Source organism: Sus scrofa, chromosome 7 (assembly GCF_054392235.1).
Source record: "Sus scrofa isolate SSC_HxYL_T2T_F1_AM1 chromosome 7, Sscrofa_HxYL_maternal_Yorkshire_Landrace_v2.0, whole genome shotgun sequence".
NCBI lineage: Eukaryota > Metazoa > Chordata > Mammalia > Artiodactyla > Suidae > Sus > Sus scrofa.
In genome coordinates, this window is record NC_139389.1 from 95326372 (window position 1) to 95398460 (window position 72089).

A 72089-nucleotide genomic window follows, 5' to 3' on the forward strand; every position below is an offset into this window, starting at 1 on the left:
ATTACAAGCTTGGGATTAACAGACACACATTACTATATATATGTGGGTCTCTTGGATTTTCCTACTTGCAGTTCATTGAGCCTATTATAATTGTACATATCCATGTCACTCATCAAATTTGGTAAATTTTTGGCCATAATTTATGCAAATAAGCCTCTTTTTCTCTCTCTTCTATTTCTAGGACTCATAATTCGTATATCGGCCCACCCAATGGAGACTCATAAATCCTTTAGGTTTGTTCACTTTTTTTCTTCTTCTCCTTCTCCTCCTCCTCTTCCTCCTTCTTCTCAAACTTGATAATTTCAAATGTATTTATGCTCTATAAATTTTTCTGTCTGTTCAAGCCCATTGTTGAATTTTTCTGATGAAATTTTCAATTGGGTTATTTTATTTGTCAGCTCTGGAATTTCTGTTTGTTTTTTCATAATGTCTCTTTGATGATATTCTCATTTGTTCATATATTGTTCACCTGTAATCTTTTAATTCTTTGTCTGTATTTAAAACAGTTGAGATTTTTTATTGATTTTTATTTTTTCCATTATAGTTGGTTTAAAGTATTTTGTCAGTTTTCTACTGTACAGCAAAGTGAGACAGTCACACATACATATATTTTTTTTTCTCACATTATCCTCCATCATGCTCTATCACAAGTGACTAGATGTAGTTCCCAGTGTGATACTTGCTTATCCATTCCATTGTTTATCCATTGCTTGTCCATTCCAAAAGCGATGCTTTGTATCTTCTAACCCCAAGCTCCCAGTCCATCCCATGCCCTTCCTCTGCCCCTTGGCAACTACAAGTCTGTTCTCCAAATCCATGAGTTCCTTTTCGGTGGAAAGGTTTATTTGTGCCATATATTAGATTCCAGATATTAGTGGTAAAATATGGTATTTATCTTTCTTTTTGACTTACTTCACTTAGCATGAGAGTCTCTAGTTCCATTCATCTTGCTGCAAATGGCATTATTTTGTTCTTTTTATGGCTGAGTAGTATTCCATTGAGTATATGTACATCTTTTTTTGTTTGTTTGTTTGTTTTGCTTTTTAGGACCATACCTGCGGCATATGGAGATTCCCAGGCCAGGGATCTAATCAGAGCTACAGCTGCTGGCCTACACCACAGCCATAGCAACACCAGATCTAAGCTGCATCTGTGACCTACACCACAGCTCACAGCAACGCCGGATCCTTAACCCACAGAGAGAGGCCAGGGATCGAACCTGCAACCTCATTGTTCCTAGTCTGATTTGTTTCTGCTGCACCATGATGGGAACTCCATATATCACATCTTCTTAATCCATTCATCTGTTGATGGACATTTAGGTTGTTTCCATGTCTTGGCTATTGTGAATAGAGCTGTAATGAACAAACGGGTGCATGTGTCTTTTTCAAGGAAAGTTTTGTCCAGATGTATGCCCAAGAGTGGGATTGCTGGGTCATATGGTAGTTCTATATATAATTTTCTGAGGTACCTCCATACTGTTAGAGGTTATACCAATTTACATTCCTACCAACAGTGTAGGAGGGTTCCCTTTTCTCCACACTCTCTCCAGCATTCATTATTTGTGGACTTATTAATGACAGCCATTCTGATTGGCGTGAGGTGGTACCTCCTAGTAATTTTGGTTTGCATTTCTCTAATAATCAGTGATGTTGAGCAGTTTTTCATGTGCTTATTGGCTATCTGTATATCTTCTTTAGAGAAATGTTTATTCAGGTCTTTTGCCCATTTTTCAATTGGGTTGTTTATTTTATTTTATTTATTTATTTATTTATTTTGGTGTAGAGTTGTATAAGTTGTTTATAGATTTTAGATATTAAGCCCTTTTGAGTTGCATCATTTTAAACTATTTTCTCCCATTCCATAGGTTGTCTTTTTGTCTTTTTATGGTTTCCTTTGCTGGGCAAAATCTTGTCAGTTTGATTAGGTCCCACTGATTTATTTTTGCTTTTATTTCTGTTGTCTTGGGAGACCGACCTAAGAAAACATTTGTAAGGCTGATGTCAGAGAATATTTTGCCTATGTCCTCTTCTAGGATTTGATGGTGTCTTGCCTTTGTTTAAGTCTTTAAGGCATTTTGAGTTTGTTTTTGTGTATGGTGTGAGGGTGTCTTCCAGTTTGTTTGATTTACATGCAGCTGTCCAGTAAAACAGTTGTTTTTAAACTCTTTGTCTAATAAATCTGAAGACTGCATTTCTTCTGGAGACATGTAGTGATACTTTGGAAAGTAGCTATGCTCACTACTATACCACCAACACTCACTATTGTGATACTTTGAAAGGGCCATATTTTTCTATTCCTCATATGACTTATGGTCATTTGTTGGAAACTGGGCATTTGAAAAAACAGCCATCAATTTCAGTCTTTGCACACTGGCTCTGTTCAGGGAAGACCTTCACTGATTACCTCAGGATGAAAGCTTAAGGTCTTCTGAAGTTGCTGGGTAGGTGTCTTCCCTGAGCTACTGTGCACTGAATTTCCCCCAAATTCCCCATTGTACATGACTATTTTAAAATATTTTATTTCCTCTAAGATTCTCTTTTTCACTTCTTGGATCTTTAGCTGTTCTATCGAATTCCTCTGTCCATAATCTCTGGCTTCCAGAGATTCTAAGTCTGTAATCCCCTTTCAGTTTTCACATAATTATATTTTCTTACAGTTTTATGTAATCAAATCTATTTCTTCTAACATCTTTTTCTACCTTGAGATCTGAGATTATTTTGGCCATCTGGACTTCACGTTAAGTGATACAGAGATCAATTCCTCAGGAAGATGGCAAAGAGTTTAGAACATTGCAAATTCAATCCACTCTACTGTCTCTGATTTGCAGAGAAAACTGATTATCAGCTCACTGTTCTCCCAACATTATACCATATCATGCCAGGGAGAGGAAGGAGTAAGTGTGAGTAGAAATGCTGTGAAATTTTCTATCATTTTAAGCATAGCTTTTTTTTCACTGGGCTTAGTTGCTATAGAGATTTGACTGATTTCCAAAGTAGTTATTTAACTTTGTTTTTAGTTATTTAGTTAGTGTTTCTATGGAGGAAATAAAGGTCTAGAGCCTCCATGCCTGCAATCTTGCCGACGTAACTCTCAATTCTATGGATTTTAACATATGTGTAGATTTGTATAATCACCACCACAATCAGTATACATAACAGTTGATATACAGAAAAATTCCATCACTCCAGAAAATTCCTGCATGCCATCCCTTTGTAAATATATGCTCCACTCTATCCCCAGACCTTGGTAAGTACACAGATGTGTCTCATAAACACATATAGAATAATAACATGCCTATTACTCCACAAATTGCTTATTTCATTTATCAGCATATCCTGGCTATCATTCTAAATCAGTACATATTTACAATTACCTAATAACGCTTTAATAAAAGTACAGTTTTACATCATTATTTGTTTAGCTAGCCTCATTTACATGTACAAAAATATCTTCTTTACTAGGTTCTTCAAATAGCACTTCAATAAATATATGTAACTCATTCAACATGTATTAATACATTTGCAGAATAGTTGAAATTTCTGTGTCAAGTAGCATGTTGATTCATAATTTTCATGAATATTTCTCAATTATTACCCAAATTTTACTACAATTTGTACTTCCATAAGAGTAAAGAGATTTTCCTTCCATATATCCATTAACAATTAGTATAATAAATACTTTAAAAATGTTGACAATCTCATGGCAGAAAAATGACATAGAATTTTGTTTTATTATGCGTTTGTTCAAAATGAACATTGTTGGCATTTTCCCCCTTGTTTAGTCATTTGTTTTTATTTTCCTGAGAATTGCCTTCTTGAATCTTTTGCTCATTTTTATATTTGATTTTTTGCCTTCTAGTATATTGATGAAATTAGTCTCCCATCTGTCATAAGTTTTTTTCAGTTTGCTATTTGTATTTTTACCTTACTCGTGGTATTTTGCCATCAAAAATTTCTATATTTTATGTACTTAGATTTATTTATCTTTTCCTTTTTGGCTCATGTGTCAAAGGAAGGACTTATTTTTAAGAATAAGTACATTTCCTCCTACTCATTTGAAATGGTAGTTTTATAAATTACTAAATTCCCATATACAATTAAGTCTATTTCTCAACTCTATTCTATTCTTTTGATCTGTATATTATTTAGTCACACTACCAAATTGCTTTAGTTATTTCACCTGTATAAAATATTGTATTATATGCTTAGGTTAGTCAGACTGCCTACTATTCCCTTTTCAGAAATAGCTAAGTAATTCTCAAATGTATTTTTTGAACTTTACAAAATAAAATGGATAGAAAATATAATGAAGTAAAAAATAGCAATTCCCAATATACTACTCAGGAATGCGTATAGAAATAACTAGGTGGATAGATGGATAGAAAGATAGATGAATAACATACATATGTGTGTGTGTATATATATATATATACACATACATATATATATAAAGCTTTAAAGTTTTCTTAAAGTATATATATACTTTAAGAAAGCTTTATACCTCTTTTTAAAAGCCACAAAAAAGACATTAATAAATGAGAAAAAATCATTGTCCTTGACTACAAGGGCATTATTGTAAATTTGTCAAATCTCCTGTACTTCTACCTAATTGCAATTTAATCCCAATCAAAATACCAACAGGAGTTTTCCTTTCAATTTAACTAAATGTTATTGAGATTCATTTTTTAAACCTGTATGTTTCTTATTAATTGTTCCCTTAGCAACACACATAACTGGCTGAAGCTTTTGAAATAAGGGCTAATTAACTCTTTAAATAAGATCCTTTTTTGTCCCAGTTTTTGGTGGTATGGGTTTTTTTCTTCCAGTTATGTAGAAACATAGACATAATATCTTTACCTGCAATGTAAATACATATTATATGCTGACCAGCTGCTAAGAAAATAGGATATTCTTTTTTTCTTAGTAGCTATATCTTTTTTTTCTGATCAAGAGCCCCAGACATTTTTTTTAAGTCCAAATGCCACATATCACCACTCAATAAAATGCCACTCTACTTTTTTACTTAAAATGTAAGGTTCTAAAATGGAAGAGCCTTAGCTTTTATTCTAAACAGTCTTCCCATTTCAAGGGGCTCAAGAAACATTTAAATGGTGATCTGAGTGTAAAGCTTGCACATGTCTCTGAAAAATACTTTCTTTTCCTCTTATTTTTCACTTGATCTGATTTTTGTTTGTTTTGTTTTTTTTTATTTTATTAATTTTTATTGAAGTATAGGTGATTTACAATGTTATGTTAGTTTCAAGCATATAGCAAAGTGATTCAGATATATATCTTCTATTTTATATACTTGTCAGTCATCTATTTTATATACAGTAGTGATATACGTTAATCCCATACTCCTAATCTATTGCTCCCATCTCTTATTTTTGTTTTCAACCAGAGAAAGTATTATGATAAGTTTAATATGTCTCTTTCACAAAGTAATGAATTTGTAAAAATATCAATTTTTTAGTGATTCACGAATATGACATACCTAATGCCATGCGATGGTATGCTGACTTTTGTAGCGACCACCCCTTAAAGTATTCTCTGCTGTGAACACATCTCTTTGAACCCTGGGGCTGTTTGGCTAAAACTCCAGATCTTGTTTATTGAGGTTTCTGTCTGCTTACTCAGGCTTAGGAGTTTTATTTGTGACTCATGTGAGGGAATCCAAGTATCCGATTTTAACCTCAGTAAATCCAAATGGTCTTTTTAAACTATACACTGCAGGGTGATGGGAGAGTGTATGCTTAAACTGAATCCTTCACCCTTATGAGGCTGACAACGCATCCTGTAAGCAAATCTCAGAAGATTCAAAATGAGAAAGTCTTGCTACACTGAAGAAATTAGTTAACAGAAAGCAGGGGTAGGAGGAATTGTATTTAGCTTTAAAATGCACTATTTTCTCACAAACTTTTTTCCTAGAGGTTGCATGAATTATGGTCAGCAAATAAGAGATATAAATACCTGTGTATACCTTTTTATGTAATTTCTCCCTCCCTCTCTTTGTCTCTCTCTCTCTCTCTCTCACACACACACCACAGGCAAATCCATGATTTTACCAGGTTAATTATTCTTACTAAAATTCCTCCTGGTTTCCAAAGTCTAAGGCACTAATTCCTGGAAAAATCAAAGCTCAAAAAGTTAACATTTTTAAATGTTGTAATTAGCTAGTGACCATTTCTCTTTCATTGGTTAAAATTGGCCCTGATCAAGAAGTTTAAAATAATTAATATCACAGAGATTTCAGCAAACATTTAGTGTAGATGTACTACACGCAAACAAGCAACACCTACCAGTGACAAGAGATAATTAGGGAAGGATCAACAGTGGCCAAATCATAGCCAAGAAATAACTTGTTAATCTGTAAGGTAGATATTAGTATTCTAAAGACTTAGTACTTTAGTGAAACATTTAATTCAAGTCTTAAAACCAATGTTTAAATGTCTTAAGCAAGAGATATTTGTTTAAGACAGAAGTAACAAAAGATAGAAGTAAATTAAAATCTAGGACTTCTGTTCACCAAACCAAAGATTCTGAGGATGTTTGTCTACACTTCGACATTGACGAATGACTTAATACATGGACAAAATTAAGGCCAGGAAATGGAAGGAAAAACAAAATGAAAATTTTATTTATTTATTTTTATTTATTTATTTATTTTGCTTTTTAGGGCTAGACTCACGGCATATGGAAGTTCCCAGGCTAGGGGTCAAATCGGAGCTACATCTGCTGGCCTACACCACAGCCACATCAACACAGGATCCAAGCTGCGTGTGCAGCCTACACCACAGCTCATGGCAACGCTGGATCCTTATCCCACCGAGTGAGGCCAGGGATCAAACCTGCATCCTCATGGTTACTAGTTGTATTTGTTCCCCCTGTGCCACAATGAGAACTCTCAAAAACCAACATTTTAAATCAAGATTTTTTTTTCCAGAGTTGTTTATTATTCTTGGTGTGGGTGTAATTTTGAAATTAGAAAATAACTCCTACACTTTCATCTTACTCTTATGTTATATCCCCTTCTCTAGTGCAATATTTGGCAAAAGAACACTACAGAAAAATAAACACATAAATATTGAGAAAAACAAAAACAGAAAAAAGCAAGAAATGCTATTCCTCAATGCTCATTTTTAAAACAGCTAAAATAGACACTATTTATATTTTTCCATGGAAGGGCTATGAGCTGTGATGAAAAGATCTTATTTTCCTGTGAAGGAGTCAAAATGTGAACACTAGTTATTTTAATGAACATGTATCGATGTTGCCCCATGAAGTAAAAACTCTCAGTAACTGTACTGACACTTTTCATCCTAATCAAATCTCTTTCTTGTTTTTACATGTTTGGTTTCTCCCCAAGGCTGATTTATTTCTGAATATTTCTTAATGTGGAACCACCAGAGACTATTGGGGGTGTATATATGTATATATATATGTATATATATATATATATACACACACACACATACAGTAAATACATTTCTATTGGAGCTTGGTGCCCAAGACTCTAAATGCCAAATGCTGTTTTTAAGCTACACACTACCCCTGACTGTTGCACTCATGTAGACATTTTTAGTGTCATGTGACTTTGCTGCCCTCCTGTGGCTGCTCCTTGGGGTGCCTAGATCTTGGTTTATGCCTACTGGTTCCAGTGACCCTTTAACTAGGTCACCCCCACATTCCACTTGCTGCTCTTGGCCTCACATGCATGAGCTACCTCCGATCTCATACCAGGCAATGGACTGAATGAATAAATGTTTTGCAAAGGAGTTCGGAGTATTTTTTTTTTTCTCCTATTACACCCAAGAACCCAGAAGAGATGGAACAATGACACATTGGTTTTCCAAAAAGTGATGCATTTTTTTCTTTAGATTTTTCTGTTTTCACTGTCTCTAAGGTGAGAACTATCTGATCAGTAAACTCTTACTATAAATGGCCAGATAGTAAATACTTAGGTTTTCTTGATCCATACAATCTCTGTCATGACTACTCAAGCTTGCCATTGTAGTATGAAAGCAGCCATAGACAATATATGAATGAACTTAGATGTGTCCCAATAAAACTTTATTCAATAAACTTCGTTGACAAAAGGAGGTGGGGAAGGATGGGCACTGGATATGCCCCACAGACTACTGTTTACCAACTCCTTTCTGTAGTGATTTTATAAGATATCAATGCTGAACTAATTTATTGACAAATTTAGTGTTAAATATATTTAAGTGAATTAATAAATGGCTCTTTAAGTAAAAAATATAGCATTTCTATATACACATATTGACATGACTAGCCCAAGCTTTATACTCCATTGTTAATTTTAATTAATTAATTAATTTCTTTTCAGGGCTGCACCTTGTGCATATGGAAGTTTCCAGGCTAGGGGTTGAATTGGAACTGCAACTGCCTGCCTACGCCACAGCCACAGCAACGCCAGATCTGAGCTGCATCCCTGACCTATGCTGCAGCTTACAGCAGTATCAATGCTGGATCCTTAACCCACTGTTTGAGGCCAGTGATCAAATCCTCATCATCATGGACGCTATGTCAGGGTTCTTAACCTGCTGAGCCACAAAGGGAACTCCCATTGTTACATTTTTTAAATTGTTATGTGACTTCTGTCTTAAATAGCTAGCAAGCAATCCATTACAATTGATCTCTACACATCAGTGTTTCAGAAAATTCTTCACAGAGAAGGATGCCTATTCTTACTGAGAACTACATGTAGCTTTTCTTTTTCTTTAAAATTATTAATGACCCACATTCAATTAGCTATGTCCTGCTGATTCCTTTTCTAAATATCTTTCCAATCTGTCACAATCTTTAGTTCTGACTTCTAGATAAGTTTCATATTATTGAAAGTATCTCAAGTATTTTTTTTCTATTCTGCCTCTGGTGTTACAATCTACAAAAAATCATGTAAATCATTATCTAAATGAGCTTTTTATAATAAAGACCTGATGATTGAGTCCATGTTCCTCAGAATGGCACAAAAAGCTTCTCGTTTTTCTCCTGCAAGACTCAATTCTGGGCACCATGCAAGCCTCTTTCCATAGTATTCTAATTACATCAGGTTTTTCATAGTTTCCAATTTCACCATGCCCTTTCATTAAGCTTTCTTCACAGCGCTTTTCCTAGGCTGCCTGACCTTTTCTACCCCACTTTCCAATCAACCCATTTTTCTCTCCATCCACTCATTCATCCATCCATCTTTTTACCAATATTCATACAACAAATATTTAGTGAGCACATTCCTGGTACCACAGAACGAAGTCTCTCCCGACTAACTTTTCTTCGTCCCACTCATTCTGTTGCCTCAATCCACTCTGTACATACCTCTACTAGTGTTTATTATGTTCTACAGTAATTATTATTTCTGCTTCTGTTTCATCCCTTAGACTATAAACTCCTGAAGGCAGAAGCAGTGCCTCACTAAGCTTCCTATTCCTAGTGCCGTGCATTTTTACATACTAGATCAATAAGGATTGGATAAATAAATGAGCAAATGAGTAAGTGAGTGAATAGACTAATGAATGGCTTCCATAATGACAGATGAGCAGAATGTGTTATACTCCATTTAGCGTTACCCAAATAACAATTTATGTTGCTGACAGTAGCTAAACACCAGAAAGAGGTTAAAAAAAAAAAAAAAGTTACTGCTCCTCAGACCCTACTTTACTGAACTGAGTTACACGATCTTCTCAGCTAGTGAAGTATTAAAAAAAAATAAGATTTGAAGCTTTAGACTTCGATTAAGTAACAGCTCCCCCTACCGACAATGGGGTAAGTAGGGACCTCAAAATCACCATGATGCTGCATCTCTGTGAGCCAAGTTGGCAAGATCTGAAAGCAAGGTGATCCAAAGATTAGACAGCCTGCTAGACTTAACATGCCCAGGTGAGAGGTCAGGGGCAGGGCACTGGCTACACTCACAAAGCAGCCCGTCCTCACCCAAGGACAAAGGCAGCTGTAATTTTTACAGCAGAGAGCATTTGCAGTTCCCGCTTCCAACAAGTCTTTAAAAATGCTGATCTGAAAGTCTGAAGCAACCCACTTGAGACTCATTTTCAGTATGGCAAAAGTTCTGAAACCCAGACTGCAAAATCTCAGGAAGCAGCTGGGTTCCTAATTAAAACAAATCGTTAATAGATTTAGCAGTCCAAATTTATGCTTTTCAATTAAAAATGCTATTGCAGTTGGTGTATCTAAGCAAGAATATGTGGGTCTGGGTGTGTGTATGTGAATGTGTGTGCATGTACAAACAAACACGCCTACACTCTGGGCTCGGGGTATTCCAGAGTTTAAGAGGCAGTTATAAAGCCTGGGTCAACACTAAAATACAAAGGTTAATTGCATCAATTCTTAATTGTTTTGGTTACTTCCTTGAGTCTCTATTCACATTTCAGAAATAGTTGTGTGTGGACAAATAGGACTTTCCTATCACAATTCTTTCATGAAAGAAAATTTTAAATTGTTTTGTAAACGTTTGATAACTTTTGAGAAGATATTATTTTCAGTTTAAATAAACAAGATATTTTGAGGTGCATAATTTTTTTTTTCTGAAGTTCGACCAGCAAGTGAGTGGAAAACATCTTAACCCTAGAGCTCAGTTATTTATGCATATCAGCAGGATACCATGCTTCTGGGTGAGCAAGCCAAATTTTGTCAATAAGATGGACATCCTTCTCTTGGCCATGGGTTATCCGAAAATATACTGAGCAATGATTTATGGTGCCCATAAACAGCAATTAACTCCCTCCTCACCTGGAAGATGAGTCAATTTGTCTTCGTTCCTTTCAGCAATTGCTCTACTTACTTACCTGGGCGATCTCAGGGCATCAAGTGCTTGGGATAGGAGAAAAGTCCTGGAAGCCAGCTTATAGGAAAAGATATCCTTCAGTCCTGCTTTAGGAGAAATCACTTCACCACTTTTACCGCAACAAAGGTGCTCTAATTTACATTTGCACCATTATAGTCTATTTCTCCTGAATTAAAATAAGTGCTTTTTGACCAAAGTGATGACAGAAAATTCATCAGACCATCTGAGGAATAGGAGAGATAGTTTGGAATCAGGAAGAAGGCCATATGAGTTCTGAATTTGCATATGTGTCTGAAACTGGGGACAAGTTAGTTCAACTCCCTGGAAGTCTGCTCAAATTTTAAATTTCTCAAACTTATAAGTTTAAAAGGTTATAAATTCAAAATTTCATGGGTTATTAATTAGGAGATTTCAAGATAACTTTATAAAGCACCTGGTTAAAACATTGACACCCTGTATGACTCAAGGTAAGGGCATGAAAATAGTGCTAAAAATGTCAATAAATAGATTTTAGAATAGTTCTTCATTTATATTTTCCTTCTCTTTCCTCCTGAGCCCCATCCTCTGTTAATCTGTATCCTCTGATCACCTCTCCATTCTTTTCTGCTTCAGATTCCACACTAATGCTGGTTAAATAGGTAAATTTCATTCTTCACAAGGAGTCTATGAGGAGCTTCCATGTGGCTGTAAACCTCCTGGTAACATAAAATTGTTTGTGATTGTGTGCACATACATGGTGAGGGTCCAGAGTTTCCTCTGCTTCTCAAATAGTTCCAGGACCCAAAGTAAAGATTATGGACTACTATTCGATCGGGTTTGTATTTGAAATCCTGGGAAAATATATTTTTAAAGGCTGGCTAAATAATATGATGGTACTGACACTGTGTAAAAGGAAGCATAATGTGATTTGAGGGAAGTCCATAATGACTTTTGGCTGATTATTGTCATCTCTAGAACAAACAGTAAAAAGAGAAGAATAGCTAAAAAAAAGTTAACACACAAGATAAATGGGATATTAAAAAATATGTCACCCACCCACAGAAGTCAGGGAAAAACAATGAACCAAGACCAAATTGGATAAAAGAAAACAAAGAAAGAAAGCTCATAAAACCATATCAATTATTGCATTAAATGAAAATGGATTCATTCCTCCAATTAAAGGCAGGGATTTTCAGATTGGATTTTTTTTTTTTTAAGCAAGACCAACCTATTTGCTTTGTACAAGAAACATACTTTAAATATAAAAACATACAGGTTGAAAATAAAAGAGTACAGGTAAAAGATATACTATTCACTCAACAAGCAAAAGAAATCTAATGCAGCTGATATGTCTATATATATATATATATATATATATATATATATATATAGCCAATATATCAGACAAAGTAGACTTCAAAACAGAGAGGAGGTATTTCATAGCAGTAAAAGAATCATTTTACTAAGGAAAACTAACAATCCCAAATGCATACGTAAAAACAAGAAAATATATGAGAGAGAGAGAAAGTGTGTATGTGTGTGTGTGTGTGTGTTTGTATAAAAGGCCTCCTTGTTTGAATTTTTTTGTTTTTAATGCAATCCCCTTTTTCATTCCATTTCATTTTCTTTTCTACTATGGCTCCTTTGATCCCATTCTTTGCCTTTCAAAATTATGGGATTTTCTTCCTTTTCTTACCTCAGGATATCCAGCTGTCAATCTGAAGAATGATAGATATGCAAAGAAAGCAGTTAGGTCAAGGAGAATTTATCTGCTGCAATTCCTCAGACCCATTTCCTGTTCTCTGTAGGTGATTGGTTCCAGTATCAGTGGTCCCTCTGCATCCCAATGGTTAATTCACTCAACTGTCTTACCACTGGCTTGAGACTTCATGCAGGAGGGCCTGTCACTGTGCCCTTCCCTACCCTGGGGTCTCTTCATGGCAAGATAGCAGTACACGTAAAGCAAGACTGTAGCTAAAATAAAGCCATCAATCCTGGGACAAACTGAAGTAAATCATTTGAGAATAGCCATGTAATGAACTTTACCAACCAACTTTAATACACATATATGCTCACTTTTCTTTCAGAATCCATGTCCCTGGAAATGTTCATTAACACAAGAAAAAAAGTAATAACAGATCTTTTGGGGCAGGTGAATTAATTTGTCATATAGCCTTTAATTTTAATATTAATTTAGGTTTCCACTAAGAATATCATACAGCATTTTCACAGGAATTTCTGCTTACAAGGTATTTTTGGGTTGTTAATGAATGAATCCCAATGCTCTTTCTAAAAAGAATGCCAGAACTGTACACTCTTTCAAAAAGAGAGGAAACTAAGCCATAGAGGCTTTGACTGGTCCAGGTTAGAATTTAGATTTCCTAGCTGCCTACCTTGTACTCAGGATGGAGCTGTCAGCATTCGTGAACTTCAGCCCAGAAATATCTGGAGCTATCTCACTGAGGACAGTGTCTAGGTATTGTGATGTATTAATTTAGGAATTTGCACTGAAGTCACCCATCTCATTAAATGCCCTTCGGTGCATTCACAGGGCAATTACGGTGCTTTTTTTGGTAGGGAAAAAATGGCTCTGTGTATGTGTGTGTGTGTGTGTGTGTGTGTGTCTGTGCATGCATGCATGCACTATTATGAATAGTTGGGGAAGGTGTACTGGGCAGAGACAAATATTCCAATTCATAGTATATTTTTTACCTTTATCTCAATAAAATGGAAGAAACCATAATCTAGTCGAATTGCGCCCTTGAGTTAGGGCTGAGTTCAAATTTGAGATAAATTACTTAAAAGCTATGTGACTTCAGACAATCTATGGAACCTCTTTGAACATCAATTTCTTCAGCAATAAAATGGAGATTTAAAAACATATCTCTATCTTGGTCTGCATGTTCTGTGGATTACAGATAATAAATGTGAAGTGTCTTGTACTTCATGGTTTGTGTGTTCAACAAATAGAGTCATTCAGTATTATTCACAGCTCAAATTATGGTGGAGCCGTTCATTGTAGAACATATAAGTTGACCGACCCTCCTTGCAAAGCCAGAAGGCATAGGTATGTTTAACTCATTACTCCTGTGAAATGTCAGAATGATCTGCTTGAAATAAACAAATTCAATTATTCTGTAATGTAATGATCTGTAGTGATTCATTTGATGCCCAGAGGTGTCCAGAGAACACATTAGAATAGTTTGCACAGCCAAAGACACAGTTGGGGTGAGAGATGGAAAATGCACAACAAACTCCACAGATTTTATCAGTTTATCAGGTCTGAGAGCAAACCACAGAACTGGCCTGAAAGCACCAGGGTGGGGGTGGGGAAGGAAAGTCCTAAGATTCTCCTGCAGACTCCAGAGGTCACGTGGCCCTGACACATAACTTTTACTGAGTTGACTATATCTCACTTCCTGTAAGTGCCTGTCCCTCAAGCTCACTTTCAAGGACTTGGCCAATCTCCTTTTGTAAATAGAACAATGCTTTATATTTCTCTATTACTCTGGAGTGACTCTATCAATAATGCAGGAAACGCATCTGTCCAGAACAATGAGATTATTTTTCTGATTTCGGTTGACAGTTATGGTAATAGTTTGGCAAACAATCTACTCCACCATCAATGACCGCAGATTACAGCTGTTTTTAAAAATCTCAGCCTCTTCTGGAAACTTGGAAGATGGATTGCACAATGAGAGGGAGACGGAAAGACATGCCATGAGCCTTTATGCTAGAAAAAGTCTTAACTCTTTCCGTACTTAAAAAGCTAAAAGTATTAGAGAAAAGATGACACAATGTGTTATCTATGGATGCACTATAATGAGAGCAAGGTAAGAACTGATAATATTCTGAGATAGTGTTAGGGTCATCTAACATTGCCAGAGGGGCCACAAGGCAGTAGTAAGAGCTTGAAATATTTCAGGCACCTGCTTTTTCTATTGATAAATTTCCCAGATCCCCCAGGAGTTATTGCAAATATTTACAGGGAAGAAAATAGAGAAAGAATATGATCACCTCTATGATATTGGTCTTGATGAATAGAGCCACTACCTAGGCAAAAATGACCCAAGCCTAGGATTTTCTTGTTTGGTTAAAAAAAAAAAAAAAAAAGACAAAATCATGATTTAATTCTACTTCTGCAGAGGTGATAAAGAGAAGCTGATTTTGTTTTCACTGGAACTTCCAACTCACAAAAAACCATGTGCCTTTCCTTAAAGTTTATAACAGCTCTGAAGTAGGCTTCATTTTCTACATGAATTTTCCCCTTTGGGTTTTTTTTCTTTACTTCCATTTCATAGGAAACAGAGTGCTGATCTTGCTAGTGGCCTGTGACCCTGGCATTTGGCCAGCCATTGTTACCCAGGGGCCAGAGGACAGAATGCTGCCTTCACAAGTCTCCCAAGGTGCACGATTTCTTCCCCCTGCATTCCAACGTGAAGCTGTCAGGAAGAGTAGTTGTAAAGAGGAGGCCACTGGCCTGTGCATCATCCTCATGTCCAGGTGAGTTCATTTTTTTTGTGACCTTTTCACCTACGCCCCAATTAGTATCCTATTAACCTCCTTAAATACGGAATTGCTAAGATCTTAGAATACTACAAAATGGACTATTAGCCAGCCCATTTCCTGGCTCCATCAGATGAAAATGCCAAAGTAGGTCATACAACAGAATTACCTTGATTAATTTCAGCTCTCTCTCATGGGGCATGATGGCATGCAAGTTTAAGGAGATTCAAATTTGATCTACCATTTCGATGACTGATTAACCATGAGGGGTTTTTTTTTTGTTTTGTTTTGTTTTTTCAACATTTACAATTCCAGGTATATAAGGATTTTCCTTTATAAAATGACAAACACTTGAAACGTGCTAAATTGACCAATTATAAATGGTGACTTCCCTTGAATATAATATTTAATGTGCATGTTCTCCAAGGCCTAGTATGAAAAACAGGTTTATTTTCCCCAGTAACTACTATGTTAAATCAGAAGCTCTCAGCATCATACCCTATTCTCATCCATAGAGGCAGGCTGATTTTTAAACATACTATGAAGAGGCCACTTCCACTCCAGAGCCAACTCAGAATGGCATTTATAAAAATAAATGGCTTTGCTAAGGCTAAAAAAAAGCAATTTCACATTCTTTGTCATATATTCCTAAAGGCCTGCCTTAAGAAAGTACTTAAAAAGAAACATTGTATGTGTTAACATCTTAGATATTGGTGCAATTTCTTTACATTAGACAATTTCCTTACTTTTCATGTATAAAGCATCTTTAATGACATTAGTAATTTCACATATTACAGTACAATATGTGGAACAAATATGAGTTTTGTTTCAAGGAGTAGACTTAGGTGACATTTGTTTCTTTTCTTTCTTTCTTTTTTTTTTTTTTTTTTTTTTTTTGTCTTTTTGTCTTTTGGGGGCCGCACCCGTGGCACATGGAGGTTCCCAAGCTAGGAGTCTAATCGGAGCTGTTGCCGACAGCCTATGCCACAGCCATAGAAACGCCAGATCCGAGCTACATCTGTATCCTACAGCACGGCTCACAGCAACGCTAGATCCCTAACCCACTGAGCAAGGCCAGGGATCAAACCCGCAACCTCATGGTTCCTAGTTGGATCCATTTCTTCTGTGCCACCATGGGAACTCCACATTTGTTTCTTGAAACGTAAAATGCAACTAGTTCTTTAAAAGGCTACATTTTTCCTGTTTAATTATCTTTCTTAGAAATAAAAAAAAAAAAAAAAACCTTTGGATGGGGCAGTTATTGTGAAATCAGGGTGGTATCTCTTGTGTTTGTAAGTAACGTGGGCCTATGCTTCTTCTATAAATGCTAGAACTGTGTCAATACTCTCCAGGCCTTTTAGGACTAAAATGCAACTTAGTTTCCTAATTTCAGCTATTATACTTCTAAGTTACACTGTGTTTCAATACTGAGGCACTCCTTCTTTCAGTAACCTGTGAAGCTTAGTTTTTGCAATTTGTCTAGGAAGTGTTGGAATGTCTGATGGTTCTATGAAGCACCTCTAAACTTCCAAAGGTCCATTTTTCTGACTCAGGGCTTTAGGGGACCCACTTGACCCAAGCTGGGCTGTGACTGTGCCTATAGCAAGTGCCTGCTTGGAGGATCGTGGCCATTTCTTTTCCTTTCCTTCCTGAGCAGTCCACTAATCACTAAGAAAGCAGCACTGAACATCTACCTTTTAGAAACACTATCAGTAAATAGTTTGCCATCATCAAAGAGATTGAAAGCTGTAGACAGTATTTATGTTATTGAGCCCAATGTAACATTCAGAAGGAACAGAGCTTCAGAATCCCACTCTCCTACTTTCGGAGATTCAACTTCTATCTGAGATCTCCAACTGAGCAATTTAGCTTTATGGGATCCTGATGTCAAAATGGACTTATTTTTCACAAAAGAAATTCTGCCATTATATTCTAACAGCAGGTCCTCCCAATCCTGCTCTATCATCTTTCTATTGGTTGGCCCAGAAAATTAAATAGAAGTCCAGGATATTACTCTATGATCAGAAAAACAGTGTGGTTCAGTGACAGCAGTTAGAAAATATCATACTCTAAGACTTACATCTTTTCTCTTCTTTCTCCATATAGGCATTTATACAAGTTCCTTTAACTCATTACGGTATTCACAACTGCTTAATCTATGCATGCATTTCCAAGCAGTACTTCTAAAATGGGTGTGAATCTCTTAAATTCCTCAGCACATCTTACCTAGAAGTTCAGGGGTTGACTAAACTTACAATAACCCAAGGAGACCTCACAAAGGGCTGAATTAAGATGGTAGTTGGGCTAAAGACATGGAGAAGTGGGTACAAATCCACTGACCCATGGACCATCAACCCACAGAATCCTTTTACACATTAAATAAGGCACCCCCTTCTGTTAATTAATTTATCCTGTTGGGAAATTATTATAGACAAACTGTTATTTAATAGAAGACACCTTAAAGGAATATTACCTTAGTATACTTAGTATACTTAGTAAGTATACAAAGTTGAGCCTTCTACAACATAATAACTGCCCCTTAAGTTGTGACTGTTAAATAACAGCTCAGTATGTATGTCTGCACAGCCTCTTCCCTGACTCCTTCCATCCAGTCCAGGACAGAAGAATGCTTAAGTGTATAATTGAATATTCTTGTTTCCATTTGTACCCACTTCACCATGTCTTTGGCTCAAATACCATCTTACTTCAGTCCTTTGTGAGGTCTCCCCTGGATTATCATAAAAGGTAGCAAACCTACACCTCTGTCCTCCAACTCCTCCCTTGTTCCCATTTGCTACCACCCTGCACCCCTAAGGATGTACCTAAAATGCCAGCCCACCCATATCATTATGGCCCCACCTCGTGTGTGGTTCACAAAACTCTTTCTCAGCCCAAGTATCCACACCCATCACCACCCCGCCCCCCCCCCCCACTATACCAAATACCATATGGTTTCCAGGAAGCACCCTATCTGCTCAGCCTGTTCCCTTTGTCTGATTAATGATCCACTGAAACCCCACTCCAGAATCCTGTTATCACAGAAAAATTTACCTGAACTCTCCCCCTGTTCTAGGAGGTCAGATGTCCTTTTCCCCTTTATCTTCCCTTACTCTGTACAAAGTCTGACATGACAATACACTCAATTACAATTTTTGGATATTTGAGTTAATTTCATTTCCTACCAGTCAATGAACCAAAGCATAGTGTCTACAATGCATTCCTTGATTGAGTAATAGTAGTAATTGCTACACAGTAGAACTGAAATGAATGGTTGCCGAATCAAACAGTTCTGAGACAAAGAATGTCCCATGTTCCCTGTTGACCAGGCCCAGAGGTGAGCCTATGGACTGTCTATACACCCTACACTACACACTGTCAAAAAATTTTCCCCAATCATCACTCCCCACCCACCGCCCACCCCTCCCCATCCACTATGAGTTTCTTACTTGTTTTCAGTGAGTATGACCCAACTGTAAAACATGACTCTTCTGGGCCTAGTGGGGAAATCTTAGATTATTTTACTCAGTTGCATCTCCAAGCTTGTTCATGCATATTTTCTGGGTTACTCTAAGCCCCTCCCCTGCAGGGTATCAGAGCTCACTTCTCATAGGTTAAGGCTGCCTCACCTTACTGTAACAACATTAAGAGAGATGAATTTTCCAAAATGAGACCAGCCAGCGAACTGTGTTGCCAGAGTAATCCCATTACTTTCAGAAGTGTCGAGTCTGTTATAATCACTCAAGTGTAGCAGTGCTGTACTTTTAAAGGGAAAGGAAATGGTATTTGCTGGTGAGAGGTTGTTTTCTTCATGAGAGAACTCCCAATCTTGGAAAGCTTGTGTGTCAACAGAGGCAAAGCCTTTAGGGAGCTCATTAAGATCATTACAACAATCTCAAAGTGTTTATTAAAATGGGTCAAAGAAGTTGATACCAGTTCCTTACTGCCTGGAATCAGGTTAAAATTAGTGTGGGCCTCTGTTTCTAGGCAAATGATTTCTCCAACTAAGATCCTTTCTATGCTAGCTCTGATCTGATGATGTTCATTCTTTTAAGAGTTAGGATTCTTAGGGAAGAGTGAAGGTGAAATTTTGCAAAAGCAAGGAAGATTAACCAATTGAAAGACTCTTTCAGAGAGGAGCCATAAAAACCCTTAAATTCTGCATATGCCTCACTCAATTCCATGTAACTCTATATTTTAGTACATTAAAAAGTAGGTGTGAGCTAAACAGATAAACAGAATGACACCGATTTTGTTGCATTTTTTGTACTCTAAAGAAGTTGTTCTCAAAACAAACTCTGGTCCACGGGTAGGCTATAAATGAACTCTGGAAAGCCCAAGAACTTACCCCCAAATTTGGGATTTATTCTGCACTGTTTATTTGCAAATGACATGAAATTCCACTGGATGTTGGTAGCTATTAAATGAGTTATGAAGAGTTTCTAACATGTGATATCGATGAACTAAAATTAGCATGCTATGGGAGTTCACTCTGGACCTTAATCTAGTATGGTGCCAGGAAGTCTGGCCACTCCAAAAAGCTTAGCAATGCTGCAAAGCTCCTATGCGTAGGTACACAGGCAGAGGGTTGGGATTCCTATGGTTTCCGGGAAGTAAGCTTTGTTGTCAGTGCACCATTACTGTCTTATTGACTTGTCCTTGGTTTTTAATTGCTACTAAGTTTGTATTAATATTTTACTTTTGTTGATTGTTAAGTTCTTGTGTAATTGTTCTACTTTACTTATTTTGATTGCTATTACTTGGGCCCTATTTGCCCAAGTGTCTGGGGAATCTCTTACAGGCCTGACAAATTAGGGCCCATAGGTGTAGTATGGAGACACAAGCCAGCAGTTATTGACATGCCCTAGTGCTTGGGAATTTTCTCAGCACTTTAAGTGTTTGATTGCCAACACAACCTAAAGTTTAGGCAATTTTAGCTTCTAAAATTTTTATATTTTAATGTTTTTTAAATGTTTTTTATATTTCATTTCATTTCATTTCTACACTTGAAATGATTTGGTTTTTCTCTTAGCATTTATTTTGAAAAGGTTAACATAAGCAAATGAAATAGCAGTGTAATACTCACTTAGATAAACAGTCGTGAACATTTTGCCACGTTTAATTTTTTTTAATTTTTTAATGGATCATTTAAAAGTAAGTTTCAGACAAAGCAACACTTCACTTAAATATTTTGTTATGTTATCTCCTGGGAATAAGATCACACATAGCCGTAACGCTTATGACATCTGATAATACTAAAAATAATTGTATTGTAGTACCGATTATTTCATATGTAGTACACATTCAAATTTCTCAGTTGCCTCCACAGTATATTTTATAGTTAGTTTTTTTGAATCAGGATCCAATTCAGGGTCACAAGTTGCCTGTGATCTGTGCCGCTTTGGTCTCTTTTAAACTAGGAGAATTCTATCCTACCTTTAATTTTTTTTTTTTTTTAATGATACTGATTTTTAAGGCTCCAGGCCCGTTATGCTTCATTTTAGATTTGTCTGATTGCTTTTTCAAGGTAATATTTAACCTTTTCTCATATCCCTTTATTTCTTTTAAACTAGAAATTAGATATACAAGGTTGATTAGATACATCTTAAGCATTTTTTGGCAAGATTACTCTATGTGTGATGTGTATTTCCTTATGCATCACATCAGGCATCACACAATGTCAAGTGGTCTATTTATTGGTGAAGTTGATTTGTCAGTTTTGTTAATGTGATAACTGTTTGGATCTATCCATTGTAATGCCACATTTGTTTTTCCTTTTGTCATTAATAAGCACTCTTTAGGGTGCTTGAATGTGTTTTCTACTGTGGCTATAACAATTTACAAACATAGAACCATTAAAAAAAAACATAAATCCTTATCTTCAGTTCTATAGGTTAGAAGTTCAATTTATCTGGGACTTACAGGGCTAGAAAGCAATTCGTTACTAGAGTTTTCCTTTACTGGAGGATCCAGAGGAGATCCGGGCATTTTGCAGCCTCTAGAAGCCATTTGCATTCTTTGGCTCATGGCTCTATCCCCCTACCTTCTTAGCCAGAAATGGCTGGGTAAGTCCTTTTTAAATCCTATCTTTCTTACCTTCTCTCTGCCTCCCTCTTTCATGTTTAAGAATCCTTGTGATCAAACTGGGCCAATTCAGATAATCCAGGATAATCCCTATAGTTTAAAGTCAGATGACCAGAAATTTTAATTCTGTCTGCAACTTTAATTCCTTTGGCTTTATAATCTAACGTTTCACAAGTTCCAAGGATTAAGACATGGGCATCATTTGGGAGGGCAGTATTCTGCCTATAACAGTGACATTTTGGCGTTGTGTAATTAACTATCTCCCCAACAGTCTTTCCACTTCAAGGCTTTAAGCTTCATTGATAATCCTTGGTCATATCAGCAGAGTATCATTATTCTAGGCAATAATAGATAGATAGATAGATAGATAGATAGATAGATAGATAGATAGATAGATATAAAAACAGAATCAAATATAAACTGTGAATTCCTGTTGAAATTATTAAAGCCCCTATGTCTTGTCTTTGAAGTAAAAGGCTTTTCCTTTCGTCTCCCATGCCTTTCGTCTCCCATGCCTCCTCTCAAGAGTTAATGATTAGAAAATGTGAAGACAGAGAAACAAAGAATAGCTGTTAGGCTGGAAAACTGATAACAGTTTAGACTATAAATCTGCCACATAGCAGAATCACTAAATTCAGTTCCCTGAAAGATATAGATAAAGGCCGGACACATATTCCTAAATTGTTTTTATAGGATGTAGACCCCCACCCAGGTAAAGCATGGCAATTTCAGGCTGAGCACAAGATTCCCGGAGCACCGCCCAGTTACCTCACCACCAACCAATCAAAAGAAAGCCACATACCCTATTCCTTGAGCTGTTACTATAAAACTCCACACTACCCCCTCCAGAATTGGATACTTAGTCTTGAGAGCATTAACCTGCTGTGACCCCCTTAACCTGCAAAGCAATAAAGCTTTCTTCTCTTCTTCACCCGAAACTCTCTCCAAGATTCAATTCAGCCCCTGGGTGCAGAGGCTGGGATTCAGCAACAATATCGATATTGCCAAAACAAATGGAATGTTACAAACTCTTACTATTTAAAAACAAATTCTAATATTTCCCTTGCAATGAAATTCTTGGTTCCTAATCCTATGATATGGGAAAAAAAAAAAAGAGAGAGAGAGAGAGAGAGAGAAATTCAAAATGATAATAAATATTACTACCAAAAATAATCCTCCTGTGTAAATTTTAAATTCGTTTGCAGTTTTTTCCTTTCCCAAAACATATCCCATTAAAAATATATACTTAGAGTAGTATTCAAAGGCTATTTGAAATAATTATTTCCTCTGTGTTATGGTATCAACACTAAAAAATTAGGTTTATTTCCTTTAGTTTTATTCCATGTTAGGGTGAATATTTTTCTTTTTGACTTAATGTCATTATTTGAATATGTAAAAATATTCACATTATTCAGAAGTCAAATCTACAAAAAGATGTTCTTCTCATCAAGCCTCTCCCTTACCCCTATCATCTCCACCGTCTTCCCCACACATCCATATTGAGACCCTTCCTAATTTGTTTCTGATTATCCTTCCAATGATTCTTTTTATAAAAATAACTACACACCTGTATGGCTTGTTATTTCTTATGATAAAAGAATACTTTGATTTTTTTCACCTCCAAAATATATTTTGAAATCATAAAATGGATTCTTTGTTCAAACATATATATATTGCCTGTTCTAACACAGATGATGTAAAACCTTATGCAGTATTTGCTATTTCTCTAAGCACTTTATAGATGAGGAAACTGAAGGTACATATGAAAATGAGCAATCTGGTTAAAGTCACTCAGTTGGTAAGCAGCTGAGATTCAATATGGACCTAAGCATTCAGATTTCTGAATCCATCCTTTTAACTCCACTCTACAAGCATCCTGGCATACACATCCTTTTATCCTCATCTGAAGTCATGTCAATGATGCTGCCAGAGTTTCTTCTTTTTTCCTTTCCTTTCCTTTTCTTTTCTCCTCTCTTGCTTCTTTCTCATTTCTTTCCTCATTTATTTTTTGTGTTGTTCTAGCATTGTATTATAAGGAAAATTTATCTATAATACCTAATTATTATTATAAGTTCATGAATGTAATTCAATTATTTTATTTCATTAGCATATGTATTAAAAGGATAATCATTTATTGTCAGAGTTAGAAAGGACCTTTGAAATGATCTAGGCTAACACTTCCATTTCACAGGTTAAAACTGTTAAATATAGGTGGAAAATATTGATCTATATCAAATAGTGACAAAGAGACACCTAGAGCTCTGGTTTCCTGAGTACCAATATAAAGATATTTTTTCACTATAATATAAGTGTTCACTGGCAAAAACATGGGAGGCACATAAAACTAAAGTTTACTATAATGCAGAACTCGAGAAAAAGAGTACCATTGCTTTCTGTTTAAAGCTGTGAATAATGAACCAATAATCCAACATACTGTTGAAATCTTCCTCCCATTCTTAATTCGGCATTGTAAACATTTGACAGTTTTCCATTGAGTGCAGTGAAATCCTGAAACCTCCTGATGGAATATATGCTCATCACCTGTAAAAAACTTAAGAACATTTAGTTGTCAGAAAGCATAGCACCAACCTGAATGAAGGCTAGCAGCTACATTTCAAAAATAGAGTCAAGCAAGGGATACACTCTGAAGGGCTAGACTGAAATTATTGGGAATACTTTTACATGACTGTGGAGTGTGTGCATTATGTTGGCTGAGAGTGCATTAGTAGGTCTGTTTCTCAACTATTCAAGGGGAAGTTTTGACCACTCAGCCTCTCTTACCAATGTCCCAAGAGCAAGTGTTAACAGTGCAAGAACAGCATGTGGCTCTCTGGTAAGGTGTTTTACATCCCCAGGATGGAACCAAAGCAATTCCTGGGAGGGACAAATCAAGAATTTGACAGCTGTTGTGAGACTGCACTTTACTGTTACCACTGTGAGGTGAGAATAAATATCAGGTCAAGCATAATTGTGAGATGAAACTTCTGGCTCAGTTCTGGATTATTCACCCAGCGAGTGATTCTCCTTTGGAAGGGCTTTCCTGCCTTGATGGAAACTCTGGGTTTTGATCGGACTTTCTTTGTTTGTGTTCTTCTTATAATCAATTGTCTCCCTTTTCCCTCAATTTTTCATCTAACAAAAACAAAAACAAAACAAACAAACAAAACAATGAAGTGGATAGGTTCACAATGGTTGTTGTTTGAATGTACCTTTTGTTTATTTTGATGGTAGTATCTATAGATGCACTTTTCAACTGTTTATAATAGCATGACATTGTTCTGGATGTAGGAATATATGCTTGTTACAAAATGTAGATTAAGAAGATATTCTGATAAACTACACAAAAAATCTCAAGGATGGCAATACTGAATGTGTTCTTTGCTTCTCTGCCTCTGTTCCTTTTTTTTTTCTCTCTCTCTCTCTCCTGGTTTTTTTCCTGACTTTAAATAACCAAAGTGGGTCCCTAGTGGCTAGTGGTTCAAATCAGTGACCTGTGAGTTTCTACTTTTTTTTTTTTTCCTGGCACTCATGTAGATGTAGTCCTAGAATATAATAGGATTAGAAAGCCTGAGAAATAGCTCTTCAGGTCCAAGGTGAAATTGTCTAAGAAATAGGAGCCAAGGAAAGATGAGAATGGTCTTGATTCCTTCATTGACTGATTGATTTGTAATGATTAATTTCTGTTTTTCCTTTAGAGCCATACATACACCATAAGGAAGTTCCTGGGCTAGGAGGTGAATCAGAGCTGCAGCTGCTGACCTACACAACCGCCACAGCAACACAGGATCCAGGTTGTGTCTATGAGCTACACCACAGCTCACAGCAATGCCAGATACTTAACCCACTAAGAAAGGCCAGGGATTAAACCCGCATCCTCATGGATACCAGTCGCTTCATAATCCACTGAGCTATAACTGGAACTTCTAAATGATTAATTTCTTTAAAAGGGATGCATAAAAAAAATGACAAAATAATGCCTTTGCAGCAACATGGATGGAACTAGAGATTCTCATACTAAGTGAAGTAAGTCAGAAAGAGAAAGAGAAATACCATATAATATCATTTTTATGTGGAATCTGATATATGGCTCAGATAATCCTACCTACAAAACAGAAAGAGACCAGGGACATGGAGGGAAGACTTGTGGTTACCAGGAGGAAAGGGGGAGAGAATGGTGGATACAAGCTGTACATTTGGGAGTTTGGGATTGGTGGCTGCAAGTTGTAACATTTGGAATGGATGGGCAATAGGCTCCTACAATACAACACAGGGAACTGTATGTGATCACATCACTTTGCTGTACAACAGAAATTGAAGAAACACTGTAAATCAACTACACTTTAATTTAAAAAAAAAAAAACTAATATTACTCCCGAAAAAAAAAATTTAAATCTAGATAAAAACCAAACTCAACTAGATTATAGTTTAGATTTCTGACAAAATTCAATTTACTACTTCTTTAACAGATATTTACTGGACATTCTCTAATATATACCTAAGTATATACATGTACGTATTTTTGTAAGAAAAAATGCAGTAATATACAAGAAAATTCTATTATCCTGCTTTATTCATTAATGTATTATTTAGCTTTTACTTTGTGTCAGACACTGTACTGTTTTTTACAGAAATGGGCCCAAAGAATTCTTACAATTTGATGAATTAGATACAATTATTATCCCTACTTTAGACATGGGGAAGGCTTTGTCAAGTTCAGAGAGCTTCTAACATTTTTTTCCAAGAGTTTTGTCAAAATTTTATACAGAGAAAAAAAATACCTCAGTTCCTTCTATTTACCTAATTATACCTACCCACATGATTTCTTCTGTCAACTCCCTCCCTCTAGATCTAGAGATGAGTATAGCACTTTCTATCAAGCTACCTTTATCTGGCTAGATGGACAGTGTTTATGTTCAATGTGTAGACTTGATTCCTCACTGTAAATATTCTCCCGAGTTTTCCAGGTATTTTAATAAACAAACAAGCAGACAATTAAGGCAGGAGGTGCAAAGTAGCAAAAAAAAAGGAACACAACTTGTTTATGGCAGGAAGGGAAAAGTAAAACAGGAATTTTTTGTAAGCAATTATCTCAGGGAGTAGACGTTCAAACAACTACCCATTCCCTTCATTCCCTTCTCTTTTTGACTCATAAGTTTTAGGAAATCATTGGGTACAATAACTCATTGGCTTTTTATTCTGGGGATCTCAACTCTCTTATCATCAAGTTAACCAATGTGTGGAGAGTGCTGAACTCTGGTCTCAGATTTGGAGCACACATGTATATACACACACACACCTATTCACACACACACACACACACACACGTCTTTAAATGTAGCATTAAATCAACTTGGTTATTTCAACACACAAAAAAAGCCTCCAGGTCATTCCATATGGAAGAATTATTGAAGAACTGGAGTTTTCATTCAATGATAGTGATCAGAATGGTAATACAACTGCCAATTTATCAAATGCTTACTATGTTCCAGGCACTGTTTTTCAGTTATATTGATGACCTCATTTAATTACTACTGTAATTATATATCAAGTATTTTGATTGTATTTGACTAATGAGGAAACTGAAGATCAAAGAATTAAATGAGGTTTCCCAAGTACTACTAAGTGGTAGAGTTGTGTGCAGTTCCCCTGGTTACCAGGCTCTTATGTGTTTTACCAGAGTCCTCAGACATCATCAGCAAACCTTGATATAGTGTGTACCTCAAAGGGAGTGTAAGTGAGGGAGTGTAAGCGTGTTATCTGAGCACCTCATCTTAAGTCACTGGATCATCACATGCTTGTGCTCTTGTGGATATGTATTAAGGAAGAACAAATCTGACTCCAAATTAAATCTGTCCCTTTTCCTTTTTCCTGTGCTTAGTTTCATGCTGACTCTGCATTTTTTTTTTTTTTAAACTTTTTTAGGGCTGCACCTGTGGCATATGGAAGTCCCCAGGCCAGGGGTTGAATGGGAGCTCCAGCTGCCGGACTCCACCACAGCCACAGCCACATGGGATCCAAGCTGCATCTAGGACCTACACCATGGCTCATGGCAATGCCAGATCCTTAACCCACTGAGCAAGGCTAAGGATCAAACCTGCATCCTCATGGATACTAGTCAACTTTGTAACCTACTGAGCCACAATGGGAGCTCACTGTACCTGTTAAAGAATGTTGCCTATGGCCTGAAATATACAGGATAGCCTATTCTCAGGTCTCTGACTTAAGAGTCCATTCACATAGAGATAAAAATTACAGAACCAAGAATAACCTTTGTCTCGTTGGAGGTTTACAGGAATATTGGGATCTGACCCACATGGACAGCTACAAAAACAAAATATTCCATCACCAAGAAGTTTGCATCTACCAACTATACCCCTCCCTCATCTTGCCTTTAAAAGTACTTTGCTGAAACCCTTCAAGAAATTCAGGGCTTTGGGGGCATGAGCCACCAGCCATGCAATAAACCTTTCTCTGCTCCAAACCCTGATGGGTCAGTTTGTTTGGCTGCACAATAAATTGGGCACATGGACTTGTGTTCAGTAACAGAGAGTCTCTGATTTTTAACCTCGTCAATAAAAACTATAACTCATCAGAATCTACAAATCTAAGAACAAAGAACTACATTCTCATATTCTCAGGTTTCCCCTGATTCAGTATGTATATTTACCTCATTCCAGTCAGGAGCCAGATTTAAACATTGTGGTAAACCCAGTTGAATGTTCAGTTAGGGAGAAAATGTCAAGTCTTTTCTCTCTGAAATATTTTCTGCTTGACACCCTGATTTGCTCAAGTTATTTGTTGTTCTGAACCAATAGTAAGACAATGCAAAGAAAGAATGCGGTTATTATACAATAACTACTCTCCTGGGGATTAGAGACACTTGGCGATCTGCTATTCCTTCTGCTCTCCCAGAGGGATGATTATGTGTTTCTGATGATGTTGGAAACATACTGAGAGAACTCACACACCCCTTACCAAACTGGAACCACATGCTAATTGAGGAGGTTAATCTATGTGGCTTTCTAGCTAATCACTCTGGCATCTGCCTCCTTGCATGGTGCCTGGCACTTCTGGTAGAGTAGGTGAAGCTGTGAAAATAGACACTCACTCAGAGGTAAACAGATATGCAAAGAACTGACTCTAGAATGACCACCAAGAGCTCTTTGAAGGATCAAAATATGTCTTTTGTTTTATTTACTTGGAGCTGATTTCAAGAGGCAAGAGGAAAACAACATGGTACTGTCTCTAGTACACTTGGCAAGATTTATTGACAATTCAAACTAATGAAACATTCTGATATCCTGTGATTCACACCAACACCAGAATCAGTAACATTTACAAAGCACAAATCTTACCTGGCACATGGCTGATGTTACTACATAGAAATGAGCCATTATGTTCTGAGAGTTCTTTTTTTTTCTTTTCTTATCTAAGATTCAACACAATAATGCTAGATTCTTTAAAATGTGGAAACAACATATTATTTATGTTTGCAGATGAGCTTGTTCCATCTAAGAAGCATAAGAACTGCAAAGACACTGATGTACAGCAGTTTTGTTTTTTGTTTTTTTTAAGAAACTTTCCTTTGGAAAATTAAGCAAGGTGACTCTGTCCAGAGGTCTGAACCAATGCTAGTTCAGCATTTCACTTGATGGCCTATATATGAAATTCAGAAAGTATTCACTCCAGGAGACTGAGAAAATTCACCTTCAAAGAACATAGTTTAAACTATGTATCATTGAGTAAAATATATACAGACTCAATACTAACTCATAACTTCAGTATATAACACTAGATACTGATTTGGCTGAGGGAAGTCAAAAAGTACAAGCAGAGGATCAATAAAGTAAAATCAAAAACAGTGACAGAAGCATCTGCAACTTTTATCTGCATGGGGATTAAGTAACTACGCTCTGCCAAACTTATCTTTCCTTCATGGCAAATGGCAGCATTGATTTATCACCATAAAATGTGCAAGTATGTCAGCTCCGGTATGTTTGCTGTGATCAGTTTCCCATCATCAATGTGAGACAATGGCCATAAAATTACAAACTACTTCCTAATTATGAGGCAAATTCCTGGCCCTAACGCCCAGGCATCAATGTCATCTGCAACCTATTACCTGGAACATTGGTCTCTTGATTCCATATCTACCACCATACTATAGAGGTCGCTCTCAATTTTGGAAATAATTAAAGAGGGATGATTGTTTCCAAGTTACTCTAAGCCAAACAAAACAAAACAAAACAAAACAAAAAACAATCAGGCTCCAGTGACATTTGTTAGGGAGGGGGGCAGATATGTATGTGAACAGGTTAATAGAGCAGTGTCAGTGGGACATTGGTTTTGCAGTGTTTTGGTAAAAAGTTACAAGATACTGAATTAAAAGTATGTAACACTCTCTAGTAGGCAAACTTTGAGAGAATACACTGGAATAGATGGAAATTTTCTTTAATTATGCCTGGCTACTCATGCTTTTAGTCCCAACAATTCTTTTTTCTCATCTAAATTGCTAAGAAGATTCTGTCTCCAGAACTGCAAATTTTCATACATCTAGGCATTAACAATATTTCCCTTCTAGGATAATATCTTCCTCTGATGCCCAGAGCTTAAGCCTTGAGCTTAAAAAGAAACATGTTAAGGTTTCAAGAGTGATGTAGCTAAAATGAATAGATCTGGACCTTGATCATGTTCTCTGGCTCAGGCTGTGAAAAGATGCCACCTTAATACTTACCTGGGCACAGTGCTTTCATCAGGACACAGACCCTGTCACTGAAGTTTATAAGCCGCAAAGAGAGACTGAATGTCCTTACGTTCCTCCAATACAACATCCAAATAAAGATGACTTTAATTTGGGACCGAACTGTAAGAATATCCAGAACTGCTCAGAGCCATCACTAATTGTTCCTATTTTTCATCTGGAGAGCTTGGCAAGTCCATGACATTATAGCAAAAGTCTTCCCACTAGGACCTTGCCAATTTCAGCTTTAATTCCATCAGTAAACAACTTTGACTGTGTTGGGAAAATTCCATTAATCATTCATGTTCTGTGAAGATGATACACAAAGGAGCTGTCAGCACCAGGCAGCAACTTTCCATTTGTTTGGTAATTAAGAACTCTAGGCCATCTAATGGTGCAGAGATGCAAATTCATTGCCCGGTTGGAGCCACCTGAATAAGCTGAAAAGAATTCACTTGCACTTAAACCCCTAATGTCTGATGATTTGATGGATCTTTCCCGCTCCTGTTAGGTGAACAGCAAGCCTATTGCTTCAAGCTGAAATTAAACGCTTTGAAAAAGCCTTGTGCTTCTTTCAAGAATATACCAGCTCTTTAGGATACTTACTTTTTAAACCCGTTTCTGAAATATGCTTTGATTATACAAATAGATAAATGCACATTTTCCCTGAATCAAACTTTTACATCACCAAATACAATGAATGGCAATTTGCTTAAAATTTGATTGGGATTTTATTTTACTCTACAAAACCCTATTATTTTGCAGAAAAGAGGTCCAGAAAAAAAAAAATTAGCTTCGAGAATCTTCTGTGTAACTTTTGTTGTTGTTGTTCTTTGTCATTCCAACCTGAGCTGTGCATTACTACATCTATTCTGAAATACCAGGGGGAATTGCATACTTAAAATTTACAGATATGGAGCCAGAGCCTTAGGAAGGGCTGTGAAACTGATCCTCTGATGGACAGATATTGCTAGGAAGTCCCTACTGTCTTACATAATCAGAAAAGTTTAACCACAGGTTGCACTTAGGAATCCAGATAGCATCAAAATGGCACAGCAAGTGTCACTATTTCTTACTCTCCTTGTCCTCCTCTCTGTCATCCATATGTCCACTAGAAATGTCTAACTATGCTTCACATGAATCTGACGGTAGAGAGTCCAGGGACAACCCATACGTTTACAGCAATAAAAGAGACATTCTTGTGGACCCTTTCTGTGCTCTTCCCCATTGGATACTTGGTCTTCCCATGGTGCATCTTAACCTCCTACCACTGAGAAAAAAATACTTCTTACAGAGATGGACTCATTGTATAAGTTCCAATAAGGGACCATAGATAGCGAGAGAAACCTAAGAATCTTTGGGAGATCACTATAAGTTAATAATTACTCAAGAGAGCCATCAGAATGAGGCAGACTTGCTTGACTAGTGCTGGCTCAAGATATGCCTCAGGTCATTGGGTGGGGGATAGGGTGAGGCCTGAATTCAAGTTCAGACCAAGGGCAGGAGTTAAAGGACCAACATTCTGCTCTTTTGAATAAGCACCAATGATAGTCCAAGTTTGATCTTATAGGGGTAAATACTCTCTTACTGGATACTGAGGAGGAGTTACTACTCTAAGAAAGAGGAAGAGGTAGTCTTTTCCTATCCCTACTCCCTATGGATTATAAAACCCATAGCCCACTTAATCCTCAGGGCAGAGCCTCCTTGCCTGCCTGCTTGCATCTCTCACAAGCATCCTATCTTAATAAATCTATTTCTTGCCTATCACTTTGTCTCTCACCGAATTCCTTCTTTGCTGAGGCATAAAGAACCTGAATCTCAGTAAGTCCAGACACTGGGTTAGTGATTCTAATTTAAAAACTGTGGGTTCGAGTCCCAATCTGGCTTTTCACTGAGTTTGAATCCCAGCACGTGATTCAAGTCCCATTCTGGGTTTAGGCTGGGTTTGAGTCCTGGCATGTGGGTTCAAGTCATAAACGCTGTCAGTTTCACTACCACTGAACCCCAACAATTGTTTTTAACAGATTTGTTTCAACTCTAAGCTTCTATGTATTTAGAGGTCTATGTATTTAGAGTTCAATTGGACTTCCCTTTAAGTAAAATGTTTTCATCTATAGATAAAATGTACTATAAAATGTAAACTCTAATTGAGACTTGATAGAGGGCATTGGTTTTAAAAAATGTAAAAAGATAAGGAAATCATAATTCCTTAATATCCATTTCTTTCCTATAGTTTTGTAGTAGTTTGCTTGGCACTTAGTACTTTGTCTCAGATACTTCTTACCAGCATTTTGCTAACTTTATGAACCTTGAAAATAAGAAAACATCCTGATAGAATCATTAGAAACTGTTTCTCAGTGGCCTCCTGTCAAGTGAGAGAAATTCGTACTATGTGGTGTTATCAATTATGCCTAAAACAAATTTAATACGAAACATAACAGGAGAAAATAATTTTGCCCTATGTTCTGGTCTCCCTTTCCACACAAAAGGTGTTTATATGAATGCATTATATTTTCCATTGTATGTGTTAAATATTTTAAAATATTTTTCTGTTTTCCTAAAATCACAGGTTACATTAGCTATGCATGTTTAAATTTCCATTTTGCCTTTAGAGACACCAAAAAAAATGTCACTCGAATAACACATAGTTGTGTTTATGTGTCTCCAATATCACATTTGCAATTTCTTTTTGGAGTAAAATAAAGCAGTTCTGTGATATTTTAACACAAGGGAAGTTTTCACGTGTTCAATTCACACACATTGATGGTTTGTGTATGTACATTTTGGGAGCCATAGGAGACAGTAGGAAATTAGTAATGCTATTAAGTTAAAACATTGTGATTTGGTTTTTCCCCTGACTTTCTCTAGAGGTCTCGGTAAATAAAAGAAGGATGGGGGTTGGTAGGGGAACAAGGAAAGGAAGAAGATGACAAGACTCCATTGACACACCTCCTTGTGGCTCCTTCCTTTCCACCAACAGAACTCTTCCTTTCCACCAACAGAACTCTTTGCTATTTTAGCCTCCTGCACCATGGCTAACAAAATGTCAGACTCTCACATTTCAATCTGAGATCACAATTTCCTATCTGAATTCACTGAACTCCTAGTGCCTCATTTCTGTACTCCATCTCTCAGAATATTTCTGGTACCCTTCCTCCCCCTCTCAGCATAGAACCCCATAGACAACTTCCCCTGGACACCAGACTCACATCTTCCACTGCCTCCCATCACTCCACCTGATGTATCAGCTTCAGCTGGCTTCCTGGGTATGGGATCAGTGCAGTCATATAAGGCTACACACTCAGAAGCCAGCCCCCGATGTGGGGTTTATTGTTTTTCACTCATCTTCTTGAAATTATTAGTAGTTTTACCTTCGCACTTGTATCTTGAAATTTGTCCAATGAGACAACAGAGCATATATATCAAGGACTTGGAGCCTCTGTTCCATCATGGACCTTCCTCAGCTCCATGGGATAGGTTCCTACCTGCCTCTTCTCCAATCCATGCCTAGCAACACTGCCACCCTTTACCCCAGGTGGGTCCTGAAAAAGAGATGGGGAAGGTCATGGCTGAAGTGCATGCTTCCTGTACCCCAAGTATGGATTGGGGCCTGAGGGCTTGTGGGTCCCACAGGTATCCTGGAGCCAGAGGGAGCAACGTGACATCAAATAGTCAATTAAAAAAAAAAAATACCATGGCAGGAGACGAGAGAGAAGAAAAGCAAAGGCTTTTTGCTGCTTTTTTGAACAAGGGACTCCATATCTTCTTTTTGCATGATGTCCTGCAAATTAGGCAGCCAGTTTTGATTCCAGGGGAAGGCCAGCATTTGCTTCAGTCTTACAGTCTTTCTGCTGAGTATCCCCAGCTGCTGATATTCTCAGGAAATACTATACACATAGCAGTCTCCAACTTTAACTGAGCCTCAGCATCATTCGTTAAATCTTTTTCATGTTGCCCTGAGCAAAAATTTTAAAATTCCATCTTCAAGAGGCCAACCTCTCACCACTGGTCTCTTTCTCAGTTCATATCCTAATTCTTTAAGAATATTGAGACTATGAATAGCAAGTAATTCTATTTACCAGACATTCCCCAAGGAATGGTCATTTCTCTACCCATCATTATCTGTTTTCATTTTATCTAAAAATTGCCAAAACCTCCTCGATCCCAGACATAGATTCCTCCAACTTTGCATTCACTCTCCTCACTTCCAAGTATGTATTTCTGCATCACACGTTTTGCAATCACCCACTGCAATCTGGTTTCTGTTCCCTCCCCTCAGGTAGATCTCACCCTTAAGTTCCCAGAGTAAAGCCAGAAACCACATTTAAATGTTTTATCTTCCCTGAATTCTCTATTCCTCTTGATGATTGTTATCAGTATTTTTTTACTTATTCCTCCATTCCCATAAAATAAGCTGGAGTTTTCAATCCCTAGAACCTGATTTTGTTTAGAAATAGGGTTTTTGCAGATATGATCAAGTTAAGACAAGAACATATTGGACTCAAGGGGATACTAATCAAATAACCTGTGTCATTAGAAGAGGGAATTTTGGACTCAGAGACACAGGGAGGAAGACCATGTAAAAACAGAGTCAGGGAATGGAGTGATGCACCAATAAGTCAAGGAAAGCCAAGATTTAGGCAAGTACCGAAAACTAGAAGAGAAAAGGAAAATTCCTCCCCTGGAGTCTTCAAAAAGAGCATGGTTGTGTCAACACCTTGATTTCAAATTCTCCACTACTCTGAAGGATTACATTTCTGTTGTTGTAAGCCACCCATTTAGGGGTACTTTACACAGCTTTAAGATACTAATATTAAACACTCATTCCTTCTTATTGTTTTTAACCTCTTTGGCTTCTGTGTTTTCCTCTGTTCTCTTCATGCCTCTCTAATCACTATTCTTATCCTCCTCCTTCCTTGCCCCCCTGGAGGAGTGTTTACTGAAGATTCTCACCATGGTCCACTGTTGCCCTCTCTGTCTCCAAACTCTTCTCTCTCCAGTCCCTTCTGAACTCATCCATGCCCACCCCAACCTATTTTTCCCACCTTAATCTTGCATATCTTCCAAGAGTCAAGTGACCTTATGTTCCCCAAGATTTCTTCTATCCTCAGACTCTGCAAAGGGGCCCTCCTCTGATCTCATGGCATCCTGAGTAGATAACTTCCCACACATATCATTTTAAAATGGTGCATTATCTAGTTATACACCTCTCTCTCTGGTATGAAGACAGAATTCTAAGATGACGCCCAGGATTCTTGATCCATCATTTACCCACTCAGCATTATTGCTTCCCTTTAAGTGTGGGTGAAGCCTTTGAATATGATGCATTTTCATTCCTGTGATTGTGTCACTTTACATAACAAGGAATATGGTGGATTTAATTTAGGTCAGTAATTAGTTTGCTTTGAGTTAATCCATAAGGAGATCACACACTGGGCTTATCTGAGTCCCTTGAACACCTAAAAGGGATAGGACCTTTCTGGGAGTGAGAGACTTGACAGGAGTGTTGGAGATTCCACTCCATTTCTGATTTTGAAAACAGAGGTATCATCATGGCAAATTTTGAGAGTCTTCAGGGAGCTGAGAGGAACCCAGTCAACAGCCAGAAAGAAGCAGGACCTCAGTCCTACAGCCACAAGGAGATGAATTCTGCCGGCAGCAGTGAGATTGGAGGAGGCTCGAGGCCCTGGATGAGAACGACAGCCCCCTAGAGCCTCTGAGCAGAGAATCCACTTGATCACTAAACATCCAACCCAGAGAACTGTAAGGTAAGACCTTTATGTTGTTTTAAGCTGCTCCATTTGTGGTAATTTATTACACAGCAAGAGAAAACTAATACACAAGAAACTCATCAAAGTCAGGAACTAAGTGTGTCTCATTGTCATACCCTAGTTTCCTTCACAATCTCCAGTACCTTAGAGTTCAGTGCTTCCTTGTTTGTCCACTCTTTGACTCATTAATTTATTTAGGGAAGATAATATAGATATATCATTTTTAAATGCCATTGTAAGTAGTCTAGTTGTTATATTGTTTTTATAAAATTTACCTCAAGAGACCAAAGGTAGGCATTCTCCTCCTCCTGTTCCCTCACATCTCACTCTCCAAACCTGCTCTTGCACATGGATAGGGTCCGTTTTCCATATTCTCCAACTACACCTTTCAAGATAATTCTCATGCTCTATTCTCAGGAGGAAAGAAAAAAAAAACAAAACTGATTGTGGTTTCCAGAAGCTTACATCTCAGGATATTATTGAAATCTTTAGCACAACAGTATACAAAAAGTAGAGTGTCAGCTGACGTACACATATTGAAAACATATGGCTATGATATAAACCTAAATATCTCAGACTTGCAAATTTTGCGCAAGTCAGCATTTAATTTCCTGGTGGAAAGGCTTTCCATTATTTTCTTCCTTGAATTTCCAGTTCCATCAAAGAAAGAAATAAACAGTTTTCTTAGACATGCAAAGTATAGAGAGCCAAAGACATTATTTTAGACCATTTGGGACCTCAGTGTATATAAATGTAAAAATGTACAGGACCTTATAATAATGGCCAACTATGGTTAATTAATGTTTCTGACCATTGGAAATGTATTTGGTGAAGGATTTAGCTCTTAGCAGATTCCCACAGTAAAGCTGGTGAAAACTTTTCACTTAATTTTTTTTTTTAATTTTACTAAAATACACATAGCATAAAATTTTCATTTTAACTATTTGTAAAAGTATAGTTCATTAGTGTTAAGCATATTCATACTGCTGTGCAATCTCCAGCACTTTTTCATTCTGCAAAATGGAAACTACCATTAATCAGCAATTCCCCATTCCCACCCTCCTCTCAGCCCCTGGTACCCACCATTCTACTTCCTGTTTCTATGAATTTGACTACTCTAGATACTTCATGTAAGCAGAACTACACAGGATTCGTTTTTTTGCGACTGGCTGATTTCATCTAACATAAGGCCCCAAGTCTCATCTACATTATAACATATATAAGCACCACCTTTATCTTTAAGATTGAATAATAACACATATATGTTCACACCATATTTTTCTTATCCTTTCATCTGTTGATGGACATTTCAGTTGCTGTCATTTCTTGACTATTGTAAATAGTGCTGTTATGAACATGGTTCTACAAATATCTATCTGAGACCCTGTTTTCAATTAATTTGGGTATATCCCACAGTCGAACTACTGAATCATATGATAATTCTATTTCAAAATTTTTACATTTGAAGGGACTTCCATACTGTTTTTCACAGCAGCAGCACCATTTTATATTCCAACTGTATTAGTCAGCTTGGGCTGCTATAACAAATGCCATAGATAGGGTGGCTTAAAAAATAGAAATTTATTTTCTTACATTTCCAGGAGGTGGAAAGTCTAAAATCAAGGTGTCAACCCATTTGGTTCTGGTGAAAGCTCTGTTCCTGGTTTGGACAGGTACTTTCTCTCTGTATCCTCATGTGATGGAGGTGGGGGAGAGAGAGAAGTGGAGGGAGAGATAAAAAGAGAGAAAGACAGATTTCCCTCATCTTAAAAAGTCACCAAGTCTATCAGATTAAGGCCCTACCTTTAATATCTCATTTAATCTAATTACCTCCTAAAAGTCTTGTCTCCAAACACAGTCTTACTGGGGGTTAGAACTTCAAACATATAAATGTGAGAGGAACATAGTTCAGTCCATAGCACCTAATATTTGTTCATTCTCTTCTTGATTTGACACACGTTTTGTAACAATCCCATGTTACATAGAGCACTAAGTCCCATCTGTACAAAGAGGGAAAAGTGTTGTTGGTATACGAGATGTTCATGTTATAAATGGCTATTTAGTGCTGATCACCAACTCTAGGTAAATACATAAAATAAAATGTATGTAAATCTATTTAGTAAGAATAATATGTAAAATATTACTCTCTCATGGGACCAAGAAAGAGAAGGAGAAAGAATTGTCCCTACGGAACTATGGAAAATATTTTTAAAACTATGGCTGGGAGTTCCCGTCGTGGCGCAGTGGTTAACGAATCCGACTAGGAACCATGAGGTTGTGGGTTTGGTCCCTGCCCTTGCTCAGTGGGTTGACGATCCGGCGTTGCCGTGAGCTGTGGTGTAGGTTGCAGACGCGGCTCGGATCCCGCGTTGCTGTGGCTCTGGCGTAGGCCGGTGGCTACAGCTCGGATTCAACCGACCCCTAGCCTGGGAACCTCCATATGCCGCGGGAGCGACCCAAAGAAATAGCAAAAAGACAAAAAGACAAAAAAAAAAAAAAAAACAAACAATCTATGGCTGGTTAAACTGTCATATTTGCTTATTGTTTTGTTTTTTCTCTTTTTATTAAATTATAAAATATTATTCACAAGTATAGATTCTCAGTAATGACAGCAAATGTTTGGTTGCATCTGTCAAATAATTCCGGATATTTATATTTAAAATGTTCCCCAAATTGTGAAGATATTCCTCACTGTGGGTTTCTTTTCATACACCATCAGATGCAATGTCCAACCTCACCTGACATTCAAAAGCTGAAATAATTGAAGGTGGAATTGAATTTTTAATCTTCTCTTAGTCACACTCAGCTCTGGAAATATTTCTTCATGTGTGACATAGAATTTGAAAACTTTTTCTTTGAATGTCCCCACTAACAGGCCTTCAGCTTATTTTTCTCAAAAGTGAAGAATATCGTTTCCTTAAGAAATTCTAATTTTTTATTTTTATTTTTAAATGAATAATCATGATATTAATACCCTATAATTAGATTCAGGCTATTCAACATAGTGAATAACTAAAATGTGTCATTTAAATAGAGTCTTTTTCTGGTTTTCTCAGTTTCATGAAAAAGTATTTTTACATAATTTCTCAATTAATGAAACCAAGTGAAAATTTTTCATTTGCACAGATAGAATATTTTTTCTTTGGAAAAATCAGTTTTGTGACCTCACTAAAAAGTACTTCTTTTAGCCTTTAGGGTATGTAAGAGGGCTTAAGTAGCTTCAATATTATTGTAGTAAGAGTTTTCTATAGGGTCTTTAACATTGAATTAGGGTAAAATTGTTGTTGGCTAGCTCTTTTCTCATAGAAAGGACGTTTATTGATGCATATGTAGCAGATGGGCTTTGTTCTGGCTCCAATGTGACTTTTCTAATCTTATTTTACTTCTTGCAAAATGATCAATAATTAATTAAATACTCATGTCTTCAGGAGCACAGATTTTCAATGATAAACAATTTTACCAAACCCTCCTCTTTCATATATGTACTGCGGGTAATGGGGTATTAAAATGGGGTTCCTTTCATCTCCATTTTTGCTATAACTCTCCCCAAAACTAACACAATAGCATCGACCAAACGTACATTAAAAAAATACGATCTTTTCAGGATTTGCCAAGGATTTGTATAAAAACAGTTTTTCAACCTTCTCCCATCACTCCACCTCCAGATTTTAAAACCCTGGTCTAGGAAATCAAGTAAGGTATTGGAAATTAGAAAAATATTTGGAGAAATTCTTAAAATTCTATAGACTTTTTTTCCTCATCTGTCTTCCTAAAGGATAAGAAGATCTCAAGCCAGGTGAGATCACCTGGACGTTTTAAGACGTGAGTCTCAGAGTTTAGGAGAAGAAGTAGGGTATAGTGAACTAGATGAGAAAATATGAGGTTGTGTAGAATATTAATCAAACAGGAAATCTAGGGAGGAAAATCTGTGATTACTGAGCAAAGGAGAAAGAATGGAGACCTATATTAGGAGCTGGCTGTGCTTATCCTCATGAAGGGGTGAGGATGAGTGAGGGAGTCTCATAGATTAGAGAGGGGCCAGGCGAGGGAAAGAACCAGCCAGGAGACATTTCAATTCTTTCCAGAACTGCCTGGAGGAAGAAGTAAGTCAAACTAGGATGAAAGTCAGGACACCCACCAGGCACCTACATGACTATTTGAGTGAAAATAAATTGGAGCCATTGTGAGAAGTAGAGTCTAATGTGTCAGGTGGAGCTGGGGTTGGGGGGTATGGAGGATAATAGCAGAATTTATCCTAGGCCCCGAAACAAAGCTTTGCCCACTCTCAGAAACCAGAGGGTGTTAGCCCTAGATACCCACCACACCAAGAGAAAACCAAAACGAAATCACTCTGACACCTGCCTCTAGAAAAGCACAAATTTAGCCAGCAGTTGTAGGGAGAAGAGGAAAAAAAATCAAGGCAAAGGAAAAAAGAAGGAATATATCCCCATATCTATCTCAGACCACCAAAGCTGTTTCACACTAAGGGAAGAGAAGCATCTGATATTTGAGATGTGTGTTTGCTCATTGCCTATACTAGGTGCATGAATTCTTGAACAAAGACTATTTTGAATATTAAACATTAGAGGATTTTATTTTAAGTCAGAAATGATAGGAGTCCAAATACCTTTCCATTCAGGGGGTAGGAAGTAACAAGCCCCACTGAGTGTGTTCGAAGATGATGAGGGATTGGGGGAAGGTGCTAGAGAATAAAGTTATTTTCTTATTGGCCCCTATAAGCTGTGTGGACATATTAGAGCTACAAACACATGGATGGGATAACACTGCAGGTCCCACATACAATCAGAGTGTCCTAACACACAACTATAATTCATTTGATGAATGAATTCAGCTGATTGTTAGCATTACATTTTTTCTCTCGGAATTTTTTTACTTGTGTTTAATTTCACAAGTCTCTTTTGTGACTAGTAGCCACTTAATGTAAAAGTTGTACAGCTCAATCTTTCCAGCCTGTTTTCCAGTTCTACTAGAAAACATTATTTTGTGCTTATTTGTAGAATTAACAAAACAAACATATCTAAATTGTTATCAGAAATGTGACTAGGTTGTTTTTAACAAGAGCACACAAACTTTTATATTTCCCATTACTCTTAGAGTAAATGGCATACTAGTTCGCACTAAGGACTAATAATGGTTAATTTGTGTAAAAAAATCCAATTTTCAGATACTCGTCACACTTTGAATTACATTTTTCCTTTTTGGCTGCCAGACCAAATTCTTGCCTCAGTTCTTATAAGTTCACAACTTTTATTTATGCTGGATACCTAAGCACTGTTTCCATTTGTGATGCTATTCTAAGTTGTAATCTTTCACTGCATGGACATCTCAATGTACTAGCCATTTATGTATTTTGGTGATTTGAATATATAAGTCAATGTAGTAGTGATAACAAAAATTACCATCTATCCAATGTAAAAAAACAAAACCTCAAATGATCTGAAAAATGTGAGCAGAGATGGCCTATACCCTGTGATACTAATATTAGAAAAAATATCTGATCAATTCAGTACATATATGAAACAGGACATCTTTAAAAAACTGATCATTATTAGTAATGCAATATAATTTCTATAAAAAATCACATTTGTAAAGCATACACTTCCAGTATACAACATCTATGAATAAAATTATTTCATTACTTTTTTTTTCTGAAATCTTCAACTGCTCATGGATCTCCTCTCAACCTCTGGCATCACTCCAGCACAGCATCCTTTTTACGGTGGCACAGAGTGATAAAATACACAAAGATGCCTTATCGTTGGTTGCCTTTTCAGTGACAGGTGTTGACTTAGGCACTTGGATACAGTGGTGGAGAAGGAAAACATAGAATCTACTCTCCAGAGCTTTTAATTTAGCAAAGGATACAGAAATTAAACCAATAATTAAAATAGTATCAGAAACACTTGGTCCAGTAGAGAGGGCCATATTTTGGAGACAGATAACCTGAGCCATGTGATAAAAGTGAGGGTTAGTCATTTAAAGAATGGTTAGTAGTCCTGGGCATATATCTGGACAAAACTATATTTCAAAAAGATACATGGATCCATATGTTCATAGCAGCCCTATTCACAGTAGCCAAGACATGGAAGCAACCCAAATGGCCATCAACAGATGAATGGATTAAGATGTGGTACATATACACAATGGAAAAAAATGAAATAATGCCATTTGCAGCAATATGGATGCAGCTAGAGATTATCATACCAAGGGGAGTAAGTCAGAAAGAAAAAGGCAAATACCATATGATATCATATGTGGAATCTATAATATGGAACAAATGAACTTATCTACAAAAGAGGACCAGACTCACAGATATAGAGAACAGACTTGTGGTTGCTGAGGGGGAGGAAGGAGGGAATGGGATGGACAGGGATTTTGGGGTTGGGAGATGCAAATTATTATGCTTAGAATGGATAAGCAATGATGTACTACTGTGTAGCACAGAGACCTATATCCAGTCTCTTGGAATAGACCATTATGGAAGGAAATATAAGAAAGAGAAGGTATATGTATGTTATGGGTCACGTTGCTGTACAGCAGAAACTGGCATAACATTGTAAATCAACTATACTTCAATTTAAAAAATTCATAACTAAAAACAAATTTTCTAATGTGAAAAAAAAGAATGGCAGTGGGGAGTGGGGATGTTGGTTGGGAGCATGAGATGGAATTCTAAGCAGAATAAATTAAGCAAGAGAGGACAATATCATAGAGAACCAAAAGGAGTTCCCCAAAGATGAGAATTCAAAAGAGCATCTAAAACTTGAAAGATCTGCCAGAGATATGAGAAATGACTCTACCAAAGACAGATGGGCGGACACAGAGCAGCATGTGTGAAGCTAATTGTTGATTATGCATATATAGAGGAATCCCCAAGGAAGATTATGGGATTTACAAGCATATTTGTATTTTTTACTTCCTTAAAGAAATGAAAGAAAATTAAATAATAATAGTATTACTAATAATACATCCATATTTTGAAATTTGCTCTGGATCACACATAATGAGGCTTTACATAAATAGAAGATCATCTACTAGAATCTGAAATCTAAGTGCTATTTAAAACAAGACCTACTGCAGAGCAAGGATATCTGATGCCATCTCTGACGATCCCGCATAAGCAACAATTTTATTTGGAGCCTTTGTGCCCTCTGGCTTATAGCAAGTGTATTTGTGCTTAGATTTGAAGCACTCTATCAGCATAATTAAGCTTATCATGTGTGATAGGTGCAGAAACCTGAGAGTAATGAAATGCAGGTTAAGGTAAGAAAAAGCAAATTTGTGATGTAAGCAAAAGTAGGACTTAATTATTTTAATTTTTTTAACTAAACTTTTTAAAATTTTGAGTTACATGTAGATTCACATGCAGTTATAAAAAATAATACAGAGTGATTCCTCATACCTTTACTCAGTTTCCCTCAATGGTGATATTGTAAAACTTGAGTACAACATCACAACAGTATATTGTCATTGAGACGGTAAAGATAGAGAGAAATTCCTTCACCACCCGCAAATATCTCTATATTTGTATAGATGTATATAATGTATAATAACCCACTTAATTACCTCCTTCCACCTCCTCCTTAATCCCTGGAAATCACTAATCTAGTCTCCATTTCTATAATTTTGTCATTTCAAAAATGTTATATAAGTAGAATCATGCACTATATAATCTTTTGACTAAGGATTATGTTTATCTTAGTGTATGTCATGTGGACACCTGAAAATAATATATTATGCTGTTGCATGAAGTATTCTATAAATGGCAGTTGAATCCTACTGGTTCACAGTGTTGTTGAGTTCTTCCATACCTTTACAAATTTTCTTTATGGATATCTTATTGGTTGTTGAAAGAGGGACAATGAATTTTCTAACTATAACTATAAATTTGTCTTTTTGTCTTTTTCAGTTCTATCAGTTTTTACTTCAGATATTTTGCAGCTTTGCCATTTGTTGCACATACATTTAGAATAGTTATGTCCTATTTTTATTGATCTTTTTATCATTATATAATGTCCCTCTCTGTATCTGAAAATTTTCTTTGTTCTGAAATCTACATTATCTTATACTAATATAACCATTATGGCTTTACCTTAAGTAATGTTTTCACATGATATGCTTTTTCTTTCTTTTCCTTTAAATGTGGCAATATTGTTATACATAATGTGAACTGCTGCAGACAGCATACAATTGGATCATTGTTTTTAATCCATTTTTCCAATCTCTGTCTTTTTTTTTTTTTTTTCTTTTCTATCTTTTTGCTATTTCCTGGGCCGCTCCCGCGGCATATGGAGGTTCCCAGGCTAGGGGTCTAATCAAAGCTGTAGCCACCAGCCTACACCAGAGCCACAGCAAAGCGGGATCCAAGCCGCGTCTGCGACCTCCACCACAGCTCACGGCAACACCGGATCGTCAACCCACTGAGCAAGGGCAGGGACCGAACCCGCAACCTCATGGTTCCTAGTCGGATTCATTAACCACTGCGCCACGATGAGAACTCCGAATCTCTGTCTTTTAACTGTTGCATTTAGACTATTTGCATTTGATGTCATTATTGACATGTTAAGTTTACATATGATATTTCATTTTTGTTTTATATTCATTTTTTGTTTTTGTCTCTCCCTTTTTTGTTTTGCTTGATTATTAATATATTTTAAAATTCCATTTTGATTTATTTATCATGTTTTGAGTGTGTCTATTTTATAGCTATTTTAGTGTTTGCTCTAGCTATTATGTTATATATAGATAGTGTATCATAGTCTAATAGCATAGTCATTGTACCAGCTTGAGTGAGGTGTAAAAATCTTACCTATTTTTATATCCTTTACTCTCTCTCAGTTACAATTTTTAAAAACATTTCCTCCATACACATTTAGAATTACATTGAGTTAAAAATAATTTGGAAAACTCAGATGGAAAAGAAAAGCCTATTGAATTTACCCATATTTTTCCTTATCATAGTCTTTCTTCTTTCCTGATATCATGAAGTTCCTTCTTTCTTTGTTTCCTTTATGTTTAGAGGAATTCTTTTAGTTATTCTTTTAGAATAGGTATACCAACAACAAATTCTCTTATTTTTCCTTTATCTGAGAATGTTTTAATTTCCTCTTCATTATTGAAGGACACTTTTGCTTGGTGTATGAGTCTAGGTTGCTGTTCTCTTAGTACGTGATAAATATTATACTATTACCCTCTGGCTTCCATGGTTTCTGATAGTAAATATACTTAAGTTTGAATTTTTTCTCCTAAAAGATGTAGTGTTTTTCTCAATACTGTCAATATTTTTTTCTTTATTTTCAGAAGTTTAATTGTCACCAGTCTTGGCATAGATCTGGGAGTGAGTAGGTATCTTGTTTATGTTTTTCTCAGTATTTTGAATCTGTTGATTTATGTCTCTTGCCAAATTGGAAATTCTTTTTATTTTATTTTTATTTTTTATTTTTTTTAGGGCCACATCTGTGGCATATGGAAGTTCCCAGGCTAGGGATCAAATTAGACATGCAGCTGCCAGCCACAGCCACAGCATCATGGGATCTGAGCCACATCTGTGACCTACACCACAGCTCATGGCAATGCCAGATCCCTGACCCACTGAGCAAGGCCAGAGATCAAACCTGCATCTTCATGGACACTAGTTGGATTCATTTCCACTGCGCCATGACGGGAATTCCCCAAATCAGAAATTCTTTTACCAATTTATCTTTGAGTATATTTTTTTCTTTTTAGCTTTGCCTTTTTTTTGTTCTCCTTCTGGAACCTCAAAGACATAACTACTAGATCTTTTGTTATGAATGCAAGGGTCCCAGAGATTCTGGTTTCTTTATTGTGTTTTGTCTTTTTGTCTATTCCTGTCTTTGGTTTAGATTGGGTGATTTCTTTGTAAGTCTTCCAAGTTACTTATTCTTTCCTCTGTCCCCGCTAGTCTTCAGTTGAGCCCATCCACTAAGGTTTTTATTTTGGTTACTATACTTCCAAGTTCTAAAATTTTTGAAATATAAAATTTTAAAAGTTGGTTCTAGGAGTTCCCATCATGGCTCAGTGGAAACAAATCTGACTAGTATCCATGAGGGTGAAAGTTCAATCCCTGGCCCTGCTCAGTGGGTTAATGATCAGTGGTGTTGTGAGCTGTGGTGTAGGTCACAAATGTTGCTTGGATCTGGAGTTGATGTGTCTATGGTGTAGGCCAATGGCTACAGCTCTGATTTGACCCCTTGCCTGGGATTCTCTATATACTGTGAATGCCGCCCCCAACAAAAAGACAAAAAAAATTGGGTTCTATATATTTTCTATTTGTTTTATGAGACTTCCTATTTCTTTGCTGAAAACACCTATATTTGTTGTTTGTAAGCATATTTGTACACCTGGTCATTGGGACATTTTTTTTATTATAGCTACTTTAAAATCCTTGTTAGATAGTTCTAACATCTCTGTGATTTCAGTGTTGGCATCTATCGATTGCCTTTTTTATTCAGTATGAGATTTCCTAGTTTTTTAAATTAGAGATTATCAAATATGTGAATTTAGAAGTTCCCTCAAACCATCCTCAGGTTCAATGATTCATGAGGGGTATTTTCAGAACTCAGCAAAACTATTTTCATTATCTTACAACAGCTCACTGTTATGATTTATTACAGAGAAAGGATATAGATTAAAGTAAGCAATATCTTAAGAATAGCAAGAATAGCTTAAGAATAGCAAGATGTATAGGACTGGGTCCAGGAGAGACAATTCATGGAGCTTCCAGTTGTCTTCTCCCAGTGGAGTTATGCAGACCGTGCTTTTTCCCAGAAGCTCTGTTGCAATGCATGGATCTTTGGCAAAATGACTTAAACCTTGGTGTCCAGCTTTTCACCAGCCTTTGATAACATAGTTATAGCTAGCTGCTCATGTGGCTAGTCTTATTCTTTAGCTCCTTCAGAGATTACAATGATACCATCTTCTCTAAGGCCTCACCATAAATCACATTGTTAGCATAGACTATCTTGCACAATCCAAGTTTCCCTTCTTACAAGGCACTCTAACCAGGAAGAAAAATCAAATGCCTTATAGGTTAGATCCCAAGATCTATGGACAAAGGCCAAATATTTCTTGGAGTAAGTTAATCCTTTACTTTTTAGTAGGAAACTTTGGCATGTTCACTATGTTATGATAGTGTGGATCTTACTTAAATCTCTGCTTTAGGTGGCTTTCTCTGATGTTCCTCTAGCAGGGGAAAGGGAGTCTGCCTTATTACTGACAGGTGAATAGAGAAGTCTCAGTTCACCTCTCAGCTTCCACTGACCTATTGAAGAGGTCGTTTGATGGGGATGTGTGTTCTGATTCCCAATGTAGTCTCCACTAACACAGTGATGGCGACCTCATTTTTGCTGGGCCATTGTGAAAACTCTGGATCTCCAGTAGGCCATCTCTGACACCATCCAGCAGGGAGGGGATGGGTACTCCACTATTGCTTGATGGGAATGGAATTCCAGGCTCCCTAAGTGTTCTCACTAATACAATGGGAGGGAACATCATTGCCAGGTGATAAGAATGCATTTCCAGCTCCTTACTTAGCCTTCTCTGACATCACCTCAACAAGAGCATTGGCCAACTCACTAGAGCCTCATGGGTACATTTGCTATCATGGATGAGTTATGAAACCACAAATTTTCTGTAATGTTTGGATGAAGTAGAGTGGTTATTGTTTATAATTTTTCCATCTTCTTAGACTGGTCCTTTTTAGGTCCTTTGAATAGAGAGAGATAAAGCTTTTGTTGGAGAAAACTTTTTTCTGTATCTTTTCCGCTTCTGGGTTGCTGGCTTCTTTAGCTTCAAGGCCAGAAGGAAACTCAGGCAACTTGTGCTATTCTTTAAGTCTCAAGATTTCTAGTCTACTTTTTCTCTTATCTTTTAGAGTCTCCTTAAATGCATTTTGTCTATAATGTCCAGGGCTTTTATTTGTACTTAGAGAAATAGGAAAAAGTACACTTACTCCATCTTCTGTAAGTGGAAATCCTCTAACACTAAATTTGAAACTAAAGGGTGGTGATAGAAATATTGAAGGACACAGAACAAACTGTAAAATATATAAATAGTGTCTATTTGTGCAAGTGATGGAAACAAAGATACACAAGGGATTCTCAAAATGGAAAAACAAAATTTTCTAAGTGTATAACTAGAAGATTATCTCAACCACTGGATGTCTTCTAGTCCAATGATAATTTTGGAGAAAGCTGAGAATTTATTTGCAAACTTAAAGATTAACATAGTGAAAGGCTTACAGGTTCAAAATCCTCTTAATATAAAAATACTTTGATAAAAGCACCCATGGGGGAAACTGCAGCTACTAAAGCATTCTTGATACTGTTTGTAGGATTCTCACAAGACAAGGGATGTGTGCTTCAATGGATTTCTCATGTTTATGAAATCAGTCTGTTTTGTAACATGTAAGTTCATAGAAATATACCAGCAGAACAGCACATCCTGTGAATCAGTCTGAGTTCTATCAGAAAGAGAGAATATCCTAGGTGTTCAAGCAGAAAAGGATTAAATAGAAGTAGTTACAAGAAATATTTGGAGGCTCTGAGGAATAAAATCTCAGGGAAAACTCTGCTTAATTGTAGAGCATATTGGTAGGGTGAATTATAGAAGACAGTTATCAATGATTTTAGCATTCTGCTGCACTAAACTGAGTGATTAGCAGGGGAATATCTATAAACCACCAACACCTAACATTTGCTGCTTCCTTCCAACTACAATTGAAGATTTCCATAGATTTCTGCTTTATTTCCTTCTTCTAAATCTATTGAGGCTCCCATTACCCCTTTTTGACAGAATATAAAATCAGACATGCTTTCAGAGATTCTGGGAAATGTAGTTCTATTTTCAGCCTCAATAATGCAAGGGAGGATATAGAAGAGAGAGAATGGTGTAAACTTGCCAATAGATAATATGACACAGCTAGTTTTAAAGCAATGGACTTAAGAATAGCAAGATGCAGACATGAAGAAATTCTGTTTTATCACATTAAATATCTATAGAGGCTTTGTTTATGAGGAATTATTACTGTCATTTTATAAATTAAGCAGAAATTAATAAAGTTTAAGCAACTAGCCCAAGACTACCAGAAATAATTATCACAGCATAGAATTTGAAGTAGATTCCAATTCTTCCATTACCTGTCAATTTTTACTTCTCTTTTAAACAGTATTGAGGTAAAAAGTATTGAGGTATAAAGTATTAAACTTAAGGTTATAGCTCAAGGCATTCATCTGTAATTAAAGAGCATGTTATACCCTGAGAATGACAAATTTGAAAGAAATGTGATATGTATACAAGAAAATAAGAGAAATAGACTGAGAAGGTAGAGTTGAGAATATGTAGAAAATGCATATATTGAACATGTATAATGTTTAATATATGTTGATTAGCATCAACATCTAAGATGAAAAAAGTCAGTGAAAATGTTTGAAGAGTGAATGGCTGCAGTAAGAAAAACTTGAAAAGATGCCATTAAATTCTAAGGATAAAGAGAATTTAAATTCTCTTCAGAGATATAGATTTTGAGCTCCCCAAATTCCTTTATAAAAAGAGAACCACTAAAGAGCAAAATAAAACATATGAAGAACTTTTACCAGAAAACTAATGAGTCGTCACAAAACTTATCTGAAGAGCTGGACCATTTTCCATTCCTACCAGCAATATATGAGGGTTCCAATTGCTCCACATCCTGGCCAATATTTGTTATTTTCTATCATTATTATTATTATTACTACTGCTATCCTAGTGGGTGTGAAGTGGTATCTCATTGCAGTTTCGATTTCCATTTTGTCGATAACTAAAAATGTGAACATCCTTTCATGTGCTTTTTGGCCATTTTCTTTGGAAATGTGCTTTTTCCAATTCCTTTGTCTTTTCTTTTTTCTTTTCCTTTCTTTTTTTTTTTTTTTTTTTTTTGCATCTTAGGGCCATACTCGTGGCATATGGAAGCTATGCCAGACCCAAGCCACATCTGCAACCTACACCACAGCTCACAGCAATGCTGGATCCTTAACCCATTGAGTGAGGTCTGGGATCAAATCTGCATCCTCACAGATACTAGTCAGATTTCATAACCCACTGAGCCAAAGGGGAACTCCCCTTTTGTCCATTTTTTAATTGGATTTTTTGTTTTTGAGTTGTAAAGTTTCTTTGTATATATTGGATACTAGACTTCTAACAGATTTGTGGTTCCATGCTTCCTTTTGAATGTTAGGAAAACAAAATTTACATAAATATGAATAACACAAAAGTGTCTAGTTCAAATACCATACAAAGCATAGGAAAAAAAATGAACAAGAAACAGAATAGCGTTCTTACTGACAGCCACAGAAACTAGAAAGATATTATCACAAAGAGATTCAGTTTATATCCCATTATTTCAAAAGAAAAAAATATTTTAATGTAAATTAGATATATAAAAAGAAAAACAGAAAATTAAAAAATTACAAGGACAGAATTCAGGAAAAAAATTTAGCATAAATGAGAAAAAATCATTTTAGACCTGAAGACTAAACCAGACATAAACTAGAAAACACACAAGAGCAAATAAATACAACATTAATGTTTTCATAGAAATGTAATGCGAATCAGAATTTTTTAGAAAAGTGAAAAAAAATTTAAAATATTCAAAGGAAAATGACAGATGTTGCACATAGTCAAAGAAGATAAAACATATGAGCAATAGGAGTTTCTGAAAAAGAAAGCTAAAAAATAGAATAGAATAAATGCTATAATATAATTCAAGGAAAAATCCCTGAAATATTAAAAAAAAAAAACCTGAATGTATATATTTAAAAAATATTTCATATAGTTGAGAATATTTATTTAGAATGACCAACACCAAGATATAGTTTGTGACTTCATTTTACCTTAATTGCATCCCTAAATGCATTATTTTGAAATATAGACACACAGGGGTTAGGACTTGCACATGAATTTAAGGGAGACACAATTCATTCCAGAACATCCACTAATGAAGAGATGGTTGATTCCTGATTGAGTACAGGAAATAGAGAAGATTAATTTTTTTAACTAAATAACAAGGAAGCTGTCAAAGATTGCTAAATATTGCTAGGATTATCCCAAAGAGACTCGGGGACCAATTTTAAAAGGCTTCCACCACCAAAGATATGACCATTTGAGCTTCAGAAAATACATTAACAACAATGGATTGAAACTGACTTGATATTTTAAATCAATTTGCTCATATACATATTTAAAAAAATAATCTGTCACCTCTAGAGAGTGGTAGAAGAATATTTATCATCATACAAACGGATAATTAATGACAAATAAATAAACATTTATCCTACCTTTCTATTTGAACAGTTCCACTGTAGGACCAAAAGGAAAAACATCTCTTTATAAAAGTTTTCTAGATGATTCATGAAAAACAGATGAAAAAATTAGAATAGCTCCCATATTGTAACCCTCTCCAAAGAATCAGAGGATCAAGTTATTAAGCATCTGATTGGTAACATCACAAAAGGACAAGACAGACACTGTGTACCTTTGTCAAAAGAACAGAGTTCTACTTTTACTATTGCTAAAGAGATAGAACCTGAGTTTCATCAAGGCTTTGTGTCCAGCTGCCAATTTTCAGAAAATGCAGAGGAAGTGGAAACATGAAAAACTGCTCTGTTGAGTATGCAATCTACAAAATCCAGCCAGGGAGACTCTATTAGTCTTTGATAATTGTGGTGTGTAGAAGAGGGCTCTGATTAGGAATGGACACACACAATGGGGTTCTCGTGTGGCTAAAAGGGTGATAATGACAAGGCTGCTGATCTTATCATTTATTAAGCTGTAAGTTTGTTTTGTGTGGTTTAGCATATTTGATGTTGTGGTTGTTATTATTTTGCAATAGAAAAGGAAATGACGTCATGACCCCAGACATTATATAGTAGAGTAGAACTCCCCAAGTGTGTGTGTTTATGGTCACATGGTCATGGGTGCAGCCCAGGTTGTTTGGGAACCTAGAAGACTCATTTAACTCCTCTAAAGTCTCCATTTTCTCATAGGCATAATGAAGATAACTTGCAGGACTGCAAAGATGATCAAATGAGATGAATTACATCAAATACCTAGCATGGTATTTGGCAGTGAAAAAGTACTTGTTGAACAATAATTATTACTATCAACTCAATAATACAATTTGAAACATCAGCATCAAGACTCTGGATTCTTAAATAATGTGAGAGAAAAAAAGAGAATTGAGGGTAAAAGGAAAATTGATCAAGGGGTGAAGGATCAATGAGAAAAAGGAACAGAAAATAAATCCTAAGAGCAGAAGGAGGGAGAAAACACAGGTACCTGGAGTCTTGGGATATTGTGTTGTGCATGATGATGAATTACAGGATTTTCTTTGGAATACTTAGGGGAGCATTACAAAAGGATGAATTTGACTGTGCCCAAGAGAGATTTTGTCTGCATAACCATGTCCCCTGCAGCTGACCCTCATCCATATTCTTCCCATCCCCAAGGCTGCACAGGTGGCAGTGACAGAGTAAAGCCACAAGATCTGATATTTGCCAAGTGAGGAGATGTTGCATGCCACAAGCTTTTAGCCAAATTAATCTCTACACTTCCCCAGACATATGTCGTGGCTCTTTTCAGCACTATTATTTTATTATTTTCTGTTTAAGATAACTACTCTTTGATTACTTAGTTTATTTATGCATTTATGTATAAAAAGTATGCATTTAAAGGGAGGTAAACAGATTCCCCACTTCCCTCACTCTTATTAATATTAGTTAGCTTGTCATAAAATAATAATCCATTATTCTGGGCCATTGTTCAGTCCTGCTATTCTGAAAAACCGATGTTTAATAACTTGGGGTTATCACAGGATCACATATGTCTGAACGCTTCTGGGAAGTAAAAACTAGGCAAAGTTTAGCCTTTCTTTAAACACCTTTTAGCTTGTGGAGTTCTCTAGAAAGATAGTTGAATTGTGTGCTTCAAATACCATCTCTCAGAAGCATGGTGCTCAAGGTCAAAGAAGCCATTTGCTCTAGTTTAACATGGGTGACGATGGAGATGAACAGATTTGACATATTTAAATAAAACATTCTAATAGCATGTTCTGGCCTTGGAGGCCTCAGGCAGCATACGTTGTATTTGTTAGACACCATGGCTTAATTACTCTCATAAATGAATTATACCAATTTCAATTTAAAACCATAAGTGTTACAGTTGAACTAGGGTCAAATTAAACTTTCTGCCAATTATGCAGATTACTTAAGCAATTATGTAAATTGTTAATAAATTCTTAAGTGATGTGGATTTTTTTCTTGGAAAAAATATCTGTTTTATGCTATCAGCTCCAATATTCAGAAAGCATGGGAAATCAGGAATAATGAAATCTTAGCTCTAAACATCTGCCTTTGGAGTTTTCTATAGTGCTTAGGACTCATTGTGACAAAATCAGGATTTCTGGTCCTTTAAGTCTGGAAAGTAGCATGCATTTTCTACTCAAGATCTTCTTAATTTCATATTTTATTTATTTATTTTTTATTTTTTTGTTCTTTGTTTTTTTGCCATTTCTTGCACTGCTCCTGCGGCATATGGAGGTTCCCAGGCTAGGGGTCGAATCGGAGCTGTAGCTGCCAGCCTACACCAGAGCCACAGCAACGCAGGATCTGAGCCGCATCTGCAACCTACACCACAGCTCACGGCAAAGCCAGATCGTCAACCCACTGAGCAAGGGCAGGGATCGAACCCACAACCTCATGGTTCCTAATCGGATACGTTAACCACTGCACCACGACGGGAACTCCTTAATTTCATATTTTAAAGATACACATTCTTTTTAAAAAATTTTTATTGAAGTGTAGTTGATTTACAATGTTGTGTTATTTTGAGGTGCATATTTTTCAGATTCTTTTCCATTATAGGCTATTACAAGATATTGAGTATAGTTCTCTGTGCTATGCAGTAGGTTCTTGTTGGTATCTATTTTGTATATAGTAGTGTGTATATGTTAATCTCAAATTTTTAAGTTATTTTCTTCCTTTCCCCTTTAGTAAGCATTAATTTGTTTTCAAAGTCTGTGCGTATATTTCTTTTTTGTAAATAATTTCATTTTTATCATTGTTATAGATTCCACATGTAAGCAGTATCATATGATATTTGTGTTCCTCTGACTTGCTTCACTTATAATAATCTCTAGGTTCATCCATGTTGTTGTAAGTGGAATTATTTCATTCTTTTTTTGTGACTGAGTAGTATTCCATTTTATATATATACCTCATCTTCTTTATCCATTTATCTGTCAATGGTCATTTAGGTTGCTTCTATGTATTTAGTTATGGTAAATAATGCTGCAATGAACACTGGGTGCCTGTATCTTTTTTCAAATTAGAGTACTCTCTAAATATATGACCAGGAATGGGATTGCTGGATCATATGGTAGTTCTATATTTAGTTTTTACTGTTCTCCATAGCGGTGGCACCAATTTACATTCCCACCAACAGTGTAGGAGGGTTCCCTTTTCTCCATGCCCTCTTTAGCATTTATTGTTTTTAGACTTTTTGATGATTCTGACGGGTGTGAGGTGATACCTCATTGTAATATTGATTTGCATTTCTTTTATAATTAGCAATATCGAACACCTTTTCATGTTCCTCTTGGCCATTTGTCTGTCTTTGGAGAAATGTCTACTTAGATTTCACGCATTCTTTAGAATACAAGATAATATTGAAGTTCCAAAGGTTGAAGTAGGGAGAGAATGGTGATGTTAATAAAAAGCAGGTAAACTTTTCATCAGTTTTATTATCGTTATAAAATTATGTGCAGACTATACAGCCCTTTTAACTATTCCTAGAGGAAAGCTTGCCCACTACCTACTCACCTTTCATTTGCAAATAAAAGATGGGAATATGATGAACCCTCAGGAGAGTAGGGGTAACACATTACTGATTCTCCCTCTTACCCTTGGTGTTTTTTCCAATTTTCATGACTCAGCTTCTATTTCTTTTTAAGTCAAGGACTTCCTATCTTATCTTGCAGGGCTAGCTTAAACCAAACCTATCCAAATACACAAAGGTATGATATTTTTATTGAAGGAAAACCAATAAACAAACAAAACCCAAAAACTTAGGCAGAAAAGCCAATTCCATTAAATTATTTTTGAATTCTATAAATTCAATTTCTATAAAATTAAATAACCCTCTTGAAGCATCCAATAAGCATATATTCACTGTTCTCTTTAAAATGCTTTAAAGATAAGCAGTTGAAAATTCTTCTTTTATTTCTCAGTTGCTTTTTATGTAAAGTTTAAAAGCACTCTAGAGTAAGAAGAGGCGTCTTTTTGAAATAGGAATAGATGGATGCTATTGTGTTATGTTGTCTTGCTCAGGAGGCAAAGAGAAAAGAGCTTTGGACTTTACAGGTAATGGGATTTTCTAATGCTGAGGGAATTTGGGACACACAGTCAATTAGCCAGGCCTTGTGGAGTCCTGAATGAGCTCTCATACTGTTGCTTTTTTGGTGCAGAGCAATCGTCTCAGTAGACCGTGTTCTCCCTCTGATTCTGTACCTTTCTATCCCTCTTTTTCCCTCTGCCCACCTCTGCTGATGGCTAACTTTTTATGTGTCTAACATTCAGACTCCTTCAAGAGCACAGACTTGGTTGACTTATTCAGTGGCTCTACAAAATAATCTACACCCTGAGGAGCATTCTCAGGTCAAGACATTCTGGGGACTTCTGGTTAGTTGTGGCCATAATGGTAGAAAAGCATAGTGACCATGCATAGAGAATCAGCTACAGTCAACTTTTCTTAGAGTGGGACTAAGAAGCTAGGCTGATGTGTAGAGTCCTCTTCAGGAAGAGAGTGGTGAGAAATGCTAAACTCATGCTCTATGGGTGAAAAACTTAGTTTCCTACCCCCCTTCAGAACCATCCACAAGCCTGCCATTTGCTATAACTGAAGTATTAAGCTCATCACTTCTCACCTATTTTTTCCCGTTACAGGTGTGTTGATGGAGGATGTTTACAGGTCCCAGAAAAGAAATGACAAATCTAGGCTTGGATAGGGGCCTTTCACTGTTGTACAACTCAACCCCAGCAAAGCCAGTGTCTGAATCCAGCTGAAACCTTCCAAAGTTCACCTGTGATTAATTGAAGCCTTAATAAAGACAAAAGCTCTGACCTTGGTCCTCTGGGTTCCCTACCTTGTGTAAATTAGCATTTGAACATGGGTTATGAAATGTGTGACATATCAAATAGGAAAGCACCTGATACCATGGAATCTGCATACTGATGAGAAGAATAAGAGAATTCAATGAATGCTAAATTATGGATCTACGGAGGACTGCCTTTGTTAAAATCTACATGTTACTATCTGTAAACTCCAGAGTATTCAACAGAAAGAAGAGGGGCCAGTGTACCTGGCAAATCTTCCTTTAAAAAAAAAATCTTTATGATACAGAGAAAAGACTTTATAAAATATTAGATAAAAAGACTCCTTTCAAAATGTGTTTGCTTTGTAGTGATTCCCTTTCTGGCTCTTCTGCATAGTTAAAAGTCATCACCACCTTGAGTACATTGCTGGCTTTTAAAAAGACATTGCACCTTCCCCAGTTCTGACACAGCTACCGGACCTGCCTTTGGAAATGTCTCATTGTCCTCACCATAAGCATTTCAGTGAAGGCAAGCAAAGTCAAACAAAGCCAAAATTTTTTTTTTCTAATCCGCCCAACAACAATGCTTCATGGACAGTCTCCTCTGGCCCAGTTTCAGGGCTATGTATGACTATAGACAGAAAGCTATTTCGAGCATTGAAAACAGCCTTATTACCCTGCCATTTTTGCACAGGGTTTTTTTTTTTTTTTTTTTTTTTTTTCCTTCCTGGTGACATTAGAGAGTCCGAAGTGACATACATTTTTTATAGCTTCATAAAGTCGTCTCCTGACCGGGTCACCCTTCTCATAACTAGGGAGCAGAACGCTTGAAAAAACCCATTCATCACTGTGAAAGGAGCCTCTGTCTGCGGCTTCCAATATGCACAGCCTGGCAAGATCCAGCTCAGTGCAAATGCTAACTTACTCCTTTGCTAATGCCAAATGACCCACTCACTTCTATCAGCTCACCAAGGAGGACAAGGAGGGCACGGTGGCTGTCCGCATCTGCAGAAGTGCTTCTCAAGATGGAGCCTGGCACCAGTCCTTCTTGCTAAATGTCCTGAACACATTGAAAAATTAGTTTTAGATGTATACTAATTAAATATTCAATTAAACAAAGATAAAATTACGGGGGGAAATTTGTTCTTGCCTAATGAACTATAGCCCATTTATTACTTTTCCACAGATATACATTAAAATTCAGTGAAAAACTGCAAGAATGGTTACCCTTATTTTCATTTCTTCGAATGGTCTTCCTCAGTGCTTTATGCAGACATTGACTTGAAACAGCCTATCCTGGGAATACAGGTGGGTGAAAGAAGGTAGGGAAAGTGGGAAATAAGGAGAAAATTGTTTCCCCTTAGACTTCTTATGATTGGCAGAAATTTCCTTCGTAAAAGCTGAAGTCCATCCAATGGGATCTTTTCCATGGAATTTAATGACATGATTTAGGGACATGCAAGCTTTGGGATTTGAAGGATACATGCTTGTGATAGATTTCAGCTCCATTAAAATTGAGGCCTCTGACAGATGCAACCCTCTTCTAGGTCAGAATAATCAGAACATCCCCCACCTCCAGCCTGCACTTGACATACTGGGTTTATGTACAGAGTCTTTTGATTTCAGAAACCTGGGTTCTAATTTGAGTTAAGATCACAAATAAAGAAAACATGACCCATCATGCGTTTTTATTTGGGATTCTTGCTCTCATATTATTGAAAAGATTACATATGAATGATATTGAATAGATTGTATGCAAGATTGTTTGCATATGCATATGTGTAATATACGTATATATATATAAATATGACTTTTTCTGAGACATAACCACAAAAATACTTATATGCACACAGGTGTGTCTAATTCAATATAAAACTCTAGAAATAACCAGGATACTATGCATAGTATACTAAAATGATTGCTATAAAATTAAAGAAAATCACACCAAAGCTGAAAACATCCTTGTCTCTATCTTCCTATATTTTAGGGAAATGTCAGATTGGCAGATCTGGAAAATGCAACTGTATACATTTTACTAGCCATCCTTCCCATCACACATTGCATATCTGATATGAAACTCTCACTCCTTCTCCCTGCCAGATCTGTCAGGGCTAACACCTAAAGGGTCACCTCTGGGAGCAAAACAGTCACCCCTCTCTCTGCCGTGATGTCCTGTCCAGACCAAGTCTGACTCCAGAAGACTGAACCTCTTCCTGCTTCTAAAACAGCAATCTACATGGCTATCAGCATTGGGGGCCATGAGGGAATGAGGAGAGCAGTAAATAATAAAACACACATTCTCATTTATTTATTCTGATCAGTAAATATAAGGCTGTTGGGAACTTTTCTATCTCCATCCCTAATTTGTCTTTCTACTGAAATGGAAAATAATCTGGAAGTGATGCAAAAACAGCTTTCGAACACTCTAAGGATTCATCTTTTTCAAGTGGCCATAGACAACATCCAAGCATGCCTCTTGTTTTCGAAACAACAGATGGTGATGCAATGACATCTCATTTGATTTTAAGACCCAATTATAAATTCAAGTATAAAATAAAATATTGGGATTAATAAAGATCACATCTGCAAGCCTCCTCAGAACCTTCCAGGATAAATATGAACCTCACAGTCCCCAAGGCCCAGCCTCCTCCTAGTGCCCCTCTCCCAAAACCGATTATTTGCACATTGTCTTCCAGAAAATCGACTTCACCTATCAAGTTACCTAATGCTTTACTGCTAACAGACGTAACCCTTTTAATTTGTTTTCAAGGAAATTTAAAAGTCTTTTTTGTTCTTAAATAATACTAAAAAAAAAAAAAAAAAAAGAATGATGGAGTACTTGGGGGAAAAAAAATCATGATTTAGAATCATTCTTATTCAGCCTAACACAATGAAATGCAGGGTCAATAATACCCTGATAATATTAGAAACTTTTTAATAATTAAAAAAATAGCACTGTAACACTTCTATTTGCAGTACCCATGGTATATTTGACATGAGAAATTAGGTAGTAACAAAATCTTCCAGAATCTACTTAAATACAACCAGGTTCAGAAGAGTAAGTAAAGAGTAGGCAGAATAAATTTGCTTTTGACATTTTATTAATATTTATTCAATTTGTTCGAAGCATCTGGAATATCACATTAGTTTTGAACTAGCATCTTACTCTAAATAAAATCCTTTATTTAATGATCTCCTTATAAAATAAAAACTCTCAGAAATGTTACACCTAGTATTTCTTGAAGTCTGGGAGAGTTATGCCTCCTGCTTGGTTTTTGTTTCTCAGGATTGCTTTGGCGATTCTGGGTCTTTTGTTGTTCCATATAAATGTTTGGATTGTTTGTTCTAGTTCTGTGAAAAGTGTCATGGGTAATTTGATAGGGATTGCATTGAATCTGTAGATTGCTTTGGGTAGTACGGCCATTTTTACAATATTGATTTTCCCAATCCAGGAACATGGAATATCTTTCCATTTCTTTACATCTTCTTTGATTTCTTTGATTAAAGTTTTATAGTTCTCGGCATATAGGTCCTTTACCTCCTTGGTCAGGTGTATTCCGAGATATTTGATTTTGTGAGGTGCAATTTTAAAAGGTATTATATCTTCGTATTCCTTTTCTAATATTTCATTGCTGGTATACAGAAATGCAACTGACTTCTGAATGTTAATCTTATATCCTGCTACTTTGCTGAATTTATGAATCAGTTCAAGTAGTTTTGGGGTTGAGTCCTTAGGGTTTTCTATGTATAGTATCATGTCATTTGCATACAGTGACAGTTTGATCTCTTCTCTTCCTATATGGATGCCTTTGATTTCTTTTGTTTGTCTAATTGCTGTGGCTAGGACTTCAAAACTATGTTGAATAGCAGTGGTGAGAGTGGGCATCCCTGTCTTGTTCCAGATTTGAGTGAGAAGGCTTTCAGTTTTTCCCCATTGAGTATTATATTTGCTGTGGGTTTATCATAAATGGCTTTGATTATATTCAGGAATGTTCCCTCTATACCCACTTTGGCGAGAGTCTTGATCATGATCAAAGCCACAGTCATCAAAACAGTGTGGTACTGGTATCAAAACAGACAGACAGACCAATGGAACAGAATAGAGAATCCGGAAATAAACCCTGACACCTATGGTCAATTAATCTTTGACAAGGGAGGCAAGAACATAAAATGGGAAAAAGAAAGTCTATTCAGCAAGCATTGCTGGGAAACCTGGGCAGCTGCATGCAAAGCAATGAAACTAGAACACACCCTCACACCATGCACAAAAATAAACTCAAAATGGCTGAAAGACTTAAATACACGACAGGACACCATCAAACTCTTAGAAGAACACACAGGCAAAACACTCTCTGACATCAACATTATGAATATTTTCTCAGGTCAGTCTCCCAAAGCAATAGAAATTAGAGCAAAAATAAACCCATGGGACCTCATCAAACTGAAAAGCTTTTGCACAGCAAAGGAAACCAAAAAGAAAACAAAAAGACAACTTACAGAATGGGAGAAAATAGTTTCAAATGATGCAACCGACAAGGGCTTAATCTCTAGAATATATAAACAACTTATACAACCCAACAGCAAAAAAGTCAATCAATCAATGGAAAAATGGGCAAAAGACCTGAATAGACATTTCTCCAAAGAAGATATACAGATGGCCAGCAAACACATGAAAAAATGCTCAACATCGCTGGTTATAAGAGAAATGCAAATCAAAACTACCATGAGATATCACCTCACACCAGTCAGAATGGCCATCATTAATAAATCCACAAATAACAAGTGCTGGAAGGGCTGTGGAGAAAAGGGAACCCTCCTGCACTGTTGGTGGGAATGTCAACTGGTACAGCCACTATGGAGAACAGTTTGGAGATACCTTAGAAATCTATACATAGAACTTCCATATGACCCCGCAATCCCACTCTTGGGCATCTATCCAGACAAAACTCTACTTAAAAGAGACACGTGCACCCGCATGTTCATTGCAGCACTGTTCACGATAGCCAGGACATGGAAACAACCCAAATGTCCATCGACAGATGATTGGATTCGGAAGAGGTGGTATATATACACAATGGAATACTACTCAGCCATAAAAAAGAATGACATAATGCCATTTGCAGCAACATGGATGGAACTAGAGAATCTCATCCTGAATGAAATGAGCCAGAAAGACAAAGACAAATACCATATGATATCACTCATAACTGGAATCTAATATCCAGCACAAATGAACATCTCCTCAGAAAAGAAAATCATGGACTTGGAGAAGAGACTTGTGGCTGCCTGATGGGAGGGGGAGGGGGAGGAAGTGGGAGGGATCGGGAGCTTGGGCTTATCAGACACAACTTAGAATAGATTTACAAGGAGATCCTGCTGAATAGCATTGAGAACTTTGTCTAGATACTCATGTTGCAACAGAAGAAAGGCTGGGGGAAAAATGTAATTGTAATGTATACATGTAAGGATAACCTGATCCCCTTGCTGTACAGTGGGAAAATTAAAAAAAAAAATTATAAAAAAAAAAAAAGAACAAGTTAAAAAAAAAAAAAAAAGAAATGTTACACCTAGAAATACCATACTACTTTACATGTTTTCTCGACTTAATTTTTAATCTTATAAGGCCAATTCTTAATTTTGTCTGTAATTCTGTTATAAGTACTTTAATTAACAACAGTTAATAAATGCCTGCAAGGTATGCTATGACTTTAAAATAATGTTCTCTGCTAAATCTAATCCCAAATATAATGTGAGATTATGTTTGATTTCTCTAAAATCCCCCTGCAGTTTTTGGGACAGATGATACATGTAGCTTTTCTTCCCTTTCCTGGCTATTGATCACTCAGCCATGCCAATTACTTGCCCTGTGGACTCTTTGGGAGGCTTCAACTGTTCGTTTCATGGCAGTGGAGAATGAGGTCATGTTAATCTCTATTGTCATTACACCCTCAGCACAAGAACAACAGGTTGGCACTTAGTAGGTACACAATAAATATTTATTGAATGAATTATTTAATAAGACTATATAAAGAGATGAAAATTTTGGTTCTAATGTAAGCTTAATGAAACGCTGGAGAAATTTTAAAAGTATTAGAATGGGGAGAGGGTGACAATTTTCCCATGACTTTGCAAGTGGGCAGGATCAGAAGAAAAAAAAAATAGAACAGGTTATAGAAGAGATTAAGAGAAGTGAATAAATAGCCAAGGGACCCTAGAGACTACTGCTCTAGTACTTGACGTAAATGACTAACTGATGAATTCAATGTTCCGCTTTGACCTCCAAATTGAAGAGAGCTCTTGGAAACCGTACTCCAGAATATGGTTCTAGATCTCATTTCTTTGAATGACTGCTCTTCGACTCTTACAGAATAGAATATACTGTGGATATCTTTGTAACACTCAAGAAAATTAAGGCAGAGAGTTTCCTTGAGGCTCAGCTGGTTAAGAATCCAGGGTTGTCACTGCAGGGGCTCTGGTCACTGCTGTGGCATTGGAGTTGGATCCCCGGCCTGGAAATCTCCACATAACATGGGGGCAGCCAAAAATAAGAAAAAGAAAAGAAAATTAAAGGCAAATTCAGATGGAGTAAACAAACTCTAGCCACCTGGAATTCCAAGACCATTAGCATCAATAGTAAAATATATAAAATATATTTCATGTTATAAATAATGATATTGATGTTTCCTTTAACTTTAGATTACTTATGCAGATGATAAGACTGCAAACATTCTGCTAACCCTAAATCCAAGCTCAGCTGGTAGGTTAAGAATTTAAGCAAATTTGTGATTTAGGTTTTGTTCTAAATAAGAAAGATTAGCTCTAGAAAGACCCTGGATAGTCTTTCGTCCATTTCATCAATGCAAAATCTGAACCCCTGATAAATTTATTTCCTCCAGATCACTCAACCCTTAGTCAAAGGTTTGTTTGAATTCTACCCTGCTACGCCAGACTCTGCTTATCCTACCAAAACAGACTGTTGAAAGGTTAAGAATTGTTAGCCTAAGAGTTGTCTATGAGTCTCTAACCTGCCTCTGGATTCCTAAGGAAGCAATCCTGCATAATCAAAGAAGGGAAATAAAATTAACAGAAATGTCCAGTATGTATTCATACTCAATTACCTTTTCCTCTAGGAAAGACCACACTTTTGTTCTCCCAGAGTCCCAATCAAATTCTTCACAGATAATGCTTCTTTTGATATTTTTACTTGATATGTGTCTCCAACTTAAAATAACCCAAATTGGTTTCATTACCTTCTCAACTTAACATTTTCAGTCTTTTTTTTTTCCATTTTTTAAAGTTTAATTGAAGACTAGTTAATTCACAATGTTGTGATAATTTCTGCTGTACAACAAGGTGGTTCAGCTATACATGTAGACATATGCATTCTTTTTCAGATTAACATTTTCATTTCCAATCTGCATTAATCACAAACATTCAGGACAGAATCCCTCTCTTTCCCACTCCGTTTGATGCCAGCTCTAGAGAGTTCCAACATCTAAAAGTGATGTGAATTTGTTCCCTCCTCCGGATCCTCTTTTCATAATAGCAAGTTCCACACCTTCATCACATCATCTGCATTGATGCAAGAGTGAACCTTGATCACCTAGATTTCCCTCCTTTACATGTTTTCCTTTCCTAGAAAGAAGCATCTTTAAAAAACGAATTCATTTGCATCAGTTAAAATCATTCTTCCAGAAGGTTGCTCACGACTTTCAGTGTGAATTTCAAATAGTTCAGTCTTGCAGAAATACCAAGGCTCAGAATTTGTAAGCTTTCTCACTTGTCTAATCACCTGATACTCTCCAGTACACACACCCTCCTTTCGGCTGCTCAGTTTTCTGGACATGTTTTTTGGTTCTTTAGTTTCCCCCTAAGGAATCCTTTTTCCTGGAAATGAATCTGATGCCATCCCTGGGCGATCACTTCCTAAATGTTCCTATTCTGTTCCTCACAACACTCTGAGGAAACTTCTGTCCTAGCCCTGCATTTTAGTGACTTCTTTTCTTATGTGACCCTCCCACTCCTACAACTTAGACTAGAAGTTCCTTCCGTGCAAAGACTGTCTTTATGTCAAAACACAGGTTTGTTCCTTCAGCAGGGAGAATGCAGCAAAAAACATAGTAAGTAACATGTAGTTGATACTTGGCAAATATTTGCTAGGTTATTTAGTGAATGGATCTAACATGGTCCTTGACACTTCGTGATCACTCTGTAAATGTCAAGCAATAAATTTCTCTCATTGATATCTTAATATTAGATGAAAATATTGAAAAAAAATGATAGTGCCCAATCCCAAATAGCTTCTGAGAATAATTTAATTAAAATAACAAAAAAAAATGTTCTCCGGTTTTTATTCTCCATATGAGTTGAATTAATCTCTCCAAATATAAAATCTGTTAAAAATTATCAAATCTGTATTTTTCTGAAAACACTACCATTTCATTTGTAAGTAATTTTTAATGTAAAACTCATTTTTTTTTCTCTTTCTCAAGTTGATTATCCATTGTGTTTGCTAATAGTACCATAAGCTCAAGCTTAGTAACTGAGTCAAGCTTTGGTCATGCATTCCATTTTTTTATTTTTTTCAAGAGGATTGATGAGCACAAAAAGAGGTCAAATGATTCACATAAGGTTCACACAGGGTATCAACAGCTCCATCAAGATTAGCCTTTCTGCCTGGGGACAAGCTGTTCTGCTACAACAGGTCCCCATGGCCACCACATGAGTATTTATTTATAAACTGTCCCTGGTGGAAGCAGCAGGGAATTCAGCTGAATCTGGTTAATAAAAGGAACTTATATTTGATGATTAAAGAAAAACAGTATCTGTGACTCTGATAATTATTGAGCAGAGAGAAGGGAAAATATGTCATGCATATGATCAGGGTAAAGGATTATTCTTACTACTCCTTTTGCAAGGGCTTATAGTGTAAATAAAAGTCATGAACCAGATGCACTAATGAATGACCAAAATAGGCTGCTTTTACTATGATCTGCTCTGCAAAACTTGTCTAATAGGTATATTTGGTGTATTTGTTTAGAAATGTTTTTATTATTATAAAAGTATGTTCAATATAGAAAAGATTCATGAAATAATACATGCAAGCATAAAAAGAAAGAAATAAATCACAATTTTGCCTGTCCGATGACAGCTATTTTAAACACTTCCAAATTCTCTTACATACACATAAAAAAAGGATCATGTTGATTGTACATTATTTTTCTAAAAGGTTCTTCAATGGAACAATGTATCATGAATACCTCTCCTTGTAAATTAGTAGGCATATCTGCCAAACTAAGCTAGATTATGTTATGTCAGCAACCAGAATCAAAATATCAAAAACATATAATAATAATACTTGATTTCTGGTTCATGCTACAAGTTCACATTGAGAGGAAAAGCTCATTTTAACCATTCAAAGACTCAAGATTGTACCAGATGGAAAATAGAGCACTGCAGGGTCTCACATTTGCAATTAAATTTCTATTTCAGAAATGAAATATTTCATGGGGGCCCTCACAATGAATTAGACTAGAACTAATCACACAGGTCCATCCAAATATTAAGAAACCAAGAAATGTAATTTTTACATGTGCCTGAAATTTGAGAGCTGGAAATATTTGAATCTATACTACCATTTTCACAACTGTATAATATTCCATTTATAATACTTTTTTGGCCTCTACATTTCACTATGAAAATGCTTTTTACATGTAGCCTGCAATTAAATATTTATGCATATCCAGGAGTTTCTGTTGTAGCTCAGCAGTAGCAAACCCAACTAGTATCTATGAGGACACAGGTTTGATCCCTGGCCTCACTCAGTCAGTTAAGGATCCAGTGTTGCCATGAGCTGCAGTGTAGGTTGCAGACATGGCTTGGATCATGCCTTGCTGTGGTTTTGGCATAGGCCTGCAGCTGCAGCTCTAATTTGACTCCTAACCTGGGAACTTCCATATGCTGCAAGTGTGGTCCTAAAATAAAGAAAAAAAAAATATGCATATCAATAATTATTTTCTTAGAATAATTGTCCATGCATAAAAAATAATGTCTTATTTATATGTTTTTAAAGCTTTAGACATATAATATCTAAGTAAATTTCAGAAAGCTATCCTCTCATGAGTCTTTACACAATATTTTTAATTCCTTAACCTCAGCTCCACTGAATCTTTTTTAATTTTTATAAATTTAAAAAGTAAAAAAATGTCAGGTAAAGTTTACAATTTTAAAGCCACTAGTTGCATTATCATTATATATTTCCAAGTACTTTCACTTTCATTATTTGAATCCTTTTAAATATCCTGTGGATATAGCAATACCACTGGACACATTGCAAATGTGCTGACTCCAAAGACCCTGCAGTTTCTAATTCAAGTTTTCCACTGCCATTCTCATCTTCTTGTTGGATATCAAATAGGCATTTCACACTTAAAAGTCAAAAACAAAAGTCATACAATCTACCACCCTGAAAATGCTCTGTGCCTTCAGGAAATGGTCCAGCTATTTTAAAAAAGGAGAGAGAGAGAGAAACCAAAAACATTACTCAGGCCAAAAACCCAGAAGTCATCACTGGTCCTTTCTTTCCCTCACACCCATTTCTAATTAATAAATAAATCCTGGAAACTCTAGTTTCAAAACATCCCAAATTCTACCACTACTTCCTACATCCACCACACTGTCTCGGTTCAAGCCATCATTACATTTTGTCTGAATTATTTCAGAAGCCACCTAACTAGTTCCAAACTAACCTCAGTTTAGCAGCTGGAATGATTTTTTTTTTTTTTATGAGATAAAATTCACATATTGTCATTGATTTGCACAAAACACCAGGCATGATCAAAACAAGAGTCTAACTCCTGACCGTGGTCAAGGAAACCCTCATTTGCTACCATCATCACTCTTGTTCTCTCTGCTCTAACCACACTGGGATTATATCTGTCCCTTGAACTTTCCAATTACATTCCTCCACAGGATCTCCAAGCCTTTTTACTCACTGTTTCATATTTTTTAAAAGAATGTTTCACGGATTTTTCACATGATTCTTTCCTCATTTTATCCAGGTCTTTAATTAAATGTTGTCTTCTCCAAGAAGACGTTTTTGACTATTATCTCTAAACGTTCCCCTCCCCACCACACACACACACACACACTATCACTATCACTATCACTATCACTATCATCATCATAGCATCTTAAGTCCATTTCTTAACCCCATTTGTCTTCATAATATTAAACGCTACTTAAAACACACACACATAATAAGGTTTGTCTCCTTTGCTCTACTAGAATCCAAGCTTCGTAAGAGTAGGGACATAGACTACCTTTGTGCCCAGTATATTTCTAGCCTTCAGTCAGGTACAGACAACTAGCAGGTGTGAGTTCATGAAAAATATTTTTGAGTGAATAAAAGAGTTATAGGATCTTTATCTCCTGCAACATGGTAAGATGGACATGATGATTAATCCTCCACCCCTGCAAAATACAAAGATAGAAAATGGATTTTAAAAGACGTATTTTAAAATGTATTTCTGCATTGACAAGAAAAGTTGAAGAACTAGAGAGTAAGCTGAAAATACAGACATTGGGAAATGTACCACAGAAAATGATATTCTGTGGGAAGAGCAATACCTGAAAAACAAAGTTTCCTACTCGAAAAGAAAAGAAAAGGCCATGCCTTGAGCCCACACAAAGTGAAGGATGTGAATCAGAGACTTATACCTAAAGAAAGGACACTTAAGAGGGATAAAACATTGGTCAAAATTAGGCAGGGGAAATTTTGTCTGAGATTTTGCTTCAGATAAAAATTAAATTGTCTTTGAGAATGTGTAACCACAAGCCTGATATGGTAAGCCTCGAAAAGATAAGATGCTACATTTTACTACTGCCAAGCTTCAGAAAACCCCAAGGCCAAGTAATTAAAGTGGCTCCTGTTTAATGATAACATTGTACCTAACAGAGGTAAACTTACCATTCTTTATAGAGAGAAAAGAAAATATCTTCAATCTAATACCCCGAAAATACCTATTGATTAAATTCAGTAAAATATGAGGAAATAATAAAAATAGTAAAATTGCCACATACACAAAGAAATAAGCTACCATTTGTACCAATTAGCAAATATATTTTTTTTTAAATTACAGATTTAGAAAAACAACAGATTTAAGGGTTTCTAAAAAACTTCAGATTTTTTAAAAATTACCAGATAAATGCAGATTTGTAAATGTGTAAAACAATTTTAAAATAACAGAATTTTATTGAAAAAATAACAAATACCTTAAAAATCCAAACAATCAGGAAGAATTAAATAAAAATCAAATAGAACTTCTAAAAATAAAAGTGTAATTGTTGAAATAAAAAATACAGATAAAATAAACAGAATACTTGACACAACTAGTGAGCAGAAAGATGGAGATGAAAAATAAACTCAAAAGGTAGTTCAGAATATAAGTATATGGAAATTATTAAAGGTAGGTTAAAACACAAAGAATAGAAAGAGAACATTTGTCATATGTTTGACTGCAGTTTCTAAAGGAAAAGATAGGGGAGAGAAAATTCAGTGAATATAATGACTAAGAAATCTCCAAAACATTAAAATAAAATGTAGAACAATTACATGAAAATATCTTCAAGGTAATGAGAGAAAAGACAAACTAAGTGGCAATATTTGCAACTACATATTTAGACTGAAAACAAAAATTTCTCAACAGTAATCGAAGAAAGAAAATATTTAAAAAGTACTTAAAACTGCTAAGAGACAGCAATGGCCACCTTAGACTTCTGGACTCAGCAAAAGTGTTTTCCAAAAGCAAAGTTAAAGTTATGTCATTGTGAGCTATAGGAAAAGCTTGCCAACAGCAGACTATTGCTAAAAATATTCTAAAAGATGTACTTCCGGAAGAATAAAAATTATTCCATGACCTTGTGAAAACTGCAGGTACACATTAAACTTGGCCACAAAACCGCTTAGTAATTTTCAAAAACAGAGCAATAACAATAACCACAATCATAGCTATACATTTAAATACATTTCCTTGACATCACTATGAGTTTCAAAGCTGGGTTAAATGCACCAATCTTCTATTTCCTAATCTATATAATAAGGAGGAGTGTGGCAAGGGAGGAACTCCCTTTCCCCAGATAAGATAAAGTTTTGGCAACATCTTGACTCTTCCCTTCTCCATGCAAGGGTTACAAGAGGATCTTTTTTGGGACTTCATCTTGAGAAATGTGTTGGTGTCCTTGGAGGTGAAGCTCAGCAAAGAGTGAGGGCACCACTCCTCCCCCTCAGGCTCTTATCTTCAGGAGTTTCTTATTCTCATGCTAGTTCACACTAAGCCTCAAGCAATTCATCAACATTACTATTTAAGTATTCCTACCTATTTATGGCTCTAGTAATTTCTACTACAGATAAGAAGACCTTGGCTGCATTTGTGTGTGTGTGTGTGTCTGTGTACCTGTCTCTCCAGATTTCAGCATAATGTTTTCTGCTGTGATGTCAGTTCTTTCTTGAGTCAGAGAAAAATCACTGGTTTTTGGTTTGTTCTGCTTTATATATGTTGGAACCAAACTTGAAATTGGATATAATTTTGAAAGATGCAAATTAGAGGATAATAAAGTGAAACTTTTAAAGTATTGAAAGAAAAATTGTGACAACTTAGAGTTAATACGAAAGTGAAAAAAAGAACTTTTTTATGGAATAAAAACGTTTTAAAAATTTGTCATTGGAGTTCTCTTGTGGCATAGCAGGTTAGGGATCCCGTGTAGTCACTGCACACTTGGGTTGCTACTGAGAAGCAGGTTTGATTCCTGGCCCAAGAACTTCCACATGCCAAGAACTTTTGAGTAGCCCTCCAAAAAAGAATTTATCACCATTTGTTACCCATAAGAAATGTTAAAGGGAATTCCTCAGGCAGAAGGAATAAGGTAAGATTCTCAGAGTTCCCATCGTGGCACAGTGGTTAACAAATCCGACTAGGAGCCATGAGGTTGTGGGTTCGATCCTTGGCCTTGCTCAGTGGGTTAAGGATCCAGCGTTGCCATGAGCTGTGGTGTAGGTTGCAGACACTGCTCGGATCCCACATTGCTGTGGCTCTGGTGTAGGCCAGCAGCTACATCTCCAATTAGACCCCTAGCCTGGGAACCTCCATATGCCACAGGAGCAGCCCTGGAAAAGGCAAAAAGACAAAAAATAATAATAATAGTAAGATTCTCACATCAAGAAATGAGTTCTAGAAAAGGTAAGCATCAAATCAAATAACGTGTTAAATCAAAGCAAATCAAATAGTATGTTAAATCACTCTACAAGCTCATTGCTATTTAAAGAAAAAATAGTAACAAAATGTTTATTGAAAACCACAGAGCCACCACTTTAAAAAAAACTGTTATAATGGGCACAACTAATAAGCCAATAGGGAAGACACGATGTACTACTACTACTACTACTAATAATAATCAATCCCAAAGGAGGCTCAAAAAAGAAGGAACAAAAAACAAACGGTACAATGAGAAAATAACTAGCAAGATGATAAATTTAAATCATGCCATATCAATGTAAATTGGTGCAGCCATTGTGGAAAACAGCATAGTTGTTTCTCAAAAAACTAAAAATAGAACTATCATATGACCCAGTAATTCACTCCTGGGTATATATCAGAAAGAAAGAAATACACTAATTCAAAAGATACATGCACCCCAATGTTCATAGTAGAATTATTTACAATTGCTAAGATATGGAAGTAAATGTGTCCATTAAGAGATGAATGGAGAGTATATGTGATATTCAGACAGAGAAAGAAAAATACTGTATGATGTCACTAATATGTGGAATTTAAAAAATACAACAAACCAGTGAATATAACAAAAAGGAAACAGACTCACAGATATAGAGAACAAACTGGCAATTGCCAGTGGGGAGAAGGAAGGAGGGGGGGGCAAGACAAGGCAAAAATATTTATTTATGTATAAAATAAATAATCTAAATGATATATTGTAAGCAGCAAGAAATACAGCCAATATTTTGTAATAACTGTAAATGGAGTATAACCTTTAAAAATTGTGAGTGACTATGTTGTACACCTTATTTTGTATTATACATCAACCATATTTTAATAAAAATAGATAAATAAACAAAACATGTCATGTCAATAATTCCATTAAGTATAAATAGTCTAAACATCTCAATGAAATAGCAGAGATTGTCATAATGAATGTGAAGGCAATATCAAAATATATGCAGTCTATAAATATCCACTTTGCTAATTAAAGTATATATAAGTTAAAAGTGAAATGGTGGAAAAAGATACGTCATGCAAACACTAATCCAAATAAAAAATACTAAAATATTTATGTTAATAGCAGACAATGTGGACTTTGGAGGAAAGAATATTACAAGTGTTAAAGATTTCACATAATGATTAAATGGTCTACTCATGAAAAAGTTGTCAACTCAGTGGTCAACTCACAAAAAAAATTATAAATGCATGGGCACTTGAAAAAAGAACTTCAAAATACATAAAGTAGAAATGAATGCTATAAAAAGAATAATAGGAAAATCTACAAGTATAGTTAGATGCATAGATATTTATCTCACAACATTTGATAAAACAAGTAGAAAGAAAATCATTAAGTGCATAGAAGACCTGATAAAAACTATTCCCCATCTTAACCTAACTGACATTTATAGAACACTCTACTCACCAATAGTAGAATAAAGATTAGTTTTAAGTGCACATGCAATATTCAGCAGGATGGAAGGATAGACCATATTCCTTGTCAAAAAATAAATCTCTCAATCAAAAATAATATAATACCTAGGAAATAATTTAACCAAGGAGGTGAGAAATCCATACACTGAAAATTATAAGATGTTGATGAAATAAATTAAAGACATAAATTAATAGAAAAATGCTCTGTGCTCATAGACTAGAAGAATTAATATTGTTAAAATGTCTATACTACTCAAACAATATACTGATTCAATGCAATCCCTATCAAAATTCTAATGGCATTTTTAACAGAAATAAAACAA

The 72089-nt window shown here is 36.2% G+C and overlaps 1 protein-coding gene across 1 annotated transcript; it reads left to right on the plus strand.

Annotated features, from left to right (window-relative positions):
• The first annotated feature begins 9780 nt into the window (after positions 1–9780).
• On the plus strand, positions 9781–56725 carry LOC110261725 (uncharacterized). Its single transcript, XM_084970569.1, has 6 exons — positions 9781–9785; positions 11227–11288; positions 14387–14557; positions 15102–15303; positions 35670–35895; positions 55914–56725. The coding sequence occupies exons 1-5, from the start codon at positions 9781–9783 to the stop codon at positions 35836–35838; spliced, it is 609 nt and encodes a 202-aa protein (XP_084826695.1). The 3' UTR covers positions 35839–35895; positions 55914–56725.
• The last annotated feature ends 15364 nt before the right edge of the window (positions 56726–72089 follow it).

Coding starts and splice junctions, on each gene's coding strand:
- LOC110261725 (XM_084970569.1), top strand. Junction 11,289..14,386: donor GACACCCTGTATGACTCAAG/GTAAGGGCATGA, acceptor TTCGGTTGACAG/TTATGGTAATAGTTTGGCAA. Junction 15,304..35,669: donor TGCATCATCCTCATGTCCAG/GTGAGTTCATTT, acceptor TTTTGAAAACAG/AGGTATCATCATGGCAAATT.